The following is a 71137-nucleotide window of genomic DNA, read 5'->3' as shown; positions in this document are numbered from 1 at the left end:
CCATATAATAGCACTGCTAATTACAAACACTCTGATGTCCTTTCACCTTTTCTATTCATTTCCAAAGATTAACAAACAACTTTTTACCAGCTCAGCACAGATTAACCCTCAGCTTTCCATTCTCTAACCTCGTTCTATTTTTTGGTGATCTGTATTCTAGTTATTAACTCCATGAGTTTACTCAATATATTTAGTTCATAATAGCTCAATCATACAGTATCTGCTCTTTTGTGTCTGGCTTGCTTCACTCAACCTAATGTCCTCCAGGTTCATCCATGTTGTCATATACTTCACAACTTCATTTCTTCATACAGCTGCATAATATTCCATTGTGTGTTCACAACACAATTTGTTTATCCATTCATTGGTTGATGGACAGCTGGGTTGTTTCCATCTTTTGGCAATTGTGAATAACGCAGCTATGAACATCGGTGTGCAGATGTCTGTTTGTGTCACTGCTTTTAGTTCTTCTGGGTATGTACCTAATAGTGGTATTGCCAGGTCATATGGCAAATCTATATTCAACTTCATTAGGAACTGCCAAACAGTCCTCCACTGTGGTGAATAAGCATTCTTATCATGCCACGTCCTTATCAACACTTGTAGTTTTCTGTCTTTTTAATAGTAACCATTCTAATAGGTATGAAATGATATACATTGTAGTTTTTTCCCCCCATGGAGGCATTTTATTTGCATGTATGTTTTACACCCCTAGAAAAAGAATCCCAGGATTTTTCCTCCTATGTGTTTTCGCCTTGCTTCCTTGTGGTCCATGATGCCAGCTGAGGTTGTTAATACAATGAAACCAAACTGACGGAATGGGAACAGATTATTCTGCCATTTTTCTAGATCTTTTGAGTTGCACATCACATCTGGGACTAATCGCTCCACACTTGTTTAACCTCCCTGTGAGGTTCACAACAATTTTCCCAGCTCTGTGATCCTCAAGATTTCAAATTCTCCCAAGTAACAATGTTTCATCATCACAGTTGGAAACCTGACAAAGACTTTGGAGTACGGCCTGATAAGAACCTGGTGTTTGCCTCTTTTTGGCATTGTTGATGCTCTTGAGAGCATCAGCCAGGACGTTCATGCGCACCATTGTGGTGGCACAGAAAGATGGCCGAAAGACTCCATTGTAGTTTTGATTTGCATTTTCCTAATCGCTAGTGATGGTCAACATTTTTTCATGTTTTTTCACCATTTGTATTTCTTCCTTGGACAAATATCCAAGTCTTTTGCCTACTTTTAAATAGGGTCATTTGTCTTTTTATTGTTAAGTTATAGTACCTCTTTATGTATCATAGATACTAAACCCTTATTGCATACGTGATTTCCAAATATTTTATCACATTGGGTTGGCTACTTTTTCACCCTTTTGACACAGCAGTTTTAAAAAAAGTTTTTTTTTAGGAGGTTCTGGAGATTGAACCCAGACCTTGTGCATGTGAAGCAGGTGCTCAATCACTGAGATACATCCTCTGCCTTTGACAAAGCAGTTTTATTTATATACCATACAATCCATCGAAAGTGTACAGTCAATGGCTTTTGGATCCTCATTTTTAAAAAAGAGTCTCATTGGATAATAAATTCTTTCAGCACTTGAAATAATTCATCCTGCTTGCTTTCATGCATTCTGATGAGAAATTGGCACTTAATCTTATTCCCTTGTGCGACGGCTTGCTCGGTCGGTAGAGGTGGGGTCTGGTTGTGGACGAGGGGTCGGTCCAGCTTTGGACGAGGGGTCAGTCCCGCTTGGGACGAGGGGTCGGTCCCGCTTGGGACGAGGGGTCGGTCCGGCAGCAGACGAGGGGTCGGTCTCACAGGGGTTGCGCGGTTCGGCTGACGGGGTCGCCCGGCGAAGCTGGCGACGAGGGGGTCACCCGGAGAAGCAGGCGATGAACTGGGGACAAGGGAGGCCAGGCCCTTGTCGGGGGCTCTCAGGACTGGAGGGCGCACGGCAGAAGAACTACCGCGGAGACAAAGTAAACACGCAAGTCCACTTTATTGAGGGAGAGGCAACAGTTTTATAGGGGCTGGGGAAGGCTGATTGGTCGAAGCCACGCTCTGTTCTGATTGGTTGCCGGAGAAAGGTCAGTGGGAGGTACTGGACGGGGGAGGGGTGGTGGTTAGGGATTGGCTGTTGCTGTTGCTGGGGAAGTGGCAGGGTTTAGGGATTGGTGGCTGCTGTTGCTGGGGTGGAGGGCAGACTTGAGTTTCCCGCCCACGCCTGGCTGTTGCTGTTGTGCGGGGGAGGGAAAAGGGCAGACTGGAATTTTCCGCCCTGCGCCTGCGCAGGGAGAAAGAAGAAGAAGGCATCGTGTGGCGCTATCTGGGAGGAGGGGTGGCCGCAGAAGCATGGCTGCCGAGAAGGGGAGACCCGAGGGCACTCTGCGCCCATGCCGAGCTTCCTTCAGGGGTGGCTGTGGGCCCGACCAACCACCCTATTACAGGGACAGCGGTTTGGAATAGGCCTACCGCGGCCGCCGCCCCCCGCCAGGTCAGCAAACCACACTTCAGCCCGAGGGGCGACCACACCCTTGTATATAAGTCCTTGCTTTTCTCTTGCAGGTTTCAGAACTCTCTCCTTGTCCTTGGTATTGGACATATGATTACTATGTGTCTGGGCATGGTTCTCTTTGAGTTTATTCTATTTGGGGTTTATTGGGCTCCCTGAATGTGAATATTTATACCTTTCATTAAATTTGGGAAATTTTCTGCCATTGTTTCTTTGACTATTCCTTCTTCCCCTTTTTCTCCTTTTTCTCTTCTGGGACTCTTGTAATGTATATATTGGTATGATTGATGGTGTCCCATAAGTCTCTTAGATTCACTTTTGTGTGTGTGTGTGTGTGTGTGTATGTGTGTGTTGCTTTGCCACATGGCCTGTGTCTCTCTGCACTGCCCAGATCTGGGATGCCTTTTCTCTTTTTTTACCAGGACGTCTTGGGGATCGAACCTGGGTCCTCCATATGGTAAATGGAAGCTCAATTGCTTGAGCCACAGCTACTTCCCTTGTTCACTTTTTAAAACTTTTTTTCTTTCTGTTGGTCAGCCTGAATCATTTAAATTATTTTGTTTTCAAGATCACTGATTCTATCTTCTGCCAGCTCCATTTTGCTGTTGAAACTCTTTAGGGAATTTTTCACTTCATTTATTGTGATCTTTAATTCCAGTCTTTATTTGGTTCCTATTGAGAACCTCAGAGAAATTCTCATATTGTTCATTCATTGTTTTCCTCATATCTTTTCATTCTTTCTCCATGTTTTTCTTTATCTCCTTGAGCATATTGAAGATCATTTTCTTAAAGAAGATAATTTCTTAAAGGCTTTGTCTTGTATGTCCAAAGTCTGGTCCTTTTTGCTGATAGTTTCTGGCATTTTAACTTGTTCTATTGGAGGGGCCATCATTTCCTGTTTCTTTGTCTTGTAATTTTTTGTATTAGCTCTGGATTTAGTTTCTGAGTTGTTTGTTCCTTAAGATTTTTTTTTTTTTAAGGAGGTACTGAGGATTGAACTCAGGACCTCATACATGGGAAGCAGATGCTCAACTACTGAGCTACATCCACTTCCCAATGAAAGTTGAGGCACTCAGTCACCTCGAGCTACATCTCTTCCCTGTTCCTTAAGATTTTATGGAGCTAGAGATAAGTCAGAGATTTCTTTGAATGCCAGTAACAAAAACAAACAAACCAAAGCAAGAAGAATATTCACAGTCTGTGCAAACTGTCTCTGCTTTGGCTGGTGGTTTCTCTCAGAGTTTAGCCTTCCTGTCAAGAAGATCATCCCAGGGCAAATGTGAAGGCAGGGTCTTGCCTGTTTTATCTCAGCCTGTGTGGAGCCTGTCCCCCTTCTTGAGCTTGTGCCTGCTGGTGGCCTCAGGAATTCCTGTGTTTATAGTCTACAGGAGTCAGAATGCACCCTTTATCCTCCCACTCCTAAACAGACTTTTGCCACCACCAGGGTGCTCCGCCCTTTGACTTAATGCAGGTAGTGCTTTGCTGAAGGTTACCTCAACCTAGTTGTTCCTTAAACTGCTTTAGCTGCTGGGGATGGGGTGGAGAAAGGGTTAGCAAGGGCACAGTGAGTTTTGCCTACCGTTTTTCAAGCTGCTTTTCTTGGTTTGGCTCTTGTCAAGTTACTGAAATCCTTTAACTGTTTTCCAGAGTTTTGAGGAAGATGACTTTGCTGATTTTTGCTGGTTTTTCAAAGATTTGGGGTGGGGGTGGGTTATGGTATGCTGCAGGATCTTATGCCACCATCTTGGTTGACTAGAATTTCCTGATCTGTTATTTTGAGAAATGTCAAATGTTAATATCCCAGAGTCATTTTCTCTTCGAAACCTTGTTCTAACCTCTGCCTGGGATTAAGTCTTTATATTGTCTTGTAGCCTCCATCCACTCATATTGCCTTCCAGCACTTCTATACCTTACACCAGGGGTTCTCAAAGAGTGGTTCCCAGGAAGTGGATTTGGCTCAACTGATAGAGTGTCCACCTCCCACATAGGAGGTCCAGGGTTCAAACCCAGGGCCTCCTGGCCTGTGTGGTGAGGTGGCCCATGCACAGTGCTGCTGTGTGCAAGGAGTGCCGTGCCACACAGGGATGTCCCCCACGTAGGGGAGCCCCATGTGCAAGGAATGCACCCCTCAAGGACAGCCACCCCATGCGAAAAAAGTGCAGCCTGCCCAGGTCCAGGAGTGGGTCCGCACACATGGGGAGCTGACACAGCAAGATGATGCAACAAAAAGAGACACAGATTCCCGGTGCCACTGACAAGAATGCAGGTGGACACAGAAGAACACACAGTGAATGGACACAGAGAGCAGACAACGGTGGGGGCGTGGGGTGGGGAGAGGAAAAAAAAGTGTGGTCGCCATACCAGCAGCATGAGCATCACCTGGGAAATACAAATTTTTGGATTCTACTTCAGACCTACTGAATCATAAACTCTGGGTGTGAGATGCCCAACCATCTGTGCTTTAACAAGCCCTCCAGGTTATTTTCATAGCCCTGAAGTTTAAGAACCATTGCCTTATACTATAGTTGTAAACATTGTTCCTAAATAATAGCCCATGGCCATTACAGTGCCTAACCTAGTATCTTAAATATAAAAGATACTTAAAAAAATTTTTTTTTCTTTTAAACCCTCCGAGTAGGTTTTGATTTTGTGTGGCCTTGTGGCTTGCCTATCCTGGATATCTTTAGTGCCCTCAGGTGTACTTTTTTTTTTTTACATGAGGTTTTACTATCTTATACAGTCCCATGGTACTGTTTTTAGCTTTCCTTCTAGTAATATACATGACCTTAGACTTTCCTTTTCAACCAGTCATGCCCATACAGTAGCACTGCTAGTTACAAACACCATGATATGCTTTTACCTTTTCTATTCACTTCCAAAGATTTACAAACAACCTTTTTTTTCAGGTGCGCTTTTGTTTGTGGCTTTGTTTACTGTGTCATTTTGTGTAGTCTGGCTGAGACCTACTTAAGCATTACCTTCAGAATGACCTCCTGACTTACTTTGAAATCTCTTAGCTATAAAGACTCTATTTTAGTTAATATTTCCCCCTTTTGATCAAGGTTTTCCTTAAAATGCATCATTGATTAATGCTTGGTAATAATCCCTTGGTGCCAGGGAGGTGCATCCCTGGAAGTCATGTCCCACATTGGGAGATGGGGGAAAATATTGAGTTTATTTGCAGAGTTTGACTTAGATAGAGGCCACATCTGAATAACAAGAAGGTTTTCAGGAGACAACTCTTAGGCATTAATTATAATTAGGCTTAGTCTCATTATTACAGGAATAATGTTTATAAGTTTAATCATAAAGATTGAAGGCTTGGCTTATTAGTTTGTTTTCCTTTATTAGGCAAGGCTTGTATATTTCAGAGCTTTGGCCATCTTAGTTGAGAAAGTAGCAGGACCTCCCCAGGAGGGAAGTGTAATATTTTGTTAGTTACTGTGTGGGCCCCTATGTATCTAGAAAACATACCTATGGCAACAAGGATACATTTATATCCCATAGATGTAAGTAGCTTTATAATGGTCAGGCTGTTTAAAAGACTCTGCCAACACAGGTATATTTTATCAGGAGCTGCAGCAACTGTAAGACATGATCTGTTTTGTAAGAGAATATGCAGGAAGAAGAGACAATTTTTTCTTCTTCTCTGTTTTATACCATAGCTACTTGGAAATCCTGCACAATATGGCTGATAAAACATGGGCCAAACCCAAGATAGATAAAGATATGGAACAAATGGAGTAAGTTTTGGTACATATCTAGGACATGAGTAATGGACCTTAGGAATTTTCCTTGATGGTTCATACTTTGACTATAAGGGTCACAATCCTAAAATTTGACTTTAGGGAAGAAACTATAACTGAAAAGTTTTATTATTATTCCTACATTTAATTTAAATTGCCTTGATAGAACTGTTTAGAGAAGAAAAGAGAATACTGGTTACCAAGGTTTTTGAACGGTTGATTTATCCCTTATTTAGAAATATTTAGCCCAGAGTACTGAGTTTCTTTACACCTCATCATGTCCATAAGGTGTAGATTTTCCACATTCAGCAACCTTAAGTTGATTGTGGGCACTAGTATACAGTCAAGATCATGCCTACCCTAAAGCATGTTATAATTCAACAAAAATAAAGTAGCATGAAAGTAAGTTAAATGGAAAAACAAGTCATTTGTTTTGGGAACACAGGAATAGTTAGGACTTTGGGGGGGGATCTAAGAAGGCTTTGAGGCAATTACATTTATTTATTCATTTATTTACTTATTTATATTTTTAGGAGGTACCAGGGATTGAACTCAGGACCACGTACATACAAAGCAGGCACTCAATCACTGAACTACATCCACTCCCCAATCAGAGTTGTGTTTTTCATTTGTTTGTTTTTTTAGGAGGTACCAGGGTTTGAACCCAGGTCCTCATACATGGGAAGCAGGTGTTCAACCACTTGAACTTCATCTACTCCCCTGATTAATTACTTTCAATCTTGAGTTTTTTTAATTAAGTATTTTTCCGTAAGTTTATTCTGCCTTTCTTGAAGCTTTGACCAAATGTTATGTTAGGCCTCCAAAGTAATGTTTTAGCTTCTATTGTGAACTTCTCTGAAGTAGCTCAACATTTCTTAAAGCAAGGTATTTTGAGCGACATGACTGGAGATGTTTTATCTCTTAAGACTAAGACTAGGGTAACCAACTTGGTTGTCTGGTTATCTCAGGATAATTATTAATAGCACCTCCTTTCATGCTTGAAAAGTATTCTGGGGAAGCGGAGTTGGCCCAACGGATAGGTCATCTGCCTACCACATGGAGGTCCAAGATTCAAACCCAAGGCCTCCTGACCTGTGTAATAAGCTGGTCCACATGCAGTGCTGATGCACACGAGGAGTGCCATGCCATGCAGGGGTGTCCCCCGCGTAGGGGAGCCCCACGCGCAAGGAGTGCATCTGGTAAGGAGAGCCACCCAGTGCGAGAAAAGTGAAGCCTGCCCAGGAATGGTGCTGCACACATGGAGAGCTGACGCAGCAAGATGATGCAACAAAATGCGACACAGATTCCAGGCGCCGCTGACAAGAATACAAGTGAACACAGACTTGGCCCAGTGGTTAGGGCATTCGTCTACCACATGGGAGGTCCGCGATTCAAACCCCGGGCCTCCTTGACCCGTGTGGGGCTGGCCTGTGTGCAGTGCTGATGCGCGCAAGGAGTGCCCTGCCATGCAGGGGTGTCCCCCGCGTAGGGGAGCCCCACGCGCAAGGAGTGCGCCCCGTAAGGAGAGCCGCCCAGTGCAAAAGAAAGTGCAGCCTGCCCAGGAATGGCGCCGCCCACACTTCCCGGGCCGCTGACGACAACAGAAGCGGACAAAGAAACAAGACGCAGCAAACAGACACTGAGAACAGACAACCAGGGAAGGGGGGGAATTAAATAAATAAATAAATGTTTAAAAAAAAACAAAAAAAACCCAAGTGAACACAGAAGAGTACACAGCTAATGGACACAGAGAGCAGACAACTGGGGTGGGGAGAGAGGGGAAGGGGAGAGAAATGAATAAAAAATAAATCTTAAAAAAAAAATTCTGGTTTGGAGCATAAAATATGGTCACTCCAATTAAAACTGCATGGCTTGCCTGTTAGGGGAAGATTCTGTATATCTAAAATATGATAAAAACATCTAATGATGTTGGGCCATTCTTTTGTTTTTATAGCCTGGTCTTAATATAACAAAGTGTAATTTAAAAAAATTGAAAATATGTAAAAGACTTTAGTCAAGAGGTAAAAGTAAATCTTGTTTATATTATGTATATTTCAGAGAGGAAATCAGTAGCTCTGTTTTATACAAAGTATGCTAGAATGTACTAGATACTAAAAGTACCTAGTTTCCCCCTCTTCCATTTTCTACTTTAACTGAAGAAGAAAAAAAGGGAAAAAATTTGAAATGAATCTAGAGAATACTTAGGTGGGAATGAGCCTCATAATGGCACAAAATACTCATTTGACATATAACTTCTACTTTTAATTAAAAGTCTATATATACTTGAACTAATCAGTAAACTATCTAAAAACCAAAGTCTATATTTTAATATGATTAGCTAGTTGCAATAGAAGAAAAAAATCATAGCTTAAGAGGAACTGCTTTGGGACCAACACTTCTGCCTGTGTTAGTTCAGTTAAGTACCACCAGGCTGGTTGTTTAACAACTACAAAGCAGCACTTGATTCTGGCTTCCCTCATGGAGGTTTGTGGTATAGGTCTGGTTGGAGAAAAAATGTCTGTAATTAACTGCCACAGTAGAAACCAATAAAGAAGACAGGGAAGGTTTAAATAATGCGAGGACAGAGAAAAGGTGGCATTGGAATGGGAAAAGTGGACATGGTGGCTGATGGATATGGGGAATGGCAGGAAGAAATGAGATGTGGAGGCACCTTTGGGACTTGGAGTTGCCCTAGATGGTGCTTCAGGGGCAATCACCGGACATTGTAAATCCTCCCAGGGACCACTGGATGGAATGGGGGAGAGTATGGGCCATGATGTGGACCATTGACCATGAGGTGCAGAGATGCCCAGAGATGTACTTACCAAATGCAATGGATGTGTCATGATGAAGGGACTGAGTGTTGCTGGGGGGGAGGGGGGGAGTGGTGGGGTGGGGGTGGTGGGGTTGAATGGGACCTCATATAATTTTTTTTTAATGTAATATTTTTACAAAATCAATAAAAAATTAAAAAAAAATAATGTGAGGATTAAGAGTTGGACTAGAACTGGTATTCCAATAGTTGAAGGGCAAATAGTGACATTAAAGAATGAACAGAGTGAAAAATAGTAAGGCATATTTAAGAAGACAGTAAACTGACTTTTACAGGGTTAGGAGCCAAACCCAACTTGTCATAAGAATGGCATCATTTAGGTGTGAAAGAGTTGAAAAGTGATTGAAGAAGGTTGATCTGATGGTCATATAGTGTATGACTTGGAGGTAGGAGAGAAAAACTGGAGGATGAAGAAACTTGGGAAGGAATAGCATTATAATTCACATGCTAAGTGTATTTCCCCTAATAATAGGCAAATCTTCAAACCTTTTGGTTGACAAATGAGCACATGAAAACAGGGAAGAATAAAAACAAAAACAAAAACCCTATAACTAAAGCTTGTCATAGGAAAAATATTCTTTATTTAAATAAATAAGAACATGTTAAGATGCCAACAGTGACAAGATTTGTTACCTAAAACTTGACAGTTAAGATTTCCAAGATTTTAAAATACTTAAAAATAAATCTTCTGTCTGCTGCTTCTTTAATCCACAGTTTATCAATCATTTTTTCTGATCTATGGATAGAAAGAGAATATTGAGGTAGTGACGTTTTGATAGCAACTCTTTTTATTGACGACCTTAATAAAAGGTGTCTTTGAAGCATTTTAAATAGAGCCCTCAACAACCCTTCCTTCAAAGTCGAGTTTAAAGCCATCAGGACATTCCCCGCATTTTGTTGGGAAGAGAATTTAGATTAGATAAAAATTTTTTTTTTAAAGAAGAAGATAGTTTAAGAATCTCTGGAGGTTTAGAATATGACATTAGTGATATTAGTTAAAACTGTAGGAATATAATATTAGTTAAGGTACTATTCTACCTTTTCTCCAGGACTTTAAGTTGTTAAGATGTTTATCATCTGTAACCTCTTTCTTTAGGTCTCTTGAGTCACTGCAGGGGATGATTATAAAAAGGTATGTTAGTTGGAAACCAGGACTAGAAAATTAGTCTAGATAACCAATTCTAGGAGATTAAACTTACTTTATAAAAATAGTTGATATTACTAAATATCAGAATAGAAGTCAGTGATTTTTCTTGCCAGCTTCTGTTTTGCATAGTTTCTTTATAACTTCCCTTTCCCCTGTGTACATGGTGCATGACTAAATTAATGGTTTCTTTCACTCTTGAGATGCTGCATAGTCCTTTGAAGCTCTGCTATAGTTGGGAGATTTAGACGTGTGCCTAGACGTTTGTTTGTTTGGGGATCCTGAGCTAGTTCAGTATATTTGTTCTTTCCCTTTCACAGTTTTAGGAATTGGTTTTTTTATTCTTTGTAAAACTTTTACAGAATTGGGAACATTGTGTTACTCAAGTTCTTGATGGATAATAGCCCCAAGTGGAGTCATTGAGAAGGAATGGAAGTACTGATAGCCCATGACCACAGCTCTTTTAAGTTCCTAATTGAAGCTTAGGCTTCTGACATGGCTATGACATGTGGCCATCTCACTTTAAGAGTCCAACATTAAGGTAAGCTGATTTTAGTATTTACTCTATTCTGATAACTGTTACAAGATGGTTTATCTTACCTTTCACAGATCAGCATTTTTGGAGCAAAAGTCTTGAGAACAAATGAAGGAGAATGATGTGTATTATCTAGAAAGAAAAGGAGGGACAAGTAACACAAGTACTAGCATTTTTATGTTGTTGCAGAGAAGTCAAGCTAGCAGCAGAGATTTGAGTCCCTTTTCCATAGTTGTTGCTGGGAAGTGGAGGCTCCCTTACATTTAGGTATGGTCACATGACTAGTTCTTGCCAATGGAATGTGAGAGGATGTATTGCCTTCCAGACTGAGGTGGTTAAGAGACAGTTGTGCTTTCTCCACTCTCTGTGGCAGCTTTGGAAGCCAAGTGTGAAAGGGGACAGAGCCACAAGATGAGACGAGTCTATGTCCTTGAATTATTACCTCCCACTGAATGTTTGCACTGGAATTGTGAGCTTGGAAAGTTATGTTGTGTTAAGCTACTGAAAATTTGGAGTTTATCTGTTATAGGAGCTAGCATTGCCCTAACACACACACATACTTTTATTTAATATTAAACAACCTTATTTTTTAAATAAGGAAGATGTGTTTGAGAAGTAACTTTCCTTAAGGTCAGAGCAGATAGTTGAACCTAGGTCTGATGGAAAGCTAGTGAGGCATCCATCATAACATGCTGCATCTTAGAAGACAGGATATCACTTTTGAGAAAAGATAAATCCCAGCTTTTCAGCTTCCAAGGTTCAGTTTATACCAGTAATATTTTCTATGAATAGGAAAGCAAGCAGTTACTGGTAAGATGAGAAGAATCTTTTACCTGTTATAACTAAATTTAGATTTGTTAGACTCCTTTTTATTGGACTTCCTGTCCAAAGACAGGTGAAATTCTCAGATTTTCTATTTTAATTGTTCTGGGGAAGGATTCTGTGGGACAAGTATTAAGACTTAATTTAAATTCAGGGCTGTAGTATTTATTATTAATAGATATGAAAGACTTAGGTTCCAGACCTTCATTTATGATTGTTCACTATTCCATCCTTGCTCACCTATGTTCCAGACATCAGGGTCAGGAATTTGATTGACAGTATTAGAAAGTTTTTCATTTGGTTCCAAACTTGGAGAAATAACCTTTGGAAGATTAAATGGCTCTGAAATAAAGCAGACCAGAGTTATAGAAGCATATTAGCAACTTTCCTTTGTTCTTTAACCCTTTCATTTGGCTAAGATTTCCATAGCTATGAAATATAGGGGGTGGGAGGCAGAATTTGACTCAATTTGTCTGCGAAAATAAAAAACTTACCATCGTCGGTAGCAGTTCTATTGACACAAGTAGCCTCATGCTCCTTGAGCCTTTTAATTGGGACAACATGACAAGCGTTATATTTGCAGTTAGCCATCTTTTTAGCTATCTTTGGATTTTTCTAAAAGGAAGAAGAACTTGTTAAATGGCTATTATTTCCTATAAGCCACCCCTTTCTGGAAATGCTGAAGAGATACCATGTTTCAACATTAAGAATTGCTAGGTTCTATATATGGGCAGAAGCTTGTTCTTTTTCAAAAAAATCTTTAACTTTTCACAGTCTGAGCTTATTTTCTTCCTCCAATGAGTTACAATTCTTATTAGGAAAACTTACCTTTCTGCATGATGCTAGGTGGTACTGTAACCTGCTGGCTGGCATCCTGTGATTTGGATCATAAGGACATATTTCTAAGGCTTCTGACTCCATGAGCCCTAAACCCTGTGAACCACAGGTTGGTAAAGAAAATATTGACATTTAAGATTAAGTAATCCTGATAAAGGCCTATTTTCTATTCTCAAAAGAAAAGTGGTATGAAAGATACAGGTATCTTGGGAAACGGACTTGGCCCAGTGGTTAGGGTGTCCGTCTACCACATGGGAGGTCCCCGATTCAAACCCCGGGCCTCCTTGACCCGTGTGGAGCTGGCCCATGCGCAGTGCTGATGTGCGCAAGGAGTGCTGCGCCACGCAGGGGTGTCCCCCACGTAGGGGAGCCCCACGCGCAAGGAGTGTGCCCCGTAAGGAGAGCCGCTCAGCGTGAAAGAAAAGTGCAGCCTGCCCGGGAATGGCGCCGCCCACACTTCCTGTGCCGCTGACGACAACAGAAGCGGACAAAAGAAACAAGACGCAGCAAAAAGACACCGAGAACAGACAACCGGGGGGGGGGGGGGATTAAATAAATAAATCTTAAAAAAAAAAAAAAAGAAAGATACAGGTATCTTGAATCTTACCTATGCAAGTTTCAGATACCTAAAGCAATAGCCAGTACAGTGAGAGTAATTTACTGCTTCTGTGCAGCAGAAGACCAAAAATTAACATTTATACATATTTTCAGTTAAAAAAATTTTTTAAAGGAGGTACTAGAGATTGAACTCATGACCTTGTACATGAGAAGCAGGTGCTCAACCACTGAGCTACACCTGCCCTCCATATTTTTAGTTTTATTTATTTATTTATTTATTTATTTATTTATTTATTTATTTAATTCCCCCCCCTCCCCTGGTTGTCTGTTCTTGGTGTCTATTTGCTGCGTCTTGTTTCTTTGTCCGCTTCTGTTGTCGTCAGCGGCCCGGGAAGTGTGGGCGGCGCCATTCCTGGGCAGGCTGCACTTTCTTTTCACGCTGGGCGGCTTTCCTCACGGGCGCACTCCTTGCGCATGGGGCTCCCCCACGCGGGGGACACCCTTGTGTGGCACGGCACTCCTTGTGTGCATCAGCACTGCGCATGGCCAGCTCCACACGGGTCAAGGAGGCCCGGGGTTTGACCCGTGGACCTCCCCTGTGGTAGACGGACGCCCTAACCACTGGGCCAAAATCTGTTTCCCATATTTTTAGTTTTATAAGTAGTTTTAAGTAGAGTCTTTGGGTGGCGGACTTGGCCCAGTGGTTAGGGCGCCCGTCTACCACATGGGAGGTCGGTGGTTCAAGCCCCGGGCCTCCTTGACCTGTGTGGAGCTGGCCCATGTGCAGTACTGAGGCGCAAGGAGTGCCCTGCCACGCAGGGGTGTCCCCTGCATAGGGGAGCCCCATGCGCAAGGGGTGCGCCCCATAAGGAGAGCCGCCCAGTGTGAAAGAGAGTGCAGCCTGCCCAGGAATGGTGCCACACACACGGAGAGCTGACACAACTAGATGACGCAACGAAAAGAAACACAGATTCCTGTGCCACTGCCAACAACAGAAGTGGACAAAGAAGATGCAGCAAATAGACACAGAGAACAGATAACTGGGGTGGGGGGGAAGAGGAGAGAAATAAATAAATAAATCTTAAAAAAAAAAAAAGTAGAGTCTGTGGACCACCAAAAAGAGTTTTAAACAGGCAGGGATTCTTGGGGTGATGATAGAAAGCTCGGTACTAGGATAAGATGAATTTTAACACTGTAAGCTTGAGAGCTGGAGAAAGCAAAGCTAGGGGCAGCTGGTTCCTTTACTGTTCACCATTGCTTCCTTCTGTCTCTTCTCCAAACCTACCCTAAATTAAGCTTTGTCAGAGAAGGATGCTAATTGCTAGATAAGGTCAGCCACTTTTGGGAGAGGGGATCATTAAAAGAACGAACAGTTCAATGTTCAAGTCACTATACGTTATAATTACCTGAAAATGCCAGTCTGAAATCTCTAAAGTTGTAGGTATTAACATACGAAAACTCCTAGAAGTGAACTAAATATAGAGTATCTCAAACTTTGAGGTCAACTGCTGCATTTACTGCCAATAGGAAGCTTACTTTCCCCAATGGCTAGCTGTGTTTAGCTTTGCTAACAGACACTCACTTCAAGGACTCTCAAGTTTCCAGGCAACAGCCACAGGCGAGATTTCTGCAAAGTAGGGACAGTGTAGTCTGATGGGGAAAAAAATCAAGGCAGACTAGCATAAACAGTAGGAAAAGTGCCTAGAATAGCCCATTCTAATGCTGCTTTGTATCATGTCTAGGACAGACGAAGGACACATAGCTGCCTCTTATATCTCAGATTTTCCGGAAGGCATTTAGGTAATTAAGTCCAGGGATTTAGGTACCTTCTAAGAATACCAGCCAGGGCTGCTCTTTAAAGTTTTCACTGCATGTTAATGATTATATTGGAGTCATGGACACTTATTGTGAAGTAAATTGGGTCTCTGGAAAATAAAGGCTGTAGTATAATGTAATAGTGCATACAGACATCTTTAATTCTTAAAGATAGTGGAAAAAGAGCTTTAATATCTAAATGCAGTCTTCAGATAACCCCAAACTCTTATTTTAGTCTGCAGATTAGAAAAGTTTGAAGTTCGACTACACTGATAAAGCTGGTGATAATAAATGAAAAGAGGTTCAGAATAGGCAGTGAGAATTGGCAATCTTGGACCATTCATCTAATTCTTTTTCAAAAAAAAGATTTATTTATTTATTTATTTCTCCCCCTCCCTCTATTGTCTGTTCTCTGTGTCCATTTGCTGTGTGTTCTTCTGCATCTGCTTGTATTCTCATGTGGCGGCTCTGGGAACTGATCCTGGGACCTTCCAGAGTGGGAGAGAGGCGATCATTCTCTTTCACCACCTCAGCTCCCTAGTCTGTTGCGTCTCTTATTGTCTCTTCTCTGTGTCTCTTTTTGTTGCATCATCTTGCTGTGTCAGCTTACTGCGTGGCTGGCACTTGTTGCTCAGGGTGGCACTCCTGTGCAGGGCAGCACTCCTGTGTGGGGCAGCACTCCTAGTGCAGGGCAGTGCTCTGCGTGGGCCAGCTCGCCGCGCAGGCCAGCTTGCCTTCACGAGGAGGCCCTGGGTATTGAACCCTGGACTTCCTATATGGTTGATGGGAGCCCAATTGCTTGAGCCACATACATTTCCCAAATTCTTGATACCTGAATACTTTGTTTAGGGTGACTGAGTTGATAATTGAAGTTATTTGGTTTAGTACATGTTAGACTCGACAGGACTATTCCAACCTTCGTGATACCTTGCCATTTAACTCTAGTTTAAAGGATCTTGAGATCTATCTTATTCTTGCAGAGTATCTGTTAAGAATCCAAATGGAAGTGCCACTTGAAGAGAGAAAAAAAATCCTTCTGTAAGAGAAAACAAAGCAAATAGCTGAAGTTTGAGGAGAGGGAAAGCACAATACCTTTCAGCCAAGAAATATGAATCACTGTTCTGTTCAAGCTACTCAGTTGCTCTTCTCCCACTGTCTGTTCTGTGGTCTCTCAGAGGTTTGGAAGTTGTTGATGTCATAGTTAAGTCTTGGGGAAGTGATTCTAAATCCTAGTTTTGCATGAGAATCACTGAGTAGTTTTAAAGTGACAGATAATTTTGTCCCACTCCAGGACTATTGCATCAGAATCTTCAGGGATGAAGTTTGGCTAACTATGACTTTAAAAGAGTTGTCAAGGGATTCTGAGTTGCAACCAAGGTTGCTAGGCCCTGCTCTGGAGTGGTCAAATCACCAACAGAAGGGCTTATGAATCCTCTTCATGGGAACAACTGACACATGAGCTTCCCAGTGAAGTTTCTCTAAAGACTGCCAGTCAGCATCAGGCTCCTTTTCCCTTCTGGGGTGCCAAATGGAATTCCCTAGGAAGTGACAAAACAAGCTCACTGAATACTCAAATCAAAATTTTACTTTGTCAACATTCCTGATACAATGTACAAGGTCTTGGAGAAATTATTTTTTACATACACCATATCATTTAATCACTTCCACAGTTGTGAGAGGATTACTGCCATTTTTTTTTTTAGATTAGGAAACCAATTCAGTGGTGATAGCCTAAAGTTACAAAATTATTAGGTATTTGAATAACATTATTAATATTGTTTGAGCTAACACATGTAAAGCACTTTCAGTACTTGGTATATGGTAAATAACCAGTAATAAGTGTTAGATCATCACTTTACATGCACTAATTTACTTAGTCCATAAGTAACCCCATGAAATTAACTGCTATCTATATCATCTCCATTTTACAGAGAGGGAAACTGGGATGAACTGACCCATAGAGTGATAGAGTTGGGACAGGAACTCAAACTATCTGGCTCCAGAATCTGGGCTTTTAGCCACTAAGTGTTAAGGTTCAGTCCACTGTATTCAACTACATTTGAGCCCAGTTCTGTCTGATGCCAAGGTATAGGCTTTTCCCATATACCAAATATAGGTGAATAGTATTTCCAGCTCCAGCAATCTCACAGTTCAGCTGGGGAGGCAGTATACTATGAAATGAGCAACTAAAGGCAGAGTCTAATTTAGTTGTAGACTATATGGTATAAACCCAGCAGAGTGGGGTTCCGCAAGGGCTGGCCTTGATACTATAGAGCTAGGTCTTAAGATTGAATAGGATTTGGATAAGCTAGAGGGAAAGCATATGTAAATGAAGCCAGAAAGGTTGAAATGAACATAGCAAATTCACAGTAGAGTGAGAACGTGGTCCCCTACAGTACCTATTAGAGACAGAAGAGAAAAAGGTTGACTTTGGATGGCTCACAGAATTTTTAGAATAAGGATAAGAAATGCAAGTGAGAAAGATCCAAGCCAACAGAATTATACTAACCCGTAAGAAGGCTGGTGCTGGGCTGGTGCTTAGCTTCTCCCTGCTGGCTCTTTATTCTCCCCCATCAAGGTAAATGACCAATAGAACCCCACTCATCTCCTTAAGTAGAACCTGGGTTTCTTTGATATAGCAGATGATTCAAACCTTAAGAGCCTATATCACATTATGCCAGACCTACAGCTTTCTAGCGACACTATCCAGAAAATAAACTGGAAGGCAGATTCTTTTTTCCAAATATACTGTCTCTCCTAGAGGTCTTTGAAATTTCCCATGTTAAGCATTGCTCTTCTGTTTCTTTAAAAAGAAATACATTTTCTTGGGAGTAAACACGTTAAATTTCTTAAATAATAATGGCATAGGTATCCTACCCCCTAGATTTATTATGACAATGTGTGTCCTAGACATGAAAAATAGGAATTGTTGAAAATCAGAGAAAGGGATTGGAAAGGACTTGGATATGAAGATAACTGTCTGATTTAGAATGTCCCCTAGGACTCTCTGCTTTTGGCCTTGAGAGAAACTTGAAAATGAATTGAAGGTTTTTCCTGAGTTACAGGTGTTAAGAACTGGTTGAAATGGCAAGAATACTTTAGTGCTAAAGTTAATTCAGTTCTTCCAAGATTTAAAGGCTATTGCTCATTCCCCCTTGTTAATCTAGGTTAACTTGATTCTTCTTTAGGGGGTCTATTTCTCAATTTAAAAAAAGATTTATTATTTATTTACACCCCCTCCCCTTGTTGCACTCACTGTGTCTGTTGTATGCTCATCTTTTTAGGAGGCACTGGAAACTGAACCTGGGACCTCCCATGTGAGGGGGAGGTGCCTAATGGCTTGACCCACCTCCATTCCTGCTTATCATGTCTCTCATTGTGTTTCCTCGTTGTGTCTCTTAGCTGCATCATCTCATTGCATCATCTTGTTGCATCAGCTTGCTGTCTTGCTAGTCTTCTTTAGGAGGCACTGGGAACCAAACCCAGGACCTCCCAAATGGTAGGTGGGTGCCCAACTACTTGAGCCACACCTCTTCCCTCAGTTTGTTTTTAATAATTCAAGAAATAAATCAGCATTTTTATGGAATGGTTTTTGTGTCCATGAGGTTCTACTATAGATTAGTGTTTTCCTAAATTTGTTCCATTGGACTTTTGCACCAAGAGCTCCTAGGGTACTAAAAATGGAGGCTTCTAGTCTCCACCACAAATCTAGTGATCCTAAATCTCAGGGGATAGGTGTTGGTCTCAGTTTCTTAAGCACCCCTAAGAACAATTGTTCTAGAGCAGTGGTTCTCAAACTTGAGGATGCATAGGAATCTCCTGGGGGACTTGTTAAAACTGATTGCCCGATCCCACCCCAGAGTTTTGGATTCACTAGGTCTGGGGTGGGGCCCTAAAATTTCCATGTGTAGAAGTTCCTAAGTGATGCTAATGCTAACTTTGAGAATCACTGTACTAAAACATTGTGAGGGGTACAAAGAATAATCAGAAGAATCGATATTTCCCCAAAGAAGAAATACAAATGGCCAGAAAGCATGTGAAAAGATGCCCAATATCATTAGTAATCAGGGAAATGCAAATCAAAACCACAATGAAATATTTTTTCACCAATTATTACAAATGTACCACCTAATGCAAGGTATTGATAATGGGAACTCTATTTTCTGATTGATTTTCTGTAAACCTACAACTTCTCTAATAAAAAACAAAGCAAAGCAAAGCAAAAACAGAACAAAACAAAACAAAAACCAACATAATGAGATACCACCTTATACTTACTAGGATGGCAATTATTTAAAAACTAGAAAATAACAAGTGCTGGTGAGGATGTGGAGAAATTGGAACCTTTATACAGCACATTACTGGTGGGAATATAAAATGGTACAGCCACTGTGAAAACAGTTTGGTGGTTCCTCAAAAAGTTAAACATCAGAGAGCGGATGTAGGGAAGTGGACTTGGCCCAATGGATAGGGTGTCCACCTACCACATGGGAGGCCCAAGGTTCAAACCCTGGGCCTCCTTGACCCGTGTGTACCTGGCCCATGCACAGTGCTGATGCGCGCATGGAGTGCTGTGACATGCAGGGGTATCCCCTGCATAGGGAAGCCCTACGCGCAAGGAGTGCACCCCGTAAGGAGAGCCGCCCAGCGCGAAAGAAAGTGCAGCCTGCCCAAGAATGGCGTTGCACACACGGAGAGCTGACACAAGATGATGCAACGAAAGAAACACAGATTCGCAACGAAAAAAAACACAGATTCCCGGTGCCGCTGATAAGGATAGAATCGGTCACAGAGGAATGCACAGTGAATGGACACAGAGAGAAGACAACTGGGAGGGCAGGGAAGGGGAGAGAAATTAAAAAAAAAAAAGAGAGAGCGGATGTAGCTCAGTGGTTGAGTGTTTTCCATGTATATGGTTCCGGGTTCAATCCCTGGTGCCTCCTTTTAAAAAAAAGTGTTAAACATGAATTACCATATGACCCATCAATTCCACTCCTAGGTAGGTATATATACCCAAAAGAACTGAAAGCAGGGACTCAAATAGTATATTTGTAAACTAGTGTTCATAGCACTATTCACAATCGCCAACAGTTGGAAGCAACCCAATTGTCCATCCATAGATTAATGGACAGATAAATTGTTCTATATCCACACAAAGGAATATTATTCAGCTTTAAAAAGAAATTATGTTCTCTTATATGCTACAACATGGATGAACCTTGAAAACATTACGTTGAGTGAAATGAGTGAGACGACAAGGACAATTATTGTATAATTCCACCTATATGAAATATCCAGAATGAAAAAAGAGACAGAATAAAGATTATGGGTTACCAGGGAGCATGGAGAGTTTTTGCTTAATAGGTACAGAGTTTCTGTTTGGTATCATGAAAAAGTCTTGGATGGTAATGCAACACTGAATGTAATTAATACCACTGAATTATATATTTGAATGTGGTTAAAAGGGGGAAATTCTGATATATATATGATACAATTCTTGTCATTAAAGAACTTATGATATAGCTGGGGGAGATAAGACACATACTCAAAAATATGACAAGGAATATAAAGTTATACATAATGTTTGACATTAGACCAGGTAGTCAGGAGGGGATGGATTTGATCTGGGCCCTAAAAGACAGGGGGCCTTAGATTCAGTAGAGAATAACGTGGGCATTCTTGTAGAAGAAGGTATAAATATGTAGGGGATGAGGGCTGGTACCTATTTCTCTGGTGTCGAGCTTTGAACAGGATATTAGAGGCGGGTAAGGCTGAAAAGGTGGGTGCTGGACTGTGAAGAGCCTTGAATGCTTGTTCCCCCACCCTGCCCCCTTCCTTCATAGTCCTTACCCAAAAACGCTGCACAGCCAGAAAGAGGAAGTCTCCCCGCTGAATGTGCAGAGAGGAAGTACAGGAGAGCTCTGAGGCCTCTGAGCTGACATGACTACTTTCAACCACGAGCCAATTGCAGAGGCAACAGGAAGACCAGTGCACCAACCAGGCGGGTCCCTCCGCCAAGAGGGTGTCACCACTGAAGCTGAAAGAGTGTTTGGAGAGATCAGGCATTGCTGACTGGATGCTCCTCTCTCTCGGTGGCCACCATGTCTTTGACCTCTGCCTACCAGCATAAGTTAGCAGAGAAGCTCACAATCTTGAATGATCGAGGTCAGGGCGTTCTCATCCGTATATATAACATCAAGAAGGTAAGTGTGAGCACCTGGGCCAGTACTAATGATTCCAGCAGTAGTGTGGCAAGAAACCCTGCGGCCAGTAGGTCCAGCAGATGGACGCTCTCCTCTCTCCCACTGGTTTAAGTGGGCTTCATTCACCCTCAGATTATATAGACCAGCCAGTGCTGGGAAGCAGAAGGGGAGGTTTCTTTTCAGGGCTTCCCCTTTCTAGGTATGATTTTTACCCCAGCGGGAGTGTCTGTTTCTTGCTGGGGTTCAGGGTAGGGAAAGGAGTGGGAAATAATTGTGTTCTGGGTCACTTGGATAAAGAGCTGAGGTCTAGAATTCTGGGTTTATTCTTTATTGCTGACCCTCCACACTGAAGACATTTGCAGTTGGGTCTTTTGGTAAAAATGTTTTGGCGGAAGTACTTCCCTAAAACGTTAAAAATATATATATAATATTTAGATAGAAAAGGGTAGGTGCCTTCTGAGGTTTAAGACAATTCATAATAAAGTGGAGGTGGGGATTTAGGAAAGAGCTATAGTCTGGTATGTGTGTGTGTGTGTGTGTTTAGGATAGGAACTGTGGAATTGGGAGAAGCTGGTGACAGAGATGGACAAGGGACTGGGCAAGCCATAGGGAAGTAAAGCAGTAAAGATGGGTGGGAGTGGGGAGTTTCTGGAAGAGAAAATAGGGGACTTTGAGGATGGAACTTTTGTGCATTTTTTGTAATAAATCACTAGGAACATGGTTTCTCTGTTACCATGACTTTTGTAAATGCCCTATGGGATGAGATACTTATTTAATGGACATAGTTGTGACACTGACAAAATCTAATTTCTGAGCAGCTTTTCTCACTCCTTCCGGCTTTGGTTGAGGGGCGGGGAGAGAGCTTCCTCTTTGTGCTGGGGCCAAGCAGACAGTAAGCTTTACCCAGCAAGATGAGATGTCCAGTTGTCATCTAGCTCCTATGATCATTGATTTAATATTCTGGAGCTTGTTCCTGACCTATTCTCATGCATTTATAATTAATTCCCAGATTTCTTTTTCCTAAGAAATTGTGAGAAAAAATGATGCAGGAGGAGGTATATTTCTTTTGGGCAAAAGAAAGGGTTGAAATATAATGTGGTTTATCTGTGCAGACATGTTCAGACCCCAAATCCAAGCCACCTTTTTTACTGGAAAAGTCCATGGAATCATCTCTTAAGTACATCAACAAGAAATTTCCCAACATAGATGTTCGAAACAGCACGGTGAGATACTCTTCTCTTCTCTTCTTTCTCGGAAAAACTCCATGCTTGAATCGCTTAAACTCTCCTCTTCTGACTTCTCCTTTTGTACGTAGCAGGGGATAGAGTAGCCTTTTTTTCCTTTTCCTAGGCTCAACCACAGGGCTTCAGGTTGTAGTTTAGAGAATTCTGAGAGAGAAAATGGGATTCTCCCAGAGTAAACTGGCGCAAAGCATAGCCCCTTTCTCCATTGTAGATCCACGAGACCGCTTACCTCTTGTAGAGGGAGACAGCTCTGTCAACCCAGCAGAGTGCATATATTTCATTGCTGTTCTTGTTTCCCACTAAGTGTTTCCCTGCTACTTGTCTCAGAATTATTCATCAAGTGGAATATTCTGTAATTTCCCTTATTAAATATTGGCCCTAGATTTCTCACCCATCTTACCTATACCATCTTCTCATTCTGCTTCTTGATATAAATCATAAACCTCTTTGGCTTAAAGGGTTTTTGAACTCTCCTCTCATTTAAACTTCTAAATCTAGTCAGGACCACATGCAACTGTCCTAGCTAGCTAGGGAATCTCCTTTATTTAAAGACCTTCAGTGAACTGTAGGATTTTCACTTTCCTCTGGCAGTGTATTTCAACCTTCTCTTAAGAATTTTTTGTGGGTAATCCTCATTTTTCTTGGGGTATTTTATAGCTCAACTGTCATCTTATTTTGTGTTTTTAATTTTGTTTTGTGTTTCTCTCAGCAACATTTGGGACCAGTACATCGGGAAAAAACTGAGATAATTAAATTCCTCACCAACTACTATCAGTCATTTGTGGATGTCATGGAATTCCGGGTGAGCTCTCTCTAGCCCAGGTCTCCAGCAAAGGCTGCTTCAGACACTATTCCTTTTCAAGGCTGTGCTCACTTATGCTGTTGAATACAATTATTTGCCAAAAATAAGAGAGATGTACTGATAAGGAAGGATATTGAAGTTGTATTGTTAAATGAAAGCAAGAATAGTATTTAATAAATAATAGTTTTATTTAAAGAGATACATAAGCTAATATACACATAGAATTAGTATAGACATAGGAAAGATTTGGACTATCATACATTAAACTGTTAAAAATAATTACCTTTGGGTGAATTATGATTGGCTTCAATTTACTAAGCTATACGTTTTTGTATTATTTGAGGTTTAAAAACATTTAACATATTTTCCCCAACATTTTGTTTCAAACCTACTGAAAAATTGCCAGAGTAGTACAGTGAATATTGTTCTACTCTTCATCTGGATTTGCCAATGGTTAGCATTTGTCATGCTTGCTTATCTCATTTTTTTCCCCCAAACCATTTGAGACATCATGGCGTTCCCTGTCCCCACCCCCAAAGGGCTTAGCATACATCTCTTCAGAACAAGAACATTTTCTTACCTAACCTTGGTACAGTTATCATACTCAGAAAATGTAACACCGCTACAATATTATTAGTAATAATCCGTAGCCCACATTCACAGTTCTACAATTGTCTGGAGGATCATACACTGAATTTAATTGTCATCTTTCTTTAGTCTGGAATTGTTTCTCAGCCTTTGTCTTTCATGACTGAATTTTTTGAAGAGTCCAGGGTAGGTATTTTTCAGAGTATCCCTCAATTTGGATTTGTCTGATTGTTAAGGGATTTTGTAAAGTAGGTAGGTTTGAATTGGACAGACCTGGTTTCAAATCCCAGCTTTACTACTTAACAAGCTGTGTGACTTTAGGCAAGTAACTCTTTGAATCCAGTTTCCTTATCTATAAAATGGGGAAAAAATATTTACAACATGAGTATTTGTGAGAATTAAATGAGACAATGCATGGAAAACATTTAACACAGTATTTAGCAAATGGTAATGTAATAGGCCTACAAATGTTAATTCCATTCCCTTCTGATTCCTTGTCTTCAGAGTATATGACTTGTGTAGTGACAGTGGCTGTGTAACTGGCTAAAAGTGAACCTCAGCTATATCCCTGGAGATTTATGCTGCAGGCAAGAGTTATAGAAAGGCCCTTTACTAGTGAATGAGGCAACATGAACCTAGACAAAGGTGTAAACGTCTCATAGCATAGAGGAAATTCTGATCATGGACTCTGCATTAAAATTCTGGTATTCTCTGCCATTTTGGGCAAGTTTCTTAACTGCTCTTAGCCTTGCTTTCCCTGCTTGTAAATTTAGATACAGTCTCTTTGGGAAGATAACCTTTTTTTTTTTTTTCCATTCATATTTTTTTTTTATTGACTTTGTAATAATATTACATTAAAAATATATATGTGAGGTCCCATTCAATCCCACCCCCCCACCCCCCCTCTCCCCCCCCAACAACACTCGTTCCCATCATCATGACACATCCATTGGATTTGGTAAGTACATCTTTGGGCACCTCTGCACCTCATAGACAATGGTCCACATCATGGCCCATACTCTCCTCCATTCCATCCAGTGGGCCCTGTGAGGATTTACAATGTCCGGTGATTACCTCTGAAGCACCATCCGGGGCAGCTCCATGTCCCAAAGACGCCTCCACCTCTCATCTCTTCCTGCCTTTTCCCATACCCATCGTCCACCATGTCCACTTTTCCCAATCCAATGCCACCTCTTCTATGTGGACATTGGATTGGTTGTGTCCATTGCACCTCTATGTCAAGAGGAGGCTCAGATTCCACCTGGATGCTGGATGCAATCCTCCCATTTTCAGTTGTAATCACTCTAGGCTCCATGGTGTGGTGGTTGTCGGGAAGATAACCTTTTTATTCCACATTTTAAGTATATAGTTTAAAACATTTTGTCAAATTTATACACATGTATAACCACTGCCACAGTGAAAATATAGAGAATTTTCATCATCCCAAACTTCCATTTGATCTCTAACTCCTAATTCTGGCCTTAAGCAACCAAGAATCTGCTTTCTATCACTATAGGTTAGATTTTTCTTTTCTAGAGGCCCATTAATTGAAATCTATACAGTATCTACTGTTTTGTGCACAACTTCTTTCACTTAGCATAATGTTTCTATGAAGTCCAATTTATCTATTTTTTTTTCTTTAGTTGTTCATGCCTCACCACCCCCAATGACTAGATGGCTCCTTCACCTGTCTGCTCATTGTCTGCTCGATGTATCTGCTCAGTATCTCTGCTCGTTGTCTGCTTGTCTTATTTAGGAGGCACCAGAAACCGAACCAGGGACCTCCCATGTGGGAGATGGGTGCCCAACTGCTTGAGCCACATCTGTTCCCCAGCATAATGTTTTTGAGATTTATTCATATTGTTGCATGTAGCAGCAATTCATTCTCTATTTTTTGCTGAGTGTCATTCCAATTTGTTTATCCATTTACCTGTTGAGAGACATTTGGATTATTTCAAGGTTTTGACCATTATACATAGTTACTATAGACATTTGGGCACAAATTTTTGTAGGGATATGTTTTTCATTTCATTTGGGTAAATATCCAGAAGTTGAATTGCTGAATCATATGGTAAATGTATGCTTAATTTTAAAAGAAATGGCCAAACTTTTTTTCCCAAAATGGTTATTCCATTTTACTCTCATCAGTAGTATAGAAGAAGAGTTCCAGTTTCACATTCTCATCAGCACTTGCTATTATCAGCCATTCTAGTGGGTGTGTAGTGCTATCTTATTGTGGTTTTAATTTGCATTTCCCTGATGACTAATATTGTTGAGTATCTTTTCATGTGTTTATTTGTCATTTTTTTTCTTTTGTGCAGTGCCTGTTCAAATCTTTTGGTCACCATCTGTTAAAAATAAACATATACGTACTCTTTAATCCAGCAATTCCACTCTTGGGTATTATTGCGTAGAAATGAAAGTACCAATAAGCAGTTATAGGGCCAGAAACTGGGAACAAAAACAATGACCATCAGTGGGAAAAAGACTGAGTGGACTATTTTGTGGCCATTAAAAAGAATGCATTAGTGTGTTACCAGATGACTTTGAGGATTTTCAGCCAGGTTGAGTGAGAAAGTCTTCTAGAATGTCAAGAAGGGTGTACTATTATCTGTTTTGTAATGCAAATGTGGCAATAATCCTGTCTCTCTCTTCTTTATATGACTAGGTTTATATAAATAGGAAGTAAAATAAGAAAGAACATTCTAGGTTGTTAAGCTGGTTTACCTAGGAGGCGGGCAGAATGGAGGATGGGTGCCGATGTGTGTGTGTGGGGGGACATGTCCACAATAAAACACTTATTTCATATGATTTTATTTATGTAAATCTATGTAGAGAAAATCCCTATCACACTAGAATAAGGGTTAATTGAAGTGACTGCATTACCTCCTAAGTACTTGAGAATAGGAGATGGCATCCAAGAACAGACTTACTTTGGGATTCATCAGTAAAAATAGGTTTGATTTTTGGCATTTTTCAAACAGCCTGTCGGGTGATGTGTTTTAGAACTTTTTTTTGTGGAAGAAGAGCAGGCTAGCCTGATGGGGGCCCACTGAAGGCTCACCGAGGAGGGACTTCTTCCCTTTATTTAACAGTGCCTCCCTTCCGTTATGCAGTGGCTCTCTAGGGTTTCTAAGGGAGGGAAACTTTCCCCTCAAATTCAGGTAGAACCTGTCACCTTCTCTTTATTCTTTATTCATTCCATCTCCAATTCTACCCCCAGGATCACGTATATGAACTTCTCAACACCATTGATGCCTGCCAGTGCCATTTCGATATCGTAAGAACCTTTGTAATTCTCTTCCACTCTGAAGCCACAGAAACTGTTGGAGCAGTAGGTTGGGATGGGGCTAGAAGAATGGTTACTTCATTTGTTCCTTTCCAGGACTATAATTCTTTTACAGAGAGTGCTGAAGTTAAATATAGTTACATGTTAAGTAGATCAGCCATATGGTTTATTTAAGGCAAAATTTTATAAAAATCTTAACTCTATGTCCAGCTCCCAAATTACCACCTTCTTTCCTGACCTCCTTTTATTTATTTTTAAAATATATTTTTATTAGAAAGATTGTGAACTTACAAAGCAATCATGTGCATGTAAGGAATTCCCATATAACACCCTTCCACCAACATTCTACATCGTTGTGGAATATTTGTTAAAGATTATGAGGTAATATCATCCCTAACCATGGTCTATAGCATACATTTGGTATATTTTTTCCATACTCCCTAATAGTAACACAATACATGTTTGTCATTGATGCAAGAATATTACAGTATTGCTGTTAACTATAGCCCATAGGTTACATTAATTGTATTTTCCTCATGTTTTTCCACATTCTTACCACCTTGTAATAGTGACATACATTTGTTCTAGTTCTTAGGACATTCTTGTATTTATACTGTTCACCACAATTCTCCACCCTTGGGTTCACTGTGTTATTCAGTCCCTAGATTATTCTCTAGTTTTCTTTCAATTGACATTACATCCCCAGACTATGCTTTTCAGCCACAATCCAATTTATAGACCCAGCTGCATTAGTTCTACTCACTATAATGTGTTACCATCAACTCTATCCATTTTCACACTTTTACAGTCAAGTTAATTAAAACCTCTACATACATTAAGCACCAGTCCCCTTTCTCAGCCCTCCTTTTATCTCCTTGTATCTTTTTTTTTTGAGGTACTGGGTCCTGGGTTCAATCCCCAGGATCCCATATGTGGGAAGGTGGCGTTCTACCACTGAGCCACATTGGCTCCTCTGAGTTGGTTTTTTGGTTTGTTTTGCTTGTTGTTGTTGTTTTTTTTTAGGAGGCACCAGAAACCGAACCTGGGACCTCCCATGTGGGAGGCAGGTGCTCAACCACTTGAGACACATCTGCTCCCCTCCTTGTATCTTGAGCTCACTTTAGTCCCTGACTTAAAAAAAAATTGAAATATAGATGTTTATTTTACAATCTAAAAGCATATTTATGTTTTTTAAAATATATTTTTATTATAGAAGTTGTGAACTTATGAAACAATCATGCACATGTGTGGAATTCCCATACAACACCCCTTCACCAACGTATCACACTGTTGTGGAACATTTCTTACAGACTATGAGATAATATCATCAGACTAGTACCACTAACTATGGTCCATAGCTTACATTTGGCATATTTTTTTCCATACTCCCCTATTATTAACACAGTATATCTGTGGCATTGGTGCAAGAATATTACAGTATTGCTGTTAACTCTAGTCTATAGATTACATTAATTGTATTTTTCCCATGCTTCTCCACATTCCCACCACCCTGCAATAGTGACAAAATGTGGTATATATACATATTGACGGAATACTTTTCTGCAATAAGAAGAAATGTAATTGGGATACATACGATAACACGGATGAATCTTGAAGACTTTATGCTAAGTGAAATAAGCCAGACTCAGAAGGACAAATATTGCATGGTCTCTCTAATATGAACTAAATATGAAGAATAAATGCATGGAGTTAAAACCTAGAGTATAGGTTATTAGGAAATAAGAGGAGGACTGTGAAGGAGTACTGATGCTTAATGTATGTAGATGTTTTAATTAACTTGACTGTAAACGTGTGGAAATGGATAGAGTTGATAGTAACACTTTATGGCGAGCAGCTCCTGACTTTTGTTCCATTTTTCTCCTTGTAAATTTATACTTCTGAATAGACTCATTTAGAGTCTATTTAGCTCTGTCTGGAATTGTTGGGGGAATATGGATATACAGATTAATTGGCTGTGATGTCCTTGGGTTCCCATGTATTTTCCTTGTAGAATCTCAACTTCGACTTCACTCGAAGTTACCTGGACTTGATAGTGACATACACCTCGGTTATTTTACTTCTGTCACGGATTGAGGATCGACGGGTACTCATTGGCATGTTCAACTGTGCCCATGAAATGCTGCATGGGCATAGGTGAGTAAAGGGATGTACTACACGAAGAGTCTTGCACATGGTTCTATGAGATAGAGGGTGGATTCAAAGAAAATAGGTGCCTGCTTTCTCTTATGAGAGCCTATAATCTACATGATGACCCAGGCAAAACAAATCAACTTAGAATACTTCTAAGGGCATGCACCAGCAGGTGTGCTTTTATATATAGTTAACTTTTGAATATCTGCTAGTGGATTATACAGTTTGCATTGCCGCTGATGTATTTTTAATCCTGGGTTGGCTTCCACTGTGCTTTTCAGGTTATTACAAAAACAAAGAAGTCTTTTTAGTATTGGTAGGAATAATATTAGAAAGGTAAAGATATTAGAGGTAATGTTTGATAATACATTTGAAGCCAAATATAAATGGCTTTTGGATTATCTGAAATTCCGTCTCCCCATTGGTGCAAATATAAGTACTTAAGGGATGAAAAATGAAGGCCAGAGGGATCAGAGGGGGCTGTGGCATATTGCTCTTAGAGTATGTGTGTGTTCCCATGTGTCTATATGGATACCTAGAGGTTTTAGTTTCCTGGCTACTAAAACAAACACCAGACAATGGATTGGCTTAACAACAAAAATCTGTTGGCTCATGGTATCAGAGGCTAGAAAGCTTGCTTCCTCCCAGGGTCAGTCAGTATCTTCTGCTGACCAGCAATCTTTGGGGTTCCTTGTCTTTTCTGTCACATGGCAGTGTCTTCTCCTTTCTCTTCAGAGTCCATTGACTTCCAGTTGCATTGCTTCTCTTGTGGCTTCGCTCTCTGTGGCCTTTTCTATAAGGCCTTTACTAATTGGATTAAGACACATCCTGTTTCCCTTGGGCCACAACCCATTAAAAGGTCCCATTTACAACAGGTTCAAACCCACCGGAATGGATTAAGATTAAGAACATGTTTTCCTGGGGATACACAACTCCAAGACACCACACTAAATGTGTGCCTTACCCATTAGCTTTAAATGGTAAATATCCTTTTATCCTTTTGGGTTGTATACAGATTTTTAAAAAAAAAGATTTATTTATTTCTCTCCCTTTCCCCCCACCCCCGGTTGTCTGTTCTCTGTGTCTATTTGCTGCGTGTTTTTCTTTGTCCGCTTCTGTTGTTGTCAGCGGCACGGGAATCTGTGTTTCTCTTTGTTGCGTCATCTTGTTGTGTCAGCTCTCCCTGTGTGCAGCGCCATTCCTGGGCAGGCTGCATTTTCTTTCGCACTGGACGACTCTCCTTACAGGGCACACTCCTTGCGCATGGGGCTCCCCTACATGGGGGACACCCCTGCGTGGCAGGGCACTCCTTGCGTGCATCAGCACTGCGCATGGGCCAGCTCCACATGGGTCAAGGAGGCCCGGGGTTTGAACCGTGGACCTCCCATATGGTAGACGGATGCCCTAACCACTGGGCCAAGTCCACCGCCTGTATACAGATTTGAGTCCAGGTCTATTACTTGAATTTCCAACTAATCCACAAGCATTTATTTATTTATTTATTTTAAAAGATTTTATTATTTATTTATTTCTTTCCCCTTCCCCCCTGCCCCATTGTCTGCTCTGTGTCCATTCTCTGTGTGTTTTTCTGTGTCGGTTTGCATTCTTGTCAAGTGGTACCAGGAATCTGTGTCTCTTTTTGTTGCGTCATCTTGCCACGTCAGCTCTCCACGTGTGTGGCACCACTCCAGGGCAGGCTGTGCTTTTTTCATGTGGGGTGGCTCTCCTTGCGGGGCATACTCCTTGTGTGTGGGGCACCCCTATACCGGGGGCACCCCTGTGTGGCATGGCGCTCCTTGCATGCAGCAGCACTGTGCATGGGCCAGCTAACCACACAGGTCAGGAGGCCCTGGGGATCGAACCCTGGACTTCCTATATGGTAGGCGGTTGCTCTATCAGTTGAGCCACATCCGCTTCCCTGAACAAGCATTTAAAGAGCACCTATAATATATCCAACTCTATTTCATATGCTTATAAGGAAGAAACTTTTATGGACCTGCTCCAAATTGTGTGGTTCTAGCTAACCACAGCTTAGTCCACTTGGACCTAAATGGGACACCTATGTATGTAATTCACAGTTTAGTATGTATGTCTTTGGAGGTGATGCAGAATGCCAGTCTATGCACACATCTTTATCCCATATGCAAACATGAGAGTTCATGTCATAACTGGAAGGGCATTTTGCCTAGGGGCCCTGGTGGATTTATAGATTGGTTAAGGGAGGCTTGTAATTCCCCTTTCCTCCACTTTCTTCCAGTGACCCCAGTTTTGCTCGTCTGGGTCAGATGGTCTTGGAGTATGACCATCCTCTGAAGAAGCTGACAGAGGAGTTTGGACCCCACACAAAGGCAAGTTTCCTGAGAGAGTATAGAGTCTTCAGCAGAAGTATATTGTCTCCATTATTGTCATTAACAGTTCATTGCTTTTCCCCTCCAGGCTGTGAGTGGGGCTCTCCTCTCTTTGTACTTCCTCTTTGTCAGAAGAAACCAGGGGGCTGAGCAGTGGCGCAGTGCCCAGCTCCTGAGTCTCATCGGCACCCCTTCAGCCATGATTAACCCTGCCAGTTCAGACACGGTGAGTTCTCTTTTCCTTTTGTTAGTAGAGACAGTCCCTTTGCTAAGGCATCTCTGTAGAAGGTACTTTTTCCAGGAAATATCTGTTCGAAGAGTGCCATAACCTTTCTCTAAGATGTGCCTCTAAGTTTGGTGGCTTCTTGTAACTGAAAAGTCGCTATTGGTTTGGTTGGTGCTTTTGTTTGGACCAGGATTAGTATGTGCCTGCCCATAGAAGGAATTTAGAAAATATTCGTAGAATGATGGATGGATGGATGAATGAAAGGTGGAGAAACTGAGTCATTAGGCATCTATGTAGTTCAGCAGGAACTTGAGTTTTGGAGTCAATCAATTAAATATTTTTTGTTCAACTACTATGGGTACAAAGTCTTTCCTTCAAAGAACATATAGTCCATAGGGAAGACATGCCAGGTAGTCATTCAAGTACAATTGATGGTACAAGATGTGATAAGTGTCAAATGAATGATTTACATTTTAAGTGGTAAAAGAATTGTAAGGAGGGAGAAATCATGAGAAGGTTTTATCAAGTGCTGCTTTTGTGTTATTAAAAGTGTCTGAACTCTTGAGAAATTATGTTACACCTTTTATTTGTCCTGACTCCCAGCCCAAGCTCCTTTCCCTTTTCACAACTATAGTCCTTTTTCCTCACTCTATTTTCACTGAACTACAGGACACTTATCAAAGTGTCCTAATCCAGTCTGGTAAAATAATAGTTTTGATACTCAGATTCTAGCATGACTGCCCTTGTCACTTTTCTTCTTCTTTTTTAGAAATGTATTTTTTACTTATTTTTAAAACATACATACAGCTCACAAAATGTTACGATAAAAAACATAGGAGGGAAGCGGAGTTGGCCCAATGGATAGGGCATCTGCCTACCACATGGGAAGTCCGTGGTTCAAACCACAGGCCTCCTTGACCCATGTGGAGCTGGCCCATGTGCAGTGCTGATGAGTGCAAGGAGTGCCCTGCCATGCAGGGGTGTCCCCTGCGTGGGGGAGCCCCACGCGCAAGGATTGTGCCCCGTAAGGAGAGCTGTCCAGTGTGAAAGAAAATCCAGCCTGCCCAAGAATGGCACTGCGCACATGGAGAGCTGACACAACAAGATGATGTAACAAAAAGAGACACAGATTCCCAGTGCTGCTGATAAGGATGGAAGCGTCCACAGAAGAACACACAGTGGATAGACACAGAGAGCAGACAACTGGGGCGGGGGGGGGGGGGGGCGAGAAATAAAGAAAAAAAACAAAATCTTAAAAAAAAAACATAGGAGGTTCCTGTATGCCCCACTCCCCACACTCCCCATTTTTCTCACATCAACAACTTCTTTCATTAGTGTGGTACATTCATTGCATTTGATGAATACATTTTGGAGCACTGCTATACAGCATGGATTACAGTTTACATTGTAGTTTACACTCTCTCCCAGTCCACTCAGTGGGTTATGGCAGGATTTATAATGTCCTGCCTCTGTCCCTGCAATATCATTCAGGACAATTTCAAGTCCCGAAAATGCTCCCATTTCACACCTCCTTTTCCCTCTCCTTGCCTTCAGCAACTCCAGTGGTGTGATTGTCTTCATATGAATGATATAATCTCTCCCATTTCTAGAGTCACTATAATTCTATAGTAGAATACCAATAAGTCCACTGTAGCCCATATTTTATTCCCCATTTCTGAGAGCACTGTGATGGCGATGCCCACTCCATCTCTCAATTGAGAGGGGCCTTTGACCCACATGGCTGATGGATGGGACTCTCCTGCCTGCAGTTGTAGACTCTCTCAGTTCCTTGGTGTGGTGGTTGTCCATCCTCACCTCCTTGTTACTTGTCCTGGGTGAGTCCAATGAAGTGGAGAGTAGTGCTGCAACTCCACTGAGGCTCAGGGCTCACCTGGCACATGGATAGTCCAGAGATTCAAGTCTCCTGGGCATATACCAACCCCAGCACCAACCACACATTCAATACAGCACCAACCACAGGTCCAACTCCATCATACTCCTTTTTTTCTTTAAGGGAAGACTAAGGTAAATAACTGCTTGACCATCTCTGCCTCTCTTCTCACAGATAGCCTGTGAGTACCTGTCCATGGAAGTGATAGAGCGCTGGATTATCAGTAAGTCTTGGGAGATTAGGTGGGAATGGATGGTAGCACGTTGCGTGGAAAGCAAGTTCTAAAAGTCTTTTTGTCCTTACTGTTTTACCTCCTTACAGTTGGGTTTCTTCTTTGCCATGGTTGCCTCAACTCCAATAGCCAGTGCCAGAAGCTGTGGAAGCTGTGTCTGCAGGGCTCCCTGTATATCACTCTCATCCGGGAGGATGTTCTACAAGTGCACAAGGTCACAGAGGACCTGTTTAGCAGTTTGAAAGGGTAAGAGACATGAGAGACATGGGAGTCAAACTGATCTTCTTTGAGGATTGTTAGCTGCCCCTCCTCACATCATTTTCCAATCTCTGTGAGTGCGCCTATGAGTATAGGTGGTAAGAATTCTAATTCTTGAAGAAATGTTTATTTCAGTGTTTACTATTTGCTAGGCACTCCACTGAGTTACAGAATAGAATAATTAATATGACAGCATAGAGGTTAAGAGCATGGACTCTGAAACCAGACTGCTTGTACTTGAACTCCAGCTCTACTACTTGCTAGCTGTGTCACCCTGTAAGACAATTCATTTCCCCATGCCATGCCTTGATTTCCTCCTCTATAAAATGAGAATAATAATAATACCTATCTCATAGGGTTGTTATAAGGAATACAAGAGTTACTACTTTGTAAAGCACTTAGAGAAGTGCTCGGCACATTGTAAGTGCTGTGTGCTGGTTAAATTAAGAAAAAAAAGGCAGGTTCCTGTTCTAAAGGAGCTTACAAGTTGATGGAAAATAGGTGAACAAGCGGTTGTGATATAGTGAGGGATTGTGATGTGTAAACACAGAGTGCTATGGAAGCATTTGGAAGGCACTTAAACTGGCCTCAGAAAATCCAGAAAGGTTTTCTGGGGACAGGTCAACCTGAAGAGTTAAGCAGGTGAAGTATGTGTGTGTGAAGAGTGTGTGTGTGTTTGTTTGTGTGTGGGGATGAAAAAGCAGAGATGGAGCTTAAGACAGAGAAAGATACTTTAGGCAGAAACTATCAAGGTTCTAAGAAATTCTTGTAGTTCAGTGCATGGGCATCTCGGTTACAGAGGTGAGGATGTCAAGAGAAGGGTTTGGAGAGGTAGGCTGGGGCTTGTATGTCCTGCTGTCGAGTTTGAACTTGTCCTAACGATGACAGATAGCCATTGGGTGATTTTAAACAAGGGAGTGATATGATGATATTTTGCATTTTTGAAAAAAATCACTCTGGATGCAGGGAAGAGAAGAGATTAGGTGGACAAAACCAGAGGCAAGGATTAATTTAGCAAATTAGGAGGAACTGAGGTTGACATCAAGGATTTTGGCATGGATACCTGGCATTCATTAAGGTAGAAAACATGGGAAGAAAAGCAGGCTTGTGGGGAAATGATTATTTTCAGTATGGAACAGGTTGAATTTGAAGCATGTACAGCTCTAACATTCTTTGATTCTGCTAAATTCAGTAAGGGGATGGTTTGGAGAAGGGAAATGAGAGGTTATGAAGTGTCACTAATGTGGCAATGGTGATACTGGATGAGAGAAGATAATGCGAGGAACATGGAGTGCAGAGTCTAAGGTAATGCTGGGATTTCTGAGCATGGGTGACTAGGAGAAAAAAGAGTTTGGTCAGTGGAGTTAAATATTGCAGACGAACTACAAACAACGGAAAGGTCAATTAATTTGTAGTACAAAAGTTCACAGTGACCTTGGAGAGAGCAGTTTGTTTAGTGTCAAAGGCCTTGTGAGGTCTAAGCAGTCGTGAGAGGGGAGAAAGTTAGAGTGTAGGTCCTCTTCGCAGGAGTTGGGTGGTTTGGGAGAATGGGCAAAGTTCTATAGTTGTCAGGGTCCAGAGAGGGTCTTTTTTAGAATGGGGGAGGTTTTGAACTTGTTTTTTAGAAGAAAAGAGCCAGTGGAGAGGGAGAGATTAAAGAAGAGACAATGGGCTAATGGATAAAGTTAATTTCTTAGAGGAGGTGGTGGTGGTAGTAGTGATGGGAGCCAAGGTAGAGCTGCCAAGGTAGAGCTGGAGTAAGTACTTTGACTTGAGAGCAGGGCCTGTGTCATACTCATGTGCTACTTCTTTTTATCCCCTTCAAGCCTGGAAGAGTATCTTGACTCCAAGGTTTTAAGTCAGGAGCACAGGGCAAGAAGTCAATGGGTTCTAGTCCCAGTTCAGCTATTAAAGCCGTATGTGATTGTAGGCAAATAATTTCCCTTCTCTTCATATTATTTTTCTCATTTGCAAAATAAGGTAGACCTGAATAATCTCTAGGCTGAGTTTTTGAATGGGACAGTATGGGAAGTAAGGTTTCGAAGGATCCTGCTATTTAGGGCTGCCCATCCTGCTGCTGGGCTGTGGTTTGGAATCTCTGAGGACTGGAAAAGTGGTACGAGGGCACTAACAGGTGGTATGGCTAACCCTGCTGTGCTTGTGTGAATCCTCAGGTACGGCAAGCGAGTGGCAGACATAAAGGAAAGCAAGGAACATGTAATTTCAAACAGGTAAAGGTGGGGAATGGACTCCCGGAGAGCGGATAGCATAGGACTGTCTCCTGAACTTTGTTCTCATCTAAGTTATCTCCAGTTTCTGTATAGTCTTGGTGCCTCAACCCAGGAACTTGCTGCTGACACACAGATTTTGGTGTGTTCTTGCCAAGTCTAACTTTAGTGTTGAACTTTCCTCCTGCCTGAAACCCCTTTTTAAATGCAGATAGACGTCTTCTGTGCTAACTGTGGAGGATTTTTTAAGTGTGGGAGAGGCAATATTGTCTAATCTCCTCTTTCCTTCCTCAGTGGCCAGTTTCACTGTCAAAGGCGGCAATTTCTGCGACTAGCAGTGAAGGAGTTGGAGATTGTGTTAACCGATGAACCAGGACTACTGGGTCCCAAGGCAAGAAAAAGAAATGGTGGGAGGCAGGGGCCAGGGGTGGGGATGATGCCCAATGAATGAAACCAGACTTTATGAGGAGTGCCTTTGCATTCCTCAGATTTTTGCATTTCTGAGTCTTTTATGATCTATTTGTATGTGTGCATGTTGATTACTTTGAATCTTCTTGGAGTACTCCAAAACTTTTTTTTTTTTTATGGCACTTTTCGTAGTAGGTCATGTTTTATAGCTATTTGTGTACTTTTCTTCCCTTTGAGAGTGAACTAATTGGAGACAATTTTTTTCCCTAAACCTTGTAGAGCTTTGTCGAACCACATAAATGCCCAGTAAATATTTCTAAAATTTAATATGTTGGGGGGGGCGTGGTAGTGGTACTGACTGGGAGTTAATGTCAGCATATACACATCTCTGTCACATAGCTGAGATTTTTGTGGTCTGGATGTTTAAAATTGGACACTGTTGCTGGTGTCACTATACATTGTGCCTGGATCCATGTTATCATGGTAGTTTTCTCTGTGATTTAAGATCCATTTTTTAGGTTAAAAACCCTAACAGTCGGTACTCTCTGTAGGCCCTTTTGGCTTTCATGGCCCTGTCCTTCATTCGTGATGAGGTCAACTGGCTGGTTCGCCACACAGAAAACGTCACCAAGACCAAGACACCTGAGGACTATGCTGACCCGTTAGTACTTGATGTGGTTAAGAACCTTGACCTTAGGTGGACTGGGGGAACGGGACAGAGAAGGATCAGATCGCCTCAGGAGGTCTAAATTTCTGCCCTATTATTACTGATTGGTCTTTTTTTTTTTTTTAAAGATTTATTTATTTATTTAATTTCCCCCCCTCCCCTGGTTGTCTGGTCTGTTCTTGGTGTCTATTTGCTGCATCTTGTTTCTTTGTCCGCTTCTGTTGTCGTCAGCGGCACGGGAAGTGTGGGCGGCGCCATTCCTGGGCAGGCTGCACTTTCTTTTCATGCTGGGCAGCTTTCCTCACGGGCGCACTCCTTGCGCGTGGGGCTCCCCCACGCGGGGGACACCCTTGTGTGGCACGGCACTCCTTGCGTGCATCAGCGCTGCGCATGGCCAGCTCCACACGGGTCAAGGAGGCCCGGGGTTTGAACCGCGGACCTCCCATATGGTAGACGGACGCCCTAACCACTGGGCCAAAGTCCGTTTCCCCTGATTTGTCTTAATTCATAGTTCTAGTCTCATACATCTCTCTTTTCTCATCCTCTGCTTTATATAGGAGCATTGCAGAACTGCTTTTCTTATTGGAGGAGATTAGAGCTCTGGTCCGAAGACACGTCAGAGTGATACAGCAATACCACCTTCAGTACTTGGCCAGATTCGATGCTCTAGTGCTCAGTGACATCATTCAGGCATGTTTCATTGATTATACTTTGGAAAATTTTGGCGTGATCCCTGGTTATTTTTCCCTTGGAGCCACCCTGGCTGAATCTCATGTTCTGTAGATTGGATATAAAAAAGACTGATTTCTCCCTCTGCATTTGTTTTCTAAAAAAAGAACTAATAATCTCAGCAGTCTCTTTTTTCCCCTAAGTGAAACTACGTAGAAATAGAGAAAAATTAAAAAATCTGTGTGTTAGCCTGATAGGGAAATAGAGAGTCTTCTATCTCTCACTTGTTTTTTTTTGTTCTGTTTGTGGCATTTAATAACCCTTCTACCTTCATTCACTGAGCCATTTGGTTCTAGTTTCTCTCCTGGTGGGACCTATGTCCACTGGACTGTCACTCCACCTTGTCTTTCAGAACCTATCAGTGTGTCCTGAGGAGGAGTCCGTCATCATGTCCTCATTCGTCAGTACTCTCTCCTCTCTGAATCTCAAACAAGGTACCTGGAGGGAGGTGGGGAAGGTAGGGAGATCATGAGGGTGAGCATCTTTTTCTTAGAAATATTGATCTTTTGGACAAGAGGTGGGACAAGATGACTTTGAAAAAGACTTGCCAATTCTATGTAGTCTGGATTTTAGAGTGCTGTTTTATTATTTCATTTTAAATTTGCTTCTGGATTTTTTTTCTTTGCAGTTGAAAATGGAGAAAAATTTGAATTCTCTGGATTGAGGCTGGACTGGTTCCGCCTTCAGGTAATGGTCTGTTTCTGTTAAGGGTTCCCCATCCTCAGATTTTTCCTCCCTTCACAATCCCTCCTTCTTTTATCCTTTAAGCTCTTCTAAATGGAGGGATTCAGCCTTGAAAAACTGCTGATTGGACAGGGCACATGCAGGCCAAACTGTAGTCTCAAGACTGGGGATATTTTCTTTGATCTTTGTTTTTCTCCACCCTCTCCCCAACTCCAATTCCAGGCATATACCAGTGTGGCTAAGGCCCCCCTGCATCTGCATGAGAACCCTGACTTAGCCAAGGTGATGAACCTCATTGTCTTTCACTCCCGAATGCTGGATTCCATAGAGAAAATGCTGGTGGAAACCTCTGACCTGTCTACCTTCTGGTATGTCCTGGTTCATAGCTTTTCATCAGATCACTTGATCTCTTGCCTGGCCTCTGTGGAGGCTTGTAATTCTCCTAGAAAGCTGGGAAAGTCTTTTATCTTTGAAATCTCCTTAAGGGCAGATGTTCAAACTCCATAGCTCACCTTTTCCAGCTTCTACCAATAATCCTTAGTGATGGGAATTTGAAGTTTGATTCCCTTTTGTTCTTATTCATTCTCTTTTTAGGAAAGCCATTTGGATTTTATATAGCTTTCCCTTCTCTGGGGTAATTCAGTTACATGTCTTTCCCCAATTTTTTCTTTTCTTTACTGGTATCTTAGGAATTTTCTTCAGCTTCTTTTACTCTTGTGACTTTGTGATTTAAGACACGTGGAAAACTTGGTGATTTGGTGGAGAGAACTGAAAATAATTGAGGGGATGATAGGCTGTTGGAGAGTGAAAATTAATTTATCTTCCTTAGGTAGCATTCAGCATTTATTGGGTGACTACTATTGTGCATAACTCTACCCATTGAGATAAAAACAAATAAACAAACCAAAATAATATGTTGTCTCTGCTCTGTACGTTCAATAGAGGTGAGGAGATAAAATATCCACATGTAAAAAGGACACCAACATAATAATTGCAACTGTAAAAATATATAAAAAAAGAGCACATAAGGTTGGATTTTGAATAGAATTAACACCAATGAATTGTATAATTGAAAGGGGATAAAATGGGAAATTTAAAAAAGAGAGCGCATAATGTTGAGAAGCTACAGGGTTGAGGAAAGATCAGTTTCATGGAACTAATATGAGGTGGTTTTCTGGAGCTGGAGTGTTCAATTTAGGGAGGGATATGGATTAGCAGTGCTAAATTAGGGGGAATAGCCCAATTCATGCAGAGGTTTCGAGGGAGGAATAGCAAGTTTTGTACAGGGAAGGGAAGGTTATCGCTAAACTGCCCTGGGGTCTGCTGAAAAAGTCTGAGAGGGTTAGGATTCTTGGATCGTCTTCTGCCTTAGGATAGAGAAACTCAGGAAAGAGTGGTGGGTTCTCAAATACTTGTTGAAAGCTCTACTTCAGAGCTCCTATGCCCCTGGTTTTATGTCTTCTTCCCCTTTCTCTGCAGCTTTCACCTCCGTACCTTTGAGAAGATGTTTGCTACGACTCTGGAGGAACCTACTATGTTGCGTTATGCCATTGCCTTCCCCCTAATTTGTGCTCATTTTGAACACTGCACACATGAGATGTGCCCAGAGGAGGTAGGTATCCTGAACTCTAAAGTCTGTCTTCTCTCTAATCATATTTCATTCTTATCTCCCAAATGGAAAACACATTTGCAAGACTTGATTTTGGTCCCCAAAGAGTACAAACAGGTATGTGACATGAGTCCCTAAATATCTCAGCTCGATGTGCAATGTGTCTGTTCCCTTCCTCTTGGTCTCAGTTTCTTCTTAGGTAAAAGGAGTGTGTAGCTCAGGCAAGGGGATCAGAGCAGTATTAGGAGGAAGAAGTGGCTGCTCTGGTGATGACAGTTTCTTCCTTTGTCCCTCTTTCCCAAAGTATCCCCACCTGAAGAACCATGGCCTTCACCATTGCAACTCCTTCCTGGAAGAGCTGGCCAAACAGACTAGCAACTGTGTCCTGGAGATCTGTGCTGAACAGCGAAATCTGAGTGAGCAGGTAGGCTCAGTCCTCTCTTTGTTTCCCCTTGTCATCTCTCAGTGCCTTCTCCTCTGTAGACCTTTGTCTCTCTCTCTCAAATGCCAAGTTCTCTGACTTAAGGGTTAGAGTTCTTGTGTTGAGTTTATGGCAGAATTCTTTTCTTAGTGTAGTCCTTTCAGTCTTTATTCCCTTAAGACAAGATAGAGGTGTCTAAAAATACTCCTATTTGAACAGCTGCACTCCAACAAAATCTGCAATCTCATTTGAAGTCTTCTGAGACACTTCCCCTCCCCTCTTTCTCCTGGGTACAGATACTTAGGACAGTCGCCCTCAGATCAATCGCAGGGAATTCCATCTGTCTCTTCTCATCTTTCTGCCCATCTGCATTCTGGTCCGTGGCTATCTGAACTTTTTAAGGCATCTCTTCTGTGTTTATCCTCAGGGCTGCTTTCTTGTCCTTGCCTTCTGTGTTTTTTCTCCTCCCCTCACTTGACTGACTCATAACACCTGGTCATGATGAGCTCAACCTAAATTTCAGAAAATTTTCAAACGAGGAACTTGTTCTGCTGTTGCCCTGGAGTCTTTTCCATTGCCCAGACTACCCACCCTTCTTGGCTTTGAGTCAGGCTATGTAGCAACTTTGGCTGAAGGGGAGTGCGATGTGTGTGTGTGTGTATGTGTGTGTGCATGCACACATTCGTTTTTTCGTATGTAAAATGGGGGATCAAAATACTTTATTCATGAGGTGTTATAAGGACTAAAGGAAGTAGAGTTTATAAAACTTGAGGGCGCACTCAATAAATGTTAGCTGTTATTATTTGCTACTTACTGGGTGCTAGGGAAGGTAAACAATCCCTGCCATTGGGGAATGTTCATGTCTGATGGAAAAGGGAATACAGACAAGTATTTCAAAGAAATTAAAAGATTAATGGAAGGAAGATAGCAAATGAGAACAATTGTGGGTATATTGATTACTTAATTTGAATACAATATCTGTTACATGCAAAAGAATTTGCAGGGATAGCTAAAACATGATGTGAGTAATTGTTTTCATATATATTAGAACTTTTGCAACCAAATGATGATTGGCCCCTCCAAAGTCATCATACTGAGTGTATTAGTCAGCCAAAGGGGTGCTGATACAAAATACTAGAAATCTGTTGGCTTTTATAAAGGGTATTTATTTGGGGTAGGAGCTACAGTTACTAGGCCATAAAACATATGTTACTTCCCTCATCAAAGTCTATTGCCACGTGATGGAGCAAGATGGCTGCCGACGTCTGCCAAGAGTTCAGGCTTCTTGGGTTCCACTCTTCCCAGGGCTCCGTTTCTCTCCAGGCTCAGCTGCTATTCTCACGCCACAGGGCCAGCTGTAGGCTATCAGGCAAACGGCTGTCTCTCTCCCCTGGGCTTCTGCCGTGTGTAAGGAGCCATCTCTATTCCTCTGTGTTCTTTTTTTTTTTTTAAGATTTATTTTTATTTATTTCCCTCCCCCCTCCTCCTCCTTCCCCCTCCCCCTCCCCCCATTGTCTGCTCTGTGTCCATTCGCTGTGTGTTCTTCTGTGTCTGCTTGTATTCTTGTCAGGTGACATTGGGTATCTATGTCTCTCTCTTTTTTTTTAAAGATTTATTTATTTATTTATTTATCTCCTCTCCCCCCCGCCCCAACCCCGGTTGTCTGTTCTCTGTGTCTATTTGCTGCATCTTGGGGAATCTGCGTCTCTTTTTGTTGTGTCAGCTCTCTGTGTGGGTGGCGCCATTCTTAAGCAGGCTACACTTTCTTTTGCGCTGGGCAGCTCTCCTTACGGGGCGCACTCCTTGCACGTGGGACACCCCTGTGTGGCACGGCACTCCTTGTGCGCATCAGCACTGCACATGGGCCAGCTCCACATGGGTCAAGGAGGCCAAGGTTGTTTTTTTTTCCCAGTCCATTCATATTTATTTTTTATTTTATTTTTTGTCTTTATTCATTTTTTTAATATTACATTAAAAAAATATGAGGTCCCCATATACTCCCCACAGCCCTCACCCCACTACTCCCCCCATAGCAACATTCTCCTCCATCATCATGAGACATTCACTGCATTTGGTGAATACATCTCTGAGCATCACTGCACCTCATGGTCAATGGTCCACATCATAGCCCACACTCTCCCACGTTCCATCCAGCGGGCCATGGAAGGACATACAATGTCCAGTAATTGTCCCTGCAGCACCACCCAGGACAACTCCAAGTCCTGAAAACGCCTCCACATCTCATCTCTTCCTCCCATTCCCCACACCCAGCAGCCACCATGGCCACTTTCTCCACACCAATGCCACATTTTCTTCGATTACTAATCACAATAGTTCATGAATAGAATATCAGTAAGTCTACTCTAATCCATATTCTATTCCTCCATCCTGTGGACCTTGGATTGGTTGTGTCCATTCCACATCTATGTCAAGAGGGGGCTTAGATTCCACATGGATGCTGGATGCAATCCTCCTGCTTTCAGTTGTAGGCACTCTTGGCTCCATGGTGTGGTGGTTGACAATCTTCAACTCCATGTTAGCTGAGTGGGGTAAGTCCAATAAACCAGAGTATAAGAGCTGAAGTCTGTTGAGGCTCAGGGCCTGGCTATGATATGGTCTATCTAGAGATTCAGATCCCCTGGGTATATATTAAACCCCAGCACCAACTACAATTCTGGTAAAATAACAGGAAAGGCTTGTGAAAAGAGATCACATCTGAGTCCAGCCCTCCAAAGAAGGGCCAACTGACATGGCACTGAACTCCATCTGCCATGACCATGGAACCTGTGGGTCTCTGTAGCCCTCAGAAGAACCAATACCTGGGGTTGTATCTACTTTATCTGTCTCTGGGACTCTGCTCAGGTGTGCATAAGGGCAACCCCTCTGATAACCTCCCAGCTCTTTTTTTAGAGACTCATAGCCATATAAACTCATTTGTCCTTTCCATTTCCCCCTTGATTTAGGTCAAAAAGCATTTTTAACTCCTGTATTATATGTAGACAGAGATATTCTGCTGGTCCAAGTTGACCCTTTTATTCACGGTCATTTTCTAGTTACATCACCAGCTGGTACTTGGTAGTAATCCCTCGGCGCCAGGGAGGCTCATCCCCGGGAGTCATGTCCCACACTGGGGGGAAGGCAACGAATTTACATGCTGAGTTTGGCTTCGAGACTGGCCACACTTGAACAACATGGAGGGTCTCAGGAGGTAACTCTTAGGCACACTGCTGCTCTAGACCTTGTTCTTATTTCAGGTGCACAGGCTCACAAGCATAGTCAGAGGCCTGGGGTTTGAACCGTGGACCTCCCATGTGGTAGATGGATGCCCTAACCACTGGGCCAAGTCTATTTCCCTCTGTGTCTCTTTTTGTTGTGTCATCTTGCTGCGTCAGCTCTCCATGTGTGCGGTGCCACTCCTGGGTGGGCTGTACTTCTTTCTCACTGGTGGCTCTCCTTGTGGGGCACACTCCTTGCACGTGGGGCACCTCTATGTGGGGGGCACCCCTGTGTAGCATCCTTGGATGTGGCAGCACTATGTATGGGCCAGCTCACCACATGCGCCAGGAGGCCCTGGGTATTGAACCCTGGACCTCCTATATGGTAGGTGGATGCTCTATCAGTTGAGCCACATCTGCTTCCCTCCTCTGTGTTCTTTTCCTGTGTCTTCAGTTCCTGGGCTCTGGCTCAAAAACTCCCAACTCTGTCCTTTGCCATGTCTTTGCTACTGATGTGGCCCAATCAAAGTCCTAATCATAATTTAATCAATTAAAAGTGATACCTCTGACAGGCCAGTTTACAAACATAATCCAATAACTATTTTTGGAATTCATAAACAATGCCAAACTGCTACACTGAGCAAACAATTGTATTAGTGATATTGCCATTACTAATGGAATTACATTTTTTGGGAAATGAAAATGCTTTCAGAATCTATCACAGGCACTCTTGAATAATATCAGGGTTGACACATCTGTTTCCACTGAGGTGGACTTGAGTTTTTGAAACAGCTAAGAGTTTGGATTAAAAAAACACAAAACTGTGACTACAAAGAAATGGAACACAAACAAGATTTTTCTCATGTGACTCCCATGCAGCTCCAAAAGCTATTCCAACCTAGAGGTCCCTAGCCAGGCTCTGCACATTGGCTGCAGCATTGGAATAAATGAAGAGAATTCCAAGGTGATAACCCTTAAGGAAGTACCTGAACGTATACATTCTGTCTTACACCTTCTATATAATTAACCAGGGTATCTCAGTGAAGAGAGGAGATACAAAATTAAAGTTTGAACTAACTAGGAAAAATGTGATATCTTGTTTCAAAAAAAAAGAGGTGGAGAGAAAGCACTGGTGGTTTAGCACTGACTGGGAAGGGGGCACGGGGGTGAGCTGCATCTTTGGAGGGCTGTGGTAGTATGGGTAATTCTCTCCGTGGGGCAGAATCTGAAGGAATGCAGTGAATGAGGTACATACTAGCAAAAATGAGGTGTTCCATACTCACAGACATAATTGTCTTCCTGGATTGGAAGACCCTGGACATGCAAATAAGAAGTGCTCTTAGATCTAATTTTTTTTTTTAACTTGAAAATTTCTATTAGGAAAGATTCTCTTTCAAGATGTGGGTAGGAGATTGATGACCTGAGCTCTGAAAGTCACACTGCCCTCTTGAGACTTGGAGCCTGTGAATCTAATGGGGTGATATCTAATGAAAACTAAAAGAGGCAAGCACCTTCCAAATAGACTCCCATTAGAGACAGAGCTCCATGGAGGGAGAGAGAAAGAGAGAAAAAGGCCAAAAAATAAAGAACTGACAATAACAGAGAGACCTTTTAAAAAAAATAACTATTAGACGGGCTACTTGGCATTTTCAGAAATGAATCTCATTTCTGCCTTCCCCTGTGTTTGTTTCTAAAGCTTCTACCTAAGCATTGTGCCACTACTATCAGCAAGGCCAAGAACAAGAAAACCATGAAGCAGAGGCAGACTCCCCGAAAGGGAGAGCCTGAGAGGGACAAGCCAGGAGCTGAGAGTCACCGGAAGAACCGCAGCATTGTTACGACGTGAGGACCTGGGCAACTGGGCACTGCATCAAAGAAGGGAGGGCGGGGCAGGGAAGGTGATATGGCAGAAGAATGTGGAAACGGAGATGGGGGATGGCAGGATATGAAAAAGCACCCAACTGAATTTTCTGTTTTGCCCTTCAAGTCAGAACTAATGTGTACTATTCTAGGTCTGAGGGTCATGGGCCCAACAAATCCAGATACTATTATGGCAGGTAGTGCTAGACCCATGATCAAGGCTCATTTTCCTTTCTTAATTTTACCTAGCATGGACAAGCTACACCTAAACCTGACAGAATTGGCACTGACAATGAACCACGTACACAGCTTCTCCGTGTTTGAGCACACTATCTTCCCTTCTGAGTATCTCAGCAGCCACCTGGAAGCCAGACTCAACAGGTATCACTCTTTCCTTGTCTTCTATATTTGCATAGTGTGGTAGTTCTCAAAGCTGGGTTCCAATAGACTCACCTTAGAAGCTGTGCCACATCCTGGAGATTCTGATGAAGCTAGTCTTGCCTGGTTCCCTAGCATCTCTCTGAAAAGCAAATAAAAAGAACCCCAGACCTCTGTAGGTGGTTTTGATGAACAGCAGATCACCTTTGGTTAAGCAGAATAAGCAGGGCCTTTGCACTCAGCAGACCTGTGTCAACATCCTGGCCATTAGCTAAAGATTACAGCAGGTTCTCTAACTTGATTGAGCCTTAGTTTCCTCCCCTGTAAAGTAAGGATAATGACATTTACCTTACAGATAATTAAAAATGACCTGTAATTGAGATTTAGTGGTGAAAATTAAAGGTAATAATGAATGCAAAGTTCTTGACATATAATAGGCCTCCCCACCTTCTAATCCCCCTCCCTGCTTTATCCGTCATTCCATTGCCCCACCCAAAGGAAGAACACCCCTTATATTGGAATTGGGTACTATAGTCTGCAATTAGGGGGTTGGGAGGAGGAATTATTACAGATAATCTCCTAAGCTTCTATATTTTGTTTTGTAATGTGCGGTATATTCATTCATTCATATATTCATTCATTCCATAGATACTTATTAAATACCTGTTATGTGCCAACACTATTCAAGAAGCTGTTGTTAAACAGCAGGATTCAAAACAGATGAAAGTCTCTGCCCCATGAAGCCTGTATTTTGGAGTAGGAGATAGATAAAACAAGAAAGCAGAATATATAGTATATTAGATAGTGGTGAGTACCAGCAGAAATATAAAGCAGGAAAAGGAGATAGGAATTATGTGTGTGGGGGTATTGATGATAGGGGGTGTTGCAGTTTTAGATTGGGTGGCCAGGGAAGGCCTTGTTGAGAAAGTGGCATTTGAGTAAACCCTGCAGGTACTGAGGAAGCCTGCTGTGCAGCTGGGGAAAGTTTTCTGGACGAAGGACACCATAAGTGAAAAAGCTCTGAGGTGGGAATCTGTCTGCTATGTTCAAGGGACATGGAGGAGGCCAGTGTAGCCAGAACTTAATGGACCTGGGGGAGAGTGGTAGTAAATGAGATTGGAGAGATTGGGGAGTTGCAGAGTGTGCAGGTGCTTACACACCACTGAAAGGATTTTGGCTTTTATTCTGAGTGAGATGGGGAGCCTTGGCATGTTTTGAGCAGAGGAGTGAATATTTCAACAGGATCATTCTGGCTGTATTAGGGAGTCCAGGGTGGAAGCAAGGAGACCACTTAGGAGTCTCTTTTGATTATAGTGGATGCAGATTTACTTTTCAATTAGTTTTTTGTAAACCTTTGTAAAATTAGTAAGCTTTCATTGTGTCCACATTAGCTATATAGAAGAAAGTACCTTAGGTGTATATACAAAGTCAAGATGAGAGTTTGGTAATTGTCCATGTGCAAACCTTCCGAAGTTGGCAGTGGTTTCCAGGTCCTGTAGCAGCATGGGTGTGCTATGCTAGTTTTTCCTGAATAGCTCTTTATTGATATCAATGATCCCAAAGCTCCAAGGTAGGCCCAGAGTTTGGCCTCAGTGAATACTCCAAAATAAAATAGATTAGGCTTGCCCCTGGTCTGACCCTTTTGTACTACTTTTTCCCCAAGTGGTCCCTCCTCTTTTCCCCTTTCATCTGGAAAGCAGACCTTCTGGTTTGTTTCCCATCCCTTGCCATAAAAATTTTGCCAGCTAACCAAACAAACAAACAAAACAGCAACAATAAAAAATGGAAAATCTGCCACTGTAGGAAGAATCCAATAAACTTATTATTATTGCAGTATAAATGACTGACAGTGGCTTGAGGTATGATGCTCCTCTTTCCCCTACTGTTTCAACAAGGAAATAAGTTTTTAATGAAGAGACTGCCTTTAACTGTGACATCTCAGGTACCTGGGGGTATTTTGGGAGGAGTTGGAGGTGCAGCAGGAAAGGGTCTTCCTGGTGTGCTCCTGAAATAATACAGTGTAGGCAGCTATTCCTTATTCTCTGAGATGAGTGATAATTGCGTGTCAGCCGAGCATGTTCTCATGGCCATTTGGGGATCACACGGCCTTCCTCAGGATTTCTGGGTGTGATTTTCCATTTCTGACAGTGGTTGGACCTAATTATTTCCAGGGAGAAAAGACAAACATTGGAACTGAAAATGCAGGTAGTGTGGGCCCTCAGGTCATAGAATCAGATGGAATTTGGGAGCCCAGGTCTTACCACCTGACCTACTCTTCAGAGGAGGCAGAGGAGCTTAGTGGTTAGGAATCACATTTTATTAGATTTAAGCCTCAGCTTTGCTATTTGCAGGCTATATAGTGTAGTCTTTAGCAAGTGACTGAATATCTCTGTGTCTTAGTTTCCTTGCTTGTAAAACAGGAATAACAATTGTACTAACCTTTTTGGGTTACTATGAGGTTTAAGTGTGATTATACATGTAGTAAAATCTTAACGCAGCACTTGGATCACAGTATCTACTCGACAAATGTTAACGTGTTTATCATTAGGATTATAATTATGTTTTTTATCTTCCAGAGCCATCGTATGGCTGGCTGGCTACAACGCCACAACCCAGGAGATCATCAGGCCTTCTGAGCTGTTGGCAGGAGTGAAAGCCTACATTGGTTTCATACAGTCACTGGCTCAGTTTTTAAGTGCAGATGCTTCCAGAGTCATCCGCAATGCCCTTCTGCAGCAAACCCAGCCACTGGACTCATCTGGGGAACAGACTATCACTACCCTCTACACAAACTGGTCAGTGTTGCTTATCTTCTCCTCCCACCTTTCCTCTTTGTTGGCGTTTTCTCCTTTATACAGTAGGACCTCGGGGTCTAAGCCTTCTAGTTCCCAGGGTCATAGACCCCCAAATGGAGGCTTGTCTCTGCTTAAGGGTTAGAACAATAAGCTGGGACAAACCCAGGTTCCCTTCTGTCCACCATGAGATTTCCTAAAAACCTTCCATGGAGCATCCACCCACCTACTCTGTAACAGTTTAACCTCTTTCCTCTTAATCTCCAGTTCTTCAAATTTCCTTTTCTGGTTCTTACAGTTTTAATTTCAAATAACCTCTCTTCCGCTTTCTGAGGTTCCATTTCTTTTCACCCCAGGTTCTCCCTCTGAAAACCATTCTGTCTGCCACCGTCTCTTTGGAACACTGTCTCCTCATCCCCAGACATGACAGAGTCGATTCTAGCAGATTGTTCTTATTAGGCAAGGAGGCCTCATCCCCAAATCTGGAGGAGCTGGAAATCAGAACTATTTCCTATCTTTCCAAGCCACTGGGTGGCGCTCTTAATCCAGTATCAGCTCAGCAGGTGACAGGCTGCAAAGAAGAGCCCCCTGAGCAGGGGAAGAGACTAAGACAAGGTTTGCAAATACAGATGCCAACAGGGCCTGCCACCCAGGCACATGGATGTTGTGGGCTAGGTGGCACTTTGAAGAGCTGGAGAGGACATGCCTCTCTCGAGGGCAGCCACTGCTCAGCTCCAGCTGATTGCTGCCCCACTAAATCATTTGTTTATTTATTTATTTATTTGCTTACTTATTTTTTAATGTAAAAGCTCTGTTTAAAAAATTTGACAACTAATTCAAAATAAAAGGTATTTGGGTGTATTTGGGGATTGGATGACTAGCTTCCAGGATCTTGGGTCCTTATTCTCCTTGGAGACATTGAGGCTAAGTATATTTCAGATTCCTACGGATTAGTAGATTTTTTTTTCATCAGGTTGGGCCTGATGCCAAGGTGAGGGCAGTACAATAGTTTGAAAAGAACAGGACGAGGAGGGGGAGGCAGGCAAGTTCATTTTGTCAGCATAGTGAAAGGCCCTGCAGATTAGAGGTTAAGTGGAATTACCTTAAACTGTCAATTGTTTTTGAGCCAACAGCTCCGGGTGTTAATCAGAGTGTTGTACTATCTCCCTTGAACCTCTTCTTCTCACCTCAGGCTTTAGTGGAATTTCTCTTCCTGAGCCCAGTTTTGGTGGCGGGGAGCAGTGCATTGAACGCTAATCTTCTGTGCTTTACTGGTCAACCCTGTAGGTACCTAGAAAGCCTGCTTAGGCAGGCAAGCAGTGGGACCATCATCCTCTCCCCAGCCATGCAGGCCTTCATCAGCCTCCCCAGGGATGGGGAGCAGAACTTCAGTGCAGAGGAATTCTCTGATATCTCTGGTGAGCCTGGGGCCTGGTCTCCTTGGCAAGGAGCTAGGTCTTTCCCCTTGATAAAAGATCTCCACCTACAGACCCCACCTAAACTCTTCCCTTCTCAGAAGCCCTTTCTACACTCTCCTCAGCGTCTCTGCTAGACTCTACTCTAGAGACAAAGAAAGGAATTCCAAGTGAGACCCAGAATTGAAGATTGGCCCAAGGGTTGTAGGTGGAGAGGGAAAATGAGAGGAGTCAGGCGTTAGGCAGTGACATTCAAATAGCTGAAAGGATTTGTTCCTGAATGGTTATTCTCATTTCCACAAAGAATAAAAGAGTGGAACATATAATGACGGATAGAAGATCAAGTGTAAGGAGAACAGTCTTATGCTTGGAATTATTCAACAGTGGTCTGATGCCGTGGTGCCTTCTTCCTTAGGGATAAATTTTAGAGCCTTAGTCAGTGCCTGGATTGCTGATGGTTAATGATAATACTTATATGATAATGATGATGAGATAATGGCTGACATTTATTGTAGGGTAAGTTCTAAATGCTTACACATATTAACTTATTTAATTCTCACAAGAGCCTTGAGGTAGATATGTATTCCCTCCATTTTACAGATGAGGAAACTGAGACACAGAAGTTAAGGACCTTGCCTAAGGTCACATGTTAATAAATGGCAGTCTAATTCCAGAACTTGGGTGATTAACCACTATGCAGTGCTGCTTCCCAGCATAGAGGAGTGTGTTTGTGTCTCAAGGGAGTGAGAGGAGCAAGGAGCATATAGTGAATGAGTCGGGAAGCCATTCCCGTTTATTTTTTTAAATTTTTTTAAAGATTTATTTTATTTATTTATTTATCCCCGCCCTGCCCCAGTTGTCTGTTCTCTGTGTCTATTTGCTGCGTCTTCTTTGTCCGCTTCTCTTGTTGCTAGCTCTCTGTGTCTATTTGCTGCGTCTTCTTTGTCCGCTTCTCTTGTTGCTAGCTCTCTGTGTCTATTTGCTGCGTCTTCTTCATCCACTTCTGTTGTTGTCAGTGGCATGGGAATCTATGTTTCTTTTTGTTGCGTCATCTTGTTGTGTCAGCTCTCCATGTATCCGGCGCCATTCCTGGGCAGGCTGCACCTGCACTTTCTTTTGCTCTGGGCGGCTCTCCTTATGGGGTGCACTTCTTGCGCATGGGGCTCCCCTATGTGGGGACACCCCTGCGTGGCAGGGCACTCCTTGCGCGCATCAGCACTGTGCATGGGCCAGCTCCACATGGGTCAAGGAGGCCCGGGGTTTGAACCGCAGACCTCCCATGTGGTAGACGGACGACCTAACCACTGGGCCAAGTCCGCTTCTCTTTTAAAGGAGGGCTTTAAACCATACAGATCCTGTTTAATAGACTTGTTCTACTGACTGACTGATTTGTGAACCACCCTACTTATTCCTCCTTCTTCTCACTTCCATATAAATCCTGGATCCTGCATGGTGTCTGGGACAGGTAGGAGCTGTCTCAATGACCCTGCCCTCTCCATTCTTCCTCTTTGTTGAGGGTTTTAAGACAGTTAGAGTACACAGTTCTATTTTCCAGCTTTGCCTCCTTTTAAACCCTCACCCTGACTCGGTCCGTGAGCTGACCCTACCTTTTACCTGCTGTAGATTTCAGATGTCCCCTTCTAATCAACTCCACCCACAAACTGTAGGCAGCCTCTAATATCAGCTCTATGCCTTGCTGACAACTGACAAGCAGCAGGAGGAAATGCTGATTCCCCCTTCTACCACCCCCACCCCAATTTCTCTCGGTTGTCATGGTGATGGGGCAATGCTACTACAAAAATAGATAGATGGAAAGAGAAGGATGCCCTAGGGTTACTAGTCTGGAGTAGAGAAGACAGGAGTAAGGAGTTTTGGCAGATCCAAACTGATGTTTCTTCTTCCAGAAAGCCCCTTTCCCCATGTCAGCCATAAAAATAGTATTATCCAAGTCCACCAGTTAGGAAATTCTTCTGTAAATAGGTGATTCTAAAAATGTCCACTCCGGATAAGGCTCTGTGTCAGCTGCTCTGACCGGTTCCTCTTCCTCTGTCACCGGTGGAAGTGGAGACCAAGTGGTCCTGCCGTCAAAGACTTGAGTGTGGAGCCTTGACTTCCTTTTCTCTCTGAACTCATATTAAATGTATTAAACTCGACTTCCTTCTACTGGTCTCTTTGTAGTTGTTGCTTCTGGTCTTCTCTGCTAGGATGGGCCCATGGCCAAATATCACAGCTAGAGCCCCTTCCTGTCTGGATCTGTTACTCGTGTTTTCTATTGTGGAATTTCCCAAAGCAGATTCTGTTTAATTAACAAAGGGCCAGAAGCAGGCTGGGTAGGGAGGGATAAGGCATTGGGTCAGTCTAGAGGGAAGAAGGATTTAGAGGAAAAAGGAACTGGGATTATGGCGATGTGTGTTGATTATGAATCAAGAAAAAGAAGCCCAAGGAGAGAAAAACTTGGCCAGCAAGGCATTAAATAAGGAAAGTGAAGGGAAGAACATACAAAAAGCCAAAACTTAAATAAGGAAATAGTTTGGTATTTCTTGGGACACAGTAAGAAGACAGATAGGAATTGAACTAGGTTTCTGGTACCAGCCCCTGACTTGGTTAAATGAACTTGGACAAGATTTGAAAACCTTTGTCTATAAAACCAAGATGATAGTGCCTGTGCCACATATCTCAGAGGGCTGTTTAATAATTATCATAGCAATAATCCCTTATTCACATATATCTTTTTAGTTTTCTTAGGTTTTTGTAATGTAGTATCATATTTACTCTCACATCATCTCTGAGGTATTCAGGACAGATATTAATTTCTTCACTCACAGAGAAGTAAACTGAAGCTCAAAGAGGTTCAGTAACTTGTCTAAGTTGTTTCAGCTGATAAAGCTAGTATGGCTAGTACAGCAAGAATAGAACCCAGGTACCTTGTAAAGGGATTTAAGAAAGTATAAATTCTTTTAAGAATATAAAGTAAAATAGTTATTATTTCTGATAAGTCTTGGTGCAAGTACCAGGGCAAAGAGAACAAATTGTCCCATACACAGGATAGACCTGTCACCTGAATGCAGGATTTCAGTCTGCTTTTGCTACCAATATCCCACCTCCTTTCCTTGCTAGAAAACATTAAAAATGTCCAAGTTACCCTATAGGGGGTGGGCAAATTCTCCAGGATCCTCTGAGTACCCCCCAGGACCTCTGTGATTCTGTTCTAGAGATGCGAGCCTTGGCCGAACTCTTGGGACCTTATGGCATGAAGTTTCTGAGTGAAAACCTGATGTGGCATGTGACCTCTCAGATCGTGGAGCTTAAGGTACTGTGGAAACAAGCCCCTGTGAGGAAGATCCAGCCTTAGGGGAAGAGCAGTAGGCCTAAGGGACTTGGGGGTGGGGAGGGGAGATATAACATCTGTCTCTTCATTTCCTGTGTAATGTCTCTGTCTTCTCTGGGCTGCAGAAGTTGGTGGTGGAAAACATGGATGTACTTGTTCAGATCAGATCCAACTTTAGCAAGCCTGACTTGATGGCTTCCCTGCTGCCTCAGCTGATGGGTAAGCCCCTTCCCCTACAGTAAGAAGGCGCTGTGGAAAAAGCACTGCAAATGACAGAGGTTTTCCGGGGTTTGGGGGCTAGGCTAGAGCTGGAGGAAGCAAAATCATCCCTGTGCTCCTACTAAGTTCTCTTCTTGAACACTCTTCATTCTCTTCAGGGGCTGAGAATGTGCTGAAGCGTATGACAATCATTGGAGTGATCCTCAGTTTTAGGGCCATGGCCCAAGAGGGACTTCGGGAGGTGAGTAGAATCACAGAATCACAGACCTCTCTGTGTGTAGGGTTTGTATGAGAAGTTGTGGAACGGGTTGTTGAGCATGAAAGTGAAAGAAGTTTAATTTGGTAGAGATCCTGGAAGAGCCCTGGGGATACATGAGCTGAGGAAACCTAGAGGCACAAGGAGAGGGCTAGAGTTGAAGCTGGCTAGACTCTCATTGAAGTCGAGGCACTGTTTTTATTTGTTTTCACCTGTCTTTGAAGACATTGGCCAATGTCCTGTGGAATCGTTGATCTTCTCTTTCCTCCAGGTTTTCTCCTTCCACTGCCCATTCCTTATGGGTCCCATTGAGTGTCTGAAGGAGTTTGTCACACCTGACACAGACATCAAGGTATGGGGAAGTACAAAGCAGAATCCAATTAGGAGATGTTTGCTGTTGAAATGTATGTAGCTAGGGTCTTATAAGGGAGAGAGGACTTTGAGGAAGACTGTAGAGAGAAGAATTGGGACTTGAATGGGAAAGCACTATGGGTAGACTTTGTAGAGATAAGGATACTGCTCAGAGGGAGATTCTGGGAGGGCAGGCAGAGCTGGGGAGACATGGGGCATGGCAAGAAGTGGTATTCCTGGAGTGAAAGGTGCAGTTGTTAGGATGGTATCTGTAGGTTTTCATCTGAAATGAGCAATGTGCAAGGTAAATGCCAAATTATGTGCCAAGCTCCTTTTTTGGTCAGGAGCTTGGGTGCTTTTTGTAAAAAGATTATTCCTTGCATTCCAACTACCCTGCTTGCCTTCAGAGTTTCCTTCCTTTTCCTGGCCTTTTCTCCCCGCCCCCCAATTGTTATACTTTCTGGTTCCTCTATATCTGTATCACCTGCCTCAGGCCCCCATTTACTAGAGAAGATGTAGAGAGGAAGAGGGGCTTTTGCAGGTAACCTAACATAAACATCCATCTCCTCTCCTCTCCCCCAATCTATGAGTCATATGCTTGTCTTTTGAATCACCTGGAACAAACAAATATGTTATGCAAGGAAATATAGCCAAAGGCTGGAAACAGGGACCTTCAAATGCATAGGACAGGCTGCTTCTCTTATGATTGATTCACTTAATGGAGCGAGGTCTGTGATAAGAGGAAACTGGTAGCAGGATGTTAAGAAAAACTTCCTTATCTTGAGACCAAAAGAGTTATGAAAAATTTCCCCCTTTGTGCCTGAAATCACATGGGGATCAGGTGGTCCTCGGGGCAGTGAGGGGGCTGGGTTTCACTGGGATTCCTGCCTCTCTTGAATGGGCTTTGATATTACAGTGAGCCTGGGTTTCTGCAGCTGCTGATGTTGGGGTGGAATGCTCTAGCCTGTCAGAAGCTTGTCTACCTGGTATCTCCTGGGTAGCTCTGAGCTTTAGGCTCTGCTTGCCTGTGAAAAGAAGCAGGTAGGGACAGAGAGGAGGGAGCACCTGTCCATCAGAGGCTCCATTAACTGCTTCAGAAGGGTGAGATGATTAGAGGAAGAGAAAAGAAGAGCGCTTCCTCCAGACAACCACAGACCTTGGACTGGAAGCCTGATCTCCTCTTAGGCCATGGGTTTCCATGAGCCAGGGCCATCTAAGGGAGGAATTTAAATAAACAGCAGAGCAGAACATGGCTATGGTTTGCCTTCTATGCCAGTACCATAGACCAAGGGTGTGTATGTTACTATGTCTGTGGGATTCTTTGCAGAAGATATCACCCTTAGCTGTCAGCCATTAGAACAGTTATCCTTGTTTTCTCAGAACATTTTAAAGTCTTGTTTTCTGTAGCCTCAAAAAGAGGTCTAAGTGCTACTTGGAATAGGCATGAGGGGTTGGGGCTATGATCTGGGCACCTGATTCTAAGTACAATAAGGGATTCAGGTGTAATTAAATATTTATTGAGTGCTTTCTATGTGCTCAGCATTTGTTAAACACTAGAGAGCAGGGGTTCTTAACCTTTTTTGTTCCATGGACCCCTTTGCCAGTCAGGTGAAAACCATGGACCCCTTACTAAGTTCACGCTGTACTGTGTATTTGTTAATAAATATATCACATCCACACCAACATGTCCCTGCAAGAATAGTGTTCTTTTTGAATTTCAGTTCAAGCTTACCAACCCCTTGTTAAGAACCCTTCTCTAGCAGGGGTTCCTGGCTTTAAGATAAAGGAGAGGAGGGAAAGGAATAACAGTTATTGAGCATTTACTGTTAGTCACTACAGTAGGCACTTAACACACATGGTCTAATTTAATCTTCACATTCACTCTGTAATGTAATTTATTATTATCCCTTTATTACAGATGTGAAATCTGGAACTCAAAGAGGTTAAGTAACTTTTCACCAAGGTCACACATTTAGTAAGTGGTGACACTAAGATTTGGACCCAGATTTGTCTTACTCTGAAGACCACTATGCCACAATAAAATATTATCCTCTGGTTGGTGAGGTAACTGTGTCTCACCTCCTATGTGGAAATATAACCAATGCTACAGGTGTCGTGTGTGCTGGATGCTAAGTCAGTGGTACCAATTTAAGGAGGGAGAGATGAGTTTGGGCTGAAGTAATCTGGGAGAGCTTCACAGAGATAATACGATCTGAATTAGGCCTTAAGGGATGGGTGCTACTTAGATATGAAGAGAGGAGAGGACAGGACACTCTAGAGAGGAGGAAGCAACATGAACCAAAGTAGAGAAGTAAGAAAGTGAGCTGTATTTTTGGGACAGTGAATAAATTACCCTGGCTGCATTGATTGTAGGAAGCATTTAAAAAAATAAGGTTGAAAAGATAAAATTGTGCTATGGAGTATCTTGAATACCAAGTTAAAGCATTTTTTTTCCTTGTAGGCTAGGGGGAGTTATTAAAGGAATGCCTAGAAAGATGATAGTATACCAAAAATGAAAAATCTTTGATCCAGGAATCCTGGTTACACGAAGGTCCTGCCAAGCACTTCTGTCCTGGCTCCAGAATCTTGTTTTCTTCTCTACCAGGTGACCCTGAGTGTCTTTGAACTGGCATCTGCAGCGGGGGTTGGCTGTGACATTGACCCAGCCCTGGTGGCTGCCATTGCCAATCTGAAAACTGGTAAGTTTAGGGGCAGGGAGGGCTTGGGCTCTATTTTTGGTTGGAAAGATGTTATTGACAAAGAAGCCTTTATTTGGGGTTGGGGTTAGGAATTCAGGAGATATTAGCTAGGAGCTAAGGAAATACTTAAAGTGCAGGCTGTAACTCTACCTACTTACATAGGCAATTAAAATTTCTCCTGAGGTTCCAACCAATTGATCTATCAATCCGCTAAAAAGTAATATGTGAGAGTCTGTTTGGTGCTCAGCAAGTGCTCAGAGGAACTTACAATTTGGTTGGGGAAATAAAGTTAATGCAAATGAAAACAATGAGAGAACAATACAAAACAGTTTATAATTTCATGTGAAGTTGTGTGGTTTAGCATCTGAGTTCCCCACAGCGATATGGTTCTCTCCGCTCCCACGTAATCACCTAGACACCTTTCAAATCTTGCCCCCAGTCCCACACTTGTCTCTTATATGTTTTCCATTACATATTTCCTCTGATTAGCACAGTCCTACTAATACACACCCAGAATAGGATACCCCCAAGGGACTGGTCTTAAGCTACTTCAAAATTTCCATAGTCACCCTGCCTCCTCTCTCTGGCTTGGTGAGACTCTCCCCTCCTCCTTTCCTCTCCTTCCTGCTTCTCCTCCCCATCTGGCAGCTGGCAGAGCATCCTCAGGACAGTATGGCAGCAGAATCCTGTCCCCTTCAATGATAATGACTTGCCTATGGTGCTTTATAAAGTGTGTGTTTGGAGGTATTTTCTCCTGTGATCCTCCCTGCAATCCTGTAAAGTAGGGCCCCCGTAGAAGATAACTTCTGTGTGCTGACCTTACTCACTTTTCCTCTTCCTTTTTCCCTCTTACCAGATTCTTCATCCCCTGAGGAAGAATATAAGGTGGCCTGCCTGCTCTTGATCTTTATTGCCGTTTCCCTTCCACTCCTTGCCACCGATTCTTCTTCCTTCTATAGCATTGAGAAGGATGGTAAGTAAGGAATAAGTTTGAGGAACCAGTGTCACTTCGATTAGTGTCATGGGGTAGGGAGATGAGACAGAGGCAGATGGACTTCTGACTCGGGTGTAAAGTTCTATTCTCAAAAGCGCTTGAGAATGAACTTTGCATACAGTTCAATTCCAGTGAAATTTTGTAGGACTATTCTTCTAATCCCCAGATGCCTCCTAACTCTTTGGTATTAAATAGGGGTGGCCCAGTCTGAAAAATGAGAAATTAGCAGTGGAGATCTGCCTGGGGTGGCTCACTTTATTTCCTTTTTTTTTCTTCCCCTCTATCAATAAAAACCTAGGTTACAACAATAATATTCACTGCTTGACCAAAGCCATCATCCAGGTATCTGCTGCCCTCTTCACAGTCTACAATAAGAACATTGAAACTCACCTCAAGGAATTTCTGGTGGTAAGTGGGCCTAGGTCATGAAGAATGGAAGACTGTAAGGTCTGACAGAAATTGGTTTGGGTTAAATCCATCGACTGTTAGTTGAACAGGCCTTTGGGATCATCCATTTTTAACTTTCCGCCTAATTCATTCAGTAACAGTGAGAGCTGACTTTGTAGAAAGGCAGGCGTTTCTGCTAAGTACCCCAACAGCTGGAATTTCAGCTTCTGCCTGAGTTCTTGGAAAGAACATTCAACCAAGAGGCAGGAAACCTGAGTTCTAGTTCTGGATCAACCATTTAGAAGCTGTGTGACCTCTGAGGAGCCATACTTTTGGGGCCTATTTTTCTCATTTATAAACTAAGGGGATTAAACTGTATCCATGATTGACAAACTTGGTGTGTCTCAGAATGTCCTGGGGAGCTTGTTAAAATACAGATTCCTGGTCCTTACTCTGCACCTACTGAATTAGAATATCTGAGGGCAACTCCAGGCCTCTGTGTTTTCACACCTAAATTTTTCCAAAGAAGTGATGCTTCTGTGATTTTTTATTTTCATTTTTCCTTTCCCAGTTTCAAAAGTTATTACAAAGCTACATTAGTCAACACAGAGTGTTACTGACCAAAGGACAGACATATAGAACAATGGATAGAACTGAGAGCTTGCTTCTGTGTTTTAATAGACTTTCCAGGTGATCTGATACACACAGAAGTTTTGTAATCTGTGAGGCCCTTTCCACCTCTAATACTGACAAATAGTCAATGACTCTCTGTAGAGTTTGATTCAGTAGCTCAGGAGTAGGGCTGGGTAATTTGCATTTATAAATTCCCAGGTATATTAGTGTCCTAGCTGCTAGAAGTAATACCATACAATGGGTTGGCTTAACAACAGGAATTTCAGAACCTTGTTGTTTTGGAGGCTAGAAGGCTTGCTTCCTCCCAGGTCCAGTCAGCATCTTCTGGCAGCCAGGATTTCCTTTCATATGCAATGTACAAGGTGTTCCTTGGATTTCCTTTCATATGCAATTCCCAAGGTGACTTCTTCTCCTTTCTCTTCCAGCATCCATTAATTTCCTTCGGCTCCTGGCTGTTCCCTGTGGCTTCTCTCTGTCCAATTTCCTTTGCTAATAAGGACTTCTGCGGTATTGGATTAAGGCCCATCCTCATTCAGTTAGGGCACACCTTAGCTAATCACATCTTCAAAAGCCCTGTTTACAAATGGGTGCCCACCCACAAAACCAGGGGTTGGGACCTGAACATACCTCTTATGGGGGACACAATTCAATCCCCAGTACCAGGTAGCATTGCTGCTGCTTGTCTTGGGATCTCACTTTGAGAACCACTTGACTAGATTTCTAGAGATTGGAGTTTAGAATCAGGAAGCCTATTCTACTGTAAGTTATGTCCAATTGTTGGGAAAACAATTCAAAACATTTTTTAGCCAAAGATTGACTCCCTGTAACTATCACAATTGATCTTAGTTTTGCCTCTGGAAAAACACAAACATAGAATAAGTAATCTCTTTCCATAGTTGAAAGAGGCCCCAGAAATTTTCCATTCTAAATCCTCTGAAGGAATCCCATCCAAACACTTCTCACACATAGTCCATTACCCACGGCCTGCTTGAGCATTCTTAGTAATAGGGAGCTTTCTCCTTTGCAAGGCACGGCCCTGATTTAAGAACGAGGGCCTCATTTGTCTCCTGTTAGGAGGAAACACAGTAGCTCATGTTGTTCCCTCAGGAATTGTACCCTTGTTTGAGAAGGACATGTTGGGTGATCGAAGTTTAGTTAAGAGTAGGGATCTTAACAGGGGTTTGTGAGCTTGAATTGAAATTTAAAAAAAAAAACATTATTCTTGTGGGACGTGTTCGTGGGGGCGTGATATATTTATTAAATAATACACAGTATAGTGTGGATTTAGTAAGGGGTCTGTGATTTTCACCTGACTAACAGAGGGGTCTGTGGAACCAAAAAGGGTAAGAACCCCTGCATTAGAGGGTCTAAATTTAAGCTGCAAAACCCAGGCCAGACATTAAGGGTTCTGAACATCTTAGCTGTAAGGAGGATTCACACTAGATCTCTAAAATGGAGTTATTGCAGAAGGGAATCTACCCCCCCACCTTCCTCTTTTACCCTCTTTGTTTACTCAATGTAGGTAGCCTGGGATAGAACTAATGACCATTTTTCCTCCTCCTTTGGTGTGTTTGGGGCCTGGAGTGAATGGAGATGACAGCTATTTGGGAGTTGACAGGAGGAGAATACCAAGAACACTGTCTGAATCACAGCCCCAGCTCCATCTCCGTGGGGTGGGGAGTAAGCTGTAAACAGCCTGATGACAGTGGTGTCAGGAGACCTGTATAGGAAAAGGGAGAGTAATCTCCTGGCACACAGTGTCACCTGCCTTTATCCTAGGGTTTTTCCTCGCCCCTTGCACCTCCTCCCCCCCCGCCCCCGTCCCAGTCCCCCCACTGCAACCCTCTGGGTGGCTGCACTGACAGGCCAGCAGGATTCAGAGGGTTACAGGCACTGCTCACCTCTGAAACCTTGGGGATTTGTCATTTTTCCATTCTGAGTCTCTAGGAACCTCCCAGCCCTTTATTCTCCTTCTTGATCTTTTCTTAACTTTCTTAGCCTGAGGCTGTCCTACTCTGACCTCCATAAAAATCTGCTTCCTTACAATTTCTTCCCTTACAGGTGGCCTCTGTCAGCCTCTTGCAGCTGGGCCAGGAGACTGACAAGATTAAAACCAGAAATCGGGAATCCATTTTTCTGCTTATGCGTTTGGTATGTATCTGGTTTAGGCTGGCCTGGGAAAAGAGAGGGAAGGGCCAGCAGAGATTCCTCTTTAAAGTCTTGGGGTCCCTGCTGCTGTCATTCCCCAAAAGCATTCACTAAGAACACACTTCTGCCTGGCCCTCTGAGTCCAGTCATCGCATTCTGGACATCTAGACTTGTCCTGTGACCCCAGAGTAGCGTTTTCAAGGACGTCCCTGTGGTCGCCGGCCTTCCTGGCCCCCCGCAGTCTTCCTGAGTGGGATCTGGTGTGGCAGCCACGGACCCCATCTGTATCTACCTGTCCAGGACGTGCTTGGCTTTATTTGACTTCTGCCTTCCACTGCATTCCTAGTCTTTAAGGGTATAATGAAGAGGGTGCTGAATAGCACAGAGCTGAAATGAGGTGGGGGTGTGTGGGGGGAGCGGAGCTCAGAGAAGGGAAGGGATTTTAGCCCAACAGCTATAAGGCAGGGAGCCAGGCGGGCCGCAAGCAGGCAGCCGCTGCTGTATCTTAACCTTGCTTTCCAAACCATGGCCTTTCCCCCTCTGGCAGAAAGTTCTGGGACCTCTGACTCAATTAACTTTCAACTTTTTCTCATGACCCTGTTTTCCTCTTCAGCAGGCTTGCTTACTCTTACTCTAAAAGTCTGATTCTCCAGTTTGTGCTGCACTTAGATATAGCTCCATGTTTAAGAGGCCCTTGCTTGGCCTTCCTCTGCCCCCTGGGGAGAGGATATGCCTATCTGGAGCCTGTGCTACCCGCCCCAAAGACCACTCAAGGTATCTGGGACCCCAGAATTCCCTGCCACGCAGCTCCAGCCCACCTGCAGGGCCTGTGTGGAGCTCCTTCCTTAAACCCATCCTACCGAGGCAGACTGTGCTAATGGTGGGTGCACCTTAGTGCCCAAGGAATGTATGGCTAGAGTTCAGCTATGTGGACAGGGAAATCCTTTTGTGTGTACATTATCCCTCAAACTGGGGATGGGAAGAGAAGAGGGGTCTGGCTGAGGGCTGGTTCCCTCCCTGTTCCCTGTTCTGGTACAAAACTCTGAGGAGTCCAAGAATTCTTAATTCATACCTGGCCTTCCGTGAAATTATAAAGGTATTTTGTGAAGGTAGAAAGAACACAACAGTTTGTTAGCTTGCCGTCTTTAGACCTACAGTCTGGAGGCTTCCCTGTACACTCTCGGCCCAGGCCCACAGATGTGAGGGGCAGGCATGCCTGGATTCTCTCCAGGTATCCCTCTTTATAAATACAAGGGCACGGAGTGGTTTCTATCCCTCAGTTTTTCTAGCCAGAGAAAGGCCTAGGTTTGGCTGATTAAGGATTCTGATGGAGAAGAGCCTGGACATGAGGGTGGGGGGTGAGGTGGGGGATGAAGGCACAGGGAGGTAAATGCCGTTAGTGTGCTTCACAGAGCACAGTCTTGGAAGGAGCACACAACCTTGGGCAAGTTCATCAACCTGAGATGCTGATTCTTTCTCTGTAAAAGCAGGTAACACTCCTTATGACAGAGCAGGTAGGATTTATGAGGTAATCTCTGTGAAGATACCTGGTACCTAGACATGCTCACTCAATGTTTATATCCCCTCTCTCTGCTTGCTGGTTTTAGTTTCTGAAGGAATTAGGCACGCCTCTTCGTTCCCTGCGGCAGTTTCCACATCTGTAAGGTTGGAGGTGATGCTCTGTTGCTCCCCAGTCCTGCTCCTCCTCCTGCTTTCCCTTGTCCCACTCCCTGCCAAGCGTGGGAAGGGTCTCTCCCCAAGCTGCTTAGCAGGGAGGCCAGCAGAGTGGCAGCACCAGGCGCTTCTTGTCAGAGGGAAGACGGGAGGGACTGGCTGCTGCAAAGCAATTTAAATGCAAATGTTTCCACAGAGAAATTGGAAATGACTGAAGGGGAAGAGCTGTATTCTGAGAGGAGAGGCTACTCATATAGCCCCAAATCCCGGCCGGGCTCTTCTCTCCCTGGACTCTTGGCAATCAAGCCTGGGCAGTGCCCATCCCCAGTGTTGCCAGTCTGTTCCTGGAGGAGATTTCATGGGGGGTGGGAATAGCTCTCTCAGAGACTCACGGAATTTTGGACTGTCAGAACCAGACTGGATTCCGGCAGTTAGTCTAGTCCTTACATTTCAGAGGTGATGAAATTGAGGAAGCGTGAGTGTGTGGGTGGGGGGGGAGGGGAGCGGAAGAAAACACTCTAATTTTCCCCCAAAATACACAGGCAGATTTGGGACTAGAAACCAAGTTTCTTGGTCTTCACTTTAGGACTTTTCCCACTACCCTGAACTTCCTCCAGTTAGGAGTCCTTATTTTCTTGTGCTTGGTGGAGCGAAGACTAGGAAGTCTTGGCCAGTGGATGTTTCTTGAAGTCATGACTCCTTTTCCTGTACTTGAGGGTAGTGCTCTGGAAAAGAGATTTTTTGTATTGTTTGAAAATCTTGGCTGGTGGGGAGTCCTTCTGTTATCCAGCCTAGATCAGGCCTACAGTTTACCAGCAGATTTCCTTTCCGTCAGCCTGCGGTGTCTTTTTTTGAGTCTGTTGTGTATATTGTGTGTGCATGTGGTTTGAGATAGCAGAATCTCACTAATTTCAAAACTCAAAAAGACTTTGGAGAGAAACATGTTAGAGTAGATGAGGGAGATTCTCCTTCCTTAGTGATTTGTTAGGATTTGAAATACCTGGCATGCTGGTGGTGGCACGTCTGTATGAATGGCTGGAGGATAGAGGACACTTCTTGCCAGGGTGTGTTTTTTCAGTCCCGCAAGCTCTTGAATGATGAGGGCACTGAATGGAAGTACATGCTGCTCTTCTCGAAGCTGCCCCCTCCCCACCCCACCTCAGTTCTTTCCAGGCTCTTGATCTATCTTTCTGGTTGGCTGTGGGGGCTGCTGGGACTGCCACAGCATGCAGGATTCTAATTAAACTAATTAATCATGCCTGCTCCTTTATGGAGCGTACTTACTGTTCCCCAAGCATTGTATTGAGAGAGGGAGGAGGCTGAGGCCCAGCACAAAAGGACCCAGGTGGATCCCAGACCCCTCTTCCTTGGCTGGCACTGGTGATTGTTTCCCTCTCTGCAAAGCTTTAAAATTAGCACTTTTGTCTCTTCTTACCTGCATTTGTGCTGCCCACTCATGCATGAGTTAGCATCCAGAATGGGAGGGGTTGAGATTTTTCTGCCACCAGGCCAGTGATTCTTTCCTGCCTTCTTCTGAGCCCTGAGGAGGGGCCCAAGGGCCGTTGCAATGTTGCTGGAGAGGCCTCATTGCCTTCCTAGATCCAAAGCACGGGAGAGGGGAAAGGGGCACTGTGATTTGGAAGTCTGTTCTGTAACTCTAAGGGCCTCCGAGGACCCGGGGAGCTGAGGAGGAACGGGGTTTCACAGAAGTCTGCCCCACCTGAGGTTCTCTGTCTTGGCCCTGTCTCTTCCAGGTGGTCGAGGAGTCAGCCTTCCTGACCCTGGACATGCTGGAGTCCTGTTTTCCTTATGTCCTGCTTCGAAATGCCTACCGGGAGGTCTCCCGGGCCTTCCACCTGAACCGGGTACCTGTCAATACCCACTGAAGGGCTCTGTGGACCTACCTTAATCCATGCCACAGTGGAAGTTGTGGCCATTTTCTCAAGGGGTGGGAACAGGGGGTGGGGCCATTAGAGAGAGGGCCAGGAGCAAAAGCTGGTGAACAGACACGCGGAGGAATGGTCCAGAGTGAGGAGTCATAGAGAAATTGGGCAGGCGAGGGCATGGAGGACAATTAATGGAGAAAACGAGGGGGTTGAGGGCCACATGCGGGAATTTTATAATGGAAAAATAGGTGATGTACGAGTACGTTTGCTATCTTCTGGTGACTAGAGCTTGAGTGCTGACTGTGATGGGTCTTTCCGACCTTCATCACTATTCTGGGATGATGCTGGCTGGCAGAGATGATCAATCATCATATTAAACCATAATGAGCTTATAATCCTCCCACTGGAGCAGCTATTGTCTCCGGCACATTCATTAGGACGATTATCTCCTCTCTTCCTTTTCCAAATGTGTTCAGCAAACATTCAGCCCGCTCCTACTGCAGAGCAGTAGCAAAGGAACCCCTCTTTTCCTTTATGAGGGCTCTTTTAGGAATCATTTGGTTCCTTCCTCTGCCTCCAGCTCAAACTGCCTTTCTTCCCAGGGGCAAAGGGTCGATGAGGAAGGGTTTTTCAGGGCTTTGCACTGCCATATCCCTCCCCTCGACCATAGGCTGTGGGTAAAAAGAAAGTTCTCTCAGCTGTTAACCCCTGCTGCTTTTTCTTTGATAATTCTACAGCCCAGAGCAGAGGGTCGTCTGGGTGAATTCTAGGTCACATGACAACTCATTGGCCCAATCATGGGATTTTTCCTCCCTTACCATTTAGGGGTATACTCCCTCATCTCTGGACGGACAAATTTAACCCCAAATCTCCTTGACAGTCTGGGTACAGCTGTTGCTCCAGGCAGGGATTTCTCTTTTAGGTCTTAAATTTCACAGAGCTCATTAGGTTGTAGGGCCCAGAGAATGGGTATCCCTGAGGGAATACAAGCTGTTTCAATTTAGCCCTTTTCTGCACTAATTAGAATTTCAAGTGTCACAAAGCCTGGGGCGCTCACGCTAGCACTAAACTAGTTTTAGTTAACTTCAAGGCAGGAAACGGTGGCCCCCATTCATCACTTCTGTGTACCCACTGCTAGGGAGGACTGGGGCAAGAGATTATGGATGTCATGGGTTTAAGAGTGGCTGGACTGGGCAAATATCCTTAGTTGGTTGATTAATTAAGGTCATGTCCCTACTTGCATGATGAAAAGGAAGCAATTGTGAGTTTTCAGCAAAACTACCTGGCCTTCATTAAAGCTATTTGGTAGCTGTTTTTGATTTTGTCTGCGTATGTGATTTTTATTTCTCTTGCATTTCAGTAGAGACCCAGGATGAGCTAATACTTTCTTAACTTGGCAATAATCAACACACACATTTTTTTTCTTAGCAACAGTTGTCTGCTCTTTAGGATGGAAGCAACAGAGGATCCTGCTTCATGCATCAGCTAATTGCCCTTCCTTGCTATGGGAAGGATATTATGTTATAAGGAGTATTTCAGGGTCAGGTCTTCCGGGATTGAAATCAAAGTTGATGAGGAAGAGAAGGCTCAGAAATATCTGAACAAGCACTCTTAGGCCCTTATAACCCTTCTGGGTTCTTCTGCTAGAGGGAATGGAGATTCCTTTTCCATCTGCATATAGAAATGCTTATAAGGAGTTTCCCAAAGAACAGCAAAGCAAGTTGCTTTAGGGGGACATAATGTCTTTTATTTTATTTTTTAAATTAGAGAAATTGTCGGTTTGCCGAAAAATCATGCAGAAAGTAGGGTCCTCATATACTCCCTCCTAAGTTTTTGCTATTATTAACAGTTTGCATCAGTGTGGTAGCTTTGTTACAATTAATGGAACAATATTATTGTAACATATTATTAACTATAGTCTGTAGTTTATATTAGGGTTTTCATTGTGTCATACAGTTCTATGGTTTTAAATTTTAAAATTTTGGCAACATATACGCTACCTAAAATTAATCATTTTGGGTACTTTCAAGTATACAATTCAGTGATGTTAATTATAATATATTAACACTGTTGTGCAACCATCACCACTGTCGATTACTAAAACTTCCAACACTGAAAACAAACTCTGTACCCATTAAGCATTAACTCCCTATCCCCTACCTCACCGTGGCCCCTGATAAGTTATATTCTAGTTTCTGACTCTCTGAATTTGCTTATTCTAATTATTTCACATCACTGAGATCAGACAAGGTTTGACCTTTTGTGGCTGGCTCATTTTGCGCAACATGATGTCTGCGAGATTCATGCATGTTGTTGCATGTATCAGGACTTTATTCCTTTTTACTGCTGAATAATGTTCCATAGTATGTGTGCACCACATGTTGTTTATCCATTCATCTGTTGATGGGCAGTTGGGTTGCTTCTGTCTTTTGGCAGTTGTGAATAATAACGCTATGATGAACTTTGGTGTGTGAATACCTGAGTCCCAGCCTTCAGTTATTTTGGGCATACACCTAGAAGTGGGATTGTTGGGTCATATGGTAGTTCTCTACTCAACTTTCTGAGGAACCGCCAAAGTGCTTTCCACAGCACTGCACCATTTTACATTCCCACCAATAATAAATGAGTGTTCCTATTTCTCCACATCCTCTGCAACACTTGTTTTACATTTTATTTTAAATTAGCCATTCTAGTGGACGTGAAATGGTATCACATTGTAATTTTGATTTGCATTTCCTTAATGGCTATTACACTTTTTTATTTGAAAATTTTATGAGGTAATTGATTCACAAGCACTTGTACGAACTAATACAAGGGCATCCCGTGTACCCTTTACCCATTTTACCCCAATGGGAGCATCTTACAAAACTATAGTACAAAAGAAAACGAAACAAAACAAAAAAACTATAGTACCCTATCACAACTAGGCTATTGACACTGATACAATCTACTGATCTTCAGGTGTCCCCAGTTTTACTTATACTTGTTTCTCTGGGTATGTATTTAGTTCTATACAAATTTATCACAAGTGTAGGTTCACGTATCTACCACTACTCTCCTACAGAACAGGCGGCGGACTTGGCCCAGTGGTTAGGGCGTCTGTCTACCATATGGGAGGTCCACGGTCCGCAGTTCAAAGCCCGGGCCTTCTTGACCCGTGTGGAGCTGGCTCATGCGCAGTGCTGATGCATGCAAGGAGTTCCTGCCATGCAGGGGTGTCCCCGCGTAGGGGAGCCCCATGCGCAAGGAGTGTGCCCCATACCGCCTAGCGCAAAAGAAAGTGCAGCCTGCCCAGGAATGGCGCCGCCCACACGGAGAGTGGACACAACAAGATGATGCAACTAAAAGAAACACAGATTCCTGTGCCGCTGACAACAACAGAAGCAGACAAAGACGACGCAGCAAATAGACACAGAGAACAGACAACTGGGGTGGGTGGGGGGAGGGAGGGAGAGAAATAAATAAATCTTAAAGGAAAAAAAGATACAGAACAGTTCCATGAGCACGAGGATTTTTCCTGTTGCTTTTTAATAACCACACCCTCCTCCCTCCTGCACCCCACCTTTCCCCATTCTGAACCCTTGGAGACTCTGATCTGTTTGTCATTTCTAAAATTTTGTCATTGACATAATTTTTTTTAATAAACATATAATTGCACACACATTCCCCTACCACCTATACTTTTTCAAAGTGTTTTCACATCCTCATAATTCTGCAAGACAGCCTGGTTAGGCTTCCTTATAGTCATGTGGGGAAACAGATACAGAGATGTTAAGTGACTTAACGAAGGTCATATGTTTAGCAGTAGAACTGGAACCGGAACCTAAGTCTGATGTTCTGTCCTAGACCTTTACTGCCTCTTCCTCTGGGAAGATGTAGTTGTCAGGATTCAAAGACGTAGAGTGAGAACACAGGAGAAGGTGAGGGAACGATGGCCTTCCCCACCTAAAACAAAAGGTGAATGTGTAACTGGAGGTGAAGAGACAGATGAGGCAGCAGGACCCATCAATCAATATTTCAGGCAATTTGCCTCAAGCACCAGGAGGGTCTTTGACCTCTTGTAACCTGGGACACAAGCAACTCTGGGCTGCTTTCTGCTCTCAGATCCCCAACTAGCTTTATTTAGGCCCAAAAGGAAGTGAGGAATGACTATTAGGGAGAAATTCTGACCTGGATGGTTTTGTCTTGCAGGCAGAGAGTAGATTCTAGTGTTAGCATTTTCATTAGCACAGCGTTTTCATTAAAATCTCCATTAACTTGTTTGCAGCAATGCGATAGAATCATCCCTCCCACAAGGCCTGGGGCCAGATGCTTGCCGAGGAGCTGCCTTTCCTTTGGGCAGCAGAATCCCTGCTATCCCCACTTGGGTGTTCAGTCCTGTGGGCCAGTACGGCCTGGACAAGGGCATGCTCTCTCTGTTTTTTACCACCCCTCCCGGGGGGGTGGGGTGGAGGGGAGGGAGAAACTGTAGTTTGAGAACCAACACCCAGGTTTAATGGCCAGATCAGGCAGAGGGGCTAATTCAAATTCATTTTGCTGTAGGGTTAGCCCCCTTCAGTTCCCTCCCTGTGGAATAAGGCAGATAACCACAGGTCAGTGAAATATGCATCAGGTAATTCTGGGTTATAATTATCAGAATTTGTATCTGTTGCTTATAGAAGAAAAACTATCAAAATTGGTCATGGAAAAAAAACACAGAAAATCAATGGTCTGTTGAGCTAAAGCGATCTTATAATCTTTCCCTTTTAGCCCCTGGATAGCGCAACCTTCTTTGGGAATTATTATTGGAATTGCAGAGTTGTAAAAGATTAGAACAGGAAGAGATCTTTGAGAGGATTTACTCCGACCCCTGTATTTTTTAAACCAGCACAGAGAAGTGAAGTGAAATGACTCCTTCAGGCTCACACAGTTCATGGCAGAATCAAGGCCAGAGTCTTTACCTTCCATTATCTATATCAATTTATTTTATTGGAAAAGATCTGTCACAACCATTTTAGGGCACCAGGGGCTGGAGTTCTTGGACCCCAGTCTAGTGACTTAGGAGGCCAGCTCATTCAGCTGGGGATTTGGCTGCATTCCAGGGGGGACCTGTAAAGGTGCAGGGAGGGTAGGAAGGAGATCCCACCTAGGGGAAGGCTCCTTTAACTCTGGGTCCTCGTGTCTGTCTCACTTCTTCAACAAAGTTTGACTTTGAGAAGAAGCTGGCACCTGGTTGAAAGGCACTCATGTGGTTGGGGGAAGACTGTTCTTCCAGTCCTCCTCCCCACAAGGCCTCCTGCTTCTCCTAAGTACCTGTCATGAAAAGAGATGCAGATGAATCCCCCCTCAGCCCCCACACCTCAGTGAGTTGTCAAGTACTCTTCCCTCCCACCTGAAGAGGAAGCTGCAGCAGCAGGCCAGGTTGCAGGTTGAGGAAGACAGAAGTGAACCTGAGCTGAGTTTGCAGCTCTGGAGAGATTGAGGAGCAGGTTTTTCTCTTGTCATTTTGGAAGGAGAGGATTGTGAGGCCGCCCCTTTAAATAGCATTCCTGTAGGAGGCAGATCACATCCATCCGTCACCCGCTGCCAAAGCATCATTTTTGGTCTCTATCAAACTCAAAGCTTGTTGGAAGGGGTGGTGGAGGTAGGCAGGTCTCCGGAGGGAGCAGCAGTTCAGAAGCTGAAAAAGAGAGGACTGAGGATGGGTAGAAGGAGCCTGGAGAAGGTGGGGGTGGGGGATCAGGGGAAGGAACAGGGAGAGAAGAATAGCAGTCTTTGAGCTTATGAATGGAGTATCCTCATGTCTTTAGAGGTGGGGTAAGGCACAAATGGGATTGGCTCGTGACAGGGGGAATGAGGTTGACGTTAAACACCAGGATGGGTGACTAAAGTGAGAGAGCCTCATAATGGAAAAGGCATTAGAGAAAGGCTGGGAGACTCGGCTCTGCCTTTGTCCATTGCTCTCTGTGGGACTACAACATTTTTATGGGCTTGGTTTTCCCATTTGTTAAAAGAAGGAATCAGACTAGATGGACTTTAAAGTCTGTTTCAGGCACAACATTTTTGTTGTGGATTTCCTTAAGATGGGTTAGGAGTTGGGGGCTTGGGAAGGTGGGAGTGGGGGTGGCATGCCACTC

The 71137-nt window shown here is 43.1% G+C and overlaps 2 protein-coding genes across 2 annotated transcripts; one reads left to right on the top strand and one right to left on the bottom strand.

Moving 5' to 3' along the window:
- Positions 1-9655: 9655 nt before the first annotated feature.
- LOC101422589 (gametocyte-specific factor 1-like) lies at positions 9656-16065 on the bottom strand. Its single transcript, XM_058308069.2, has 7 exons — positions 15901-16065; positions 12427-12531; positions 12093-12213; positions 11839-11940; positions 10842-10908; positions 10136-10206; positions 9656-9833 (listed from the first exon to the last, which is right to left on the bottom strand). Exons 2-7 carry the CDS (start codon positions 12517-12519, stop codon positions 9820-9822), a joined length of 468 nt encoding a protein of 155 aa, XP_058164052.1. The 5' UTR covers positions 12520-12531; positions 15901-16065; the 3' UTR covers positions 9656-9819.
- A 4738-nt stretch (positions 16066-20803) lies between these two features.
- Positions 20804-66340, top strand: NCKAP1L (NCK associated protein 1 like). The gene is made up of 31 exons (XM_058308068.2): positions 20804-21011; positions 22124-22234; positions 22965-23057; positions 26869-26925; positions 28946-29088; positions 31343-31433; positions 31522-31659; positions 33725-33773; positions 33872-34028; positions 36215-36271; positions 36563-36659; positions 37228-37337; positions 37901-38033; positions 38425-38506; positions 38701-38759; positions 38979-39124; positions 40236-40368; positions 40670-40789; positions 45698-45843; positions 46111-46242; positions 48816-49034; positions 50319-50449; positions 53659-53756; positions 53900-53993; positions 54152-54234; positions 54521-54601; positions 57206-57299; positions 58156-58272; positions 58592-58701; positions 61375-61464; positions 64890-66340. The coding sequence occupies exons 1-31, from the start codon at positions 20910-20912 to the stop codon at positions 65019-65021; spliced, it is 3405 nt and encodes a 1134-aa protein (XP_058164051.1). The 5' UTR covers positions 20804-20909; the 3' UTR covers positions 65022-66340.
- The last annotated feature ends 4797 nt before the right edge of the window (positions 66341-71137 follow it).

The sequence above is a fragment of the Dasypus novemcinctus genome, chromosome 12 (genome assembly GCF_030445035.2).
Source record: "Dasypus novemcinctus isolate mDasNov1 chromosome 12, mDasNov1.1.hap2, whole genome shotgun sequence".
NCBI lineage: Eukaryota > Metazoa > Chordata > Mammalia > Cingulata > Dasypodidae > Dasypus > Dasypus novemcinctus.
The sequence above is the reverse complement of the archived record's forward strand: the minus strand, read 5'-3'. Positions and strand labels throughout refer to the sequence as shown.

Bases quoted from the DNA above. Each gene is read 5' to 3' on its own strand.
- NCKAP1L (XM_058308068.2), top strand. From the start codon at position 20,910: ATGTCTTTGACCTCTGCCTACCAGCATAAGTTAGCAGAGAAGCTCACA. The intron at 22,235-22,964 runs GTGAGATACTCT...TGTTTCTCTCAG, and splicing joins TAGATGTTCGAAACAGCACG to CAACATTTGGGACCAGTACA. The intron at 40,790-45,697 runs GTAGGCTCAGTC...TTGTTTCTAAAG, and splicing joins AGCGAAATCTGAGTGAGCAG to CTTCTACCTAAGCATTGTGC.
- LOC101422589 (XM_058308069.2), bottom strand. From the start codon at position 12,519: ATGGAGTCAGAAGCCTTAGAAATATGTCCTTATGATCCAAATCACAGG. The intron at 10,909-11,838 runs GTGAGCAAGGAT...TTTTCTTTCTAG, and splicing joins CCCTGATGTCTGGAACATAG to ATAATACACATCATTCTCCT. The intron at 10,207-10,841 runs GTAAGATAAACC...CATCCCCTGCAG, and splicing joins AAAATGCTGATCTGTGAAAG to TGACTCAAGAGACCTAAAGA.